Source organism: Setaria italica, chromosome VI (assembly GCF_000263155.2).
Source record: "Setaria italica strain Yugu1 chromosome VI, Setaria_italica_v2.0, whole genome shotgun sequence".
Classification (NCBI taxonomy): domain Eukaryota; kingdom Viridiplantae; phylum Streptophyta; class Magnoliopsida; order Poales; family Poaceae; genus Setaria; species Setaria italica.
Genome location: NC_028455.1, coordinates 14,502,648 through 14,574,736, shown reverse-complemented (window position 1 = coordinate 14,574,736; position 72,089 = coordinate 14,502,648). Strand labels below are relative to the sequence as shown.

The window sequence follows — 72,089 nt, the reverse complement described above, 5'->3', positions numbered from 1 at the left end:
GCCGCTGTCGATGATGATGCGAATCAACCGCTCCTGCACAACACCCTTGGTATGGAAAAGAGTGTGTCGCTGATTCTTCTCGGACGGGGCGACCTGTGTACTAAGAACACGCTGCACAACAAGACTTTCATACCTATCGGCGTCGCCCGGGTTGACATGTACCTCCATAGCTGCATGGTCAGTGGCAAGCATCGCATGTTGAGTATCTTCAGAATCACTAGCGGAAGAATACCCACCATCATCACGAAGAAGCAAAGTGCGCTTGTTCGGACAGTCCCGATGTTGGAGGTATGCCCTAGAGGCAATCATAGAGATGATGATATTCCATTTGTATCCATGATTTGTATATTGTGTTCATTGAATATCCATTAAAGGCTACTTGAATTGATTTGCAATTATGTGAATTGTATGTGAAACTCTTTTACTTGTATGGTTATTCTAAAGTTGTCCCTAGTCGGAGTTCATGTGAGGACACACATGAATATTAGACTAGCACATGTATTAGTTGATGACTATGTTTCACAAGTCATGGACATGAAGATGTTGAACTAATAATGTGGACACATGTGGAGACATGTGTTAGGACTGACCCAACACGAGAAGTAGTTCTCTCTTTAAACAACATATACGCTTTGTCCTTAGACCTGAGATTGTCGCATGTATTCTAGATGTGGATTGACCTACTTAGGGGCTATCAAACGCTACGCCGTAATAGGGTAGTTATAAAGGTAGCTTTCGGGTTTGTCAAGAAGCATGCTATGAGACATGGTCAATCAAGATGGGATTTGCCCCTCTCTGATTGAGAGTGATATCTCTGGGCCCCTCGAGTGATCGGATCAGAAAATGCATGGCCATGCTACGTACGGTTAAGAGTTAACCTACAAAGGGATTCCGAATCACAGGATCGAGAAAGAGCGGTCGGCTTGAAGCTAGACCAAATATCGTGAGGCAAAGGGAATAGCATGTATATTATGTTGTGATGGTTCGTCTGATATGATCTTCGTGTGCGTATAGGAGTTGGCACGTCTTGCTAGAGGCCGCTACCGACTATTGGGCCGAGTAGGAGTACTCGGGCCATGTCTATACGTATCCGAACCCAAAGGGTCGCACACTTAAGGGGCTGGAAGCCCAATTCGGATTTGATCCGAGTTGGATTAGGTTTAGGAGTACTAATGGGCCTCGGATCCAGAGGCCCATCAGGAACCCCTATAAATAGAGGGGTGGGGGCGCCCTAGGGTTTCACACCTTTTGGCTGAACACACTTGCCGCGCCTCCCACGCCCTCGCCTGTTGCAACTCGCGGATCTAGCAATCCGGCTTGCGACGCTTCCTCCCTGCACGTGTGGATACCTTGGAGGTGTTGCGCCTGCAGCACTTGGACGAGCCATCGACGAGCCGCCGACGAGCCACGACGAGCCGACGACGAGCCGCAGCACCGGAGGCGATCTTGCTGTGCACGTGGACGAGCTGCTGAGGAGCCGCTGGACGTGATCGACTACGTACGACTACGTTGTTCGACTACGTACGACTACGTGATCGTCTTCACTGCACCGACGCATATCTACATCTTCCGCACCAGTAGTGCGTCGAGTGGTAATCCCGTGATCCTTATACGGCAGTTCTTCCTGGTTATACGCGGTAGAAATTTTGATTTGCGCTAGTGTAGCCTACCTCGTATTCCAACAGTGGTATCAGAGCCTTAGCTGCTTAGTTTTGGATTCGGGATGTGTGCATATGGAGATATGCGAGTTTTCTGTTTGATCTATGTCCTGGTTTCGTGCCCTTGCTGCAATGGTAGTGTAACGACATACTCCTACCGGTCGGTTTCCGCCATCGGAGTTAAGTGATACACGTAAATCCAGTTGCAGTGAGGGAAGATCAATATGATTGGTCGAATCAAGATCCAGGGTCATACGCCAGGCGCATTAGATGTGCAATGGTAGATGGGATCTACTGCCGGGGTCGGGATTTTGCCGTATGCGCATGCTTCGGTAAATCAGCCGTAACTTTTCGGTATGATCTCGGATCGGGGCGATTTCTGTACGAAAATTGATCTACAGAAAAAGTTACACGTGAATTTCAACGGCATTGCCGTTTTCGGCGAAATTAGATTTGCCAAATTCGGCTTGGAAGATGGAGTTTCGGGCCTCCCAAGTTTGGAACGTTAGGACGCCTAACTCTCTTTTGCAGGATGTATCTTGTGATCAGTATGGCCCCCTTGTGTATGTGATGCATGTGTGTAACTAATTCGTGACCTGCGTGTCGCGCGTACGGCAACACGGCAGGAGCCATATGTGTTGTCACTTTATTGTATTTAATGGTCTGCGTACCAATCTGTGATGATCCAAGCAACTATGTAATCTTCATTACTAGATTCTTTACTAGCTATTAGGCGTAATAGCATGCTCTAGTTCTTGGAGGACTCATCACCAGGAGGATGGCGCACATGGAACATGGAGATGGAGATCACCATGGTGAACAGGTTCTATGGAGATGGAGATCACCATATGAAAACGGGCCATACTGTGTCACAAGCTGTGTGAATGCTATTCTGTTTATGTTTTACTTTCTGCATTCTGTGATGTTAGAAGTAGAACGATCCCTCGCAAATTTTAAGTTAGTATGCCCTCCCAACTAAAACTTGCACCGTCCCATGTCTTGTACAATTAGTGGTGGGTCTATGAAATTAGGGTGCCACTAGTTTTCCTTGACTAGATGGGTTTGTGTCGGACACTTACACGCATAAGGGTTGTTTTGCTTAACGAGGTCATCTTAACGGTTAAGGACCTTGGGGCATAAAGGTTGGGCGCCGAGATATAGAGATGTCACCCAACAACAGGAGTCATATGTGATATGATTAGCAAAAGTTGCTTACCGATCTACCTCGTTTGCTAGCGGTGATGCTAAAGCTCACTAGTAGACTTGTTAGTTGTGGATCCTGAATCACTAAGTTTCAATAGAGGGATATTGATTTTAGTGGGAGTAGATTCTGTTAAAATAGTTTAATGTAATTTGCTCTATCATGGATACGTTTGTCTTAGTGTATTTTGCATTACTTTTGTTGTAGATTAAAATGGCACCTAGCAACACCACCACATCGTTTGCTTTGCGTTCGGTCCTTGAGAAGGACAAGTTGAATGGAACAAACTACTCGGATTGGATCCGCAACCTGAGAATTGTTCTCAGGGCTGAGAAAAAGGAAGATGTTCTAGACAACCCACTACCAGAAGAACCTGCTGAGGATGCACCCGCTGCTGCTAAGAATGCTTACAAGAAAGCATGTGATGCTAACCTTGAAGTAAGCTGCCTTATGCTTGCTTGCATGGAACCCGAGCTGCAGATGCAGTTCGAAACAAACCATGAGGCGCACGATATGATCGTGGCGCTTAGAGACATGTTCCAAACACAGGCCAGGACTGAAAGGCCTTTGTTGAGAGCAAGCTAGCAGAAGGCGCAGCAGTAGGACCACACGTAATCAAGATGGTTGGTTACACTCAACGGTTGGAGAAGCTAGGCTTCCCACTGGGCCAAGAGTTGGCCACTGATTTCATTCTTTCATCTCTTCCGGCTAGCTATGGGAACTTCATCTCGAACTACCATATGCATGGGATGGAGAAGGGTCTGAATGAGCTGTGTGGTATGCTCAAGACAGCAGAGGCTGACATAAAGAAAAGCGCTAGTACCAGCCATGTGATGGCGATACAGAACAAGCCCAGCTTTAAAAAGAAGGGCAATTCTTGGAAGAAGAAGGGCAAGGCTGGAACGTCCAAGCAAAACCCACCGCCCAAGGTTAAAGCTGGACCTGGACCTGCTCCAGATAAAGAGTGCTTTTACTGTCATGAACTTGGTCACTGGAAGAGAAACTGCAAGCAGTACCTAGCTTCGTTGAAGAACGGCGGAAGTAAGAGAACTTCTACCTCAGGTACGCTTGTTGTTAATGTTATAGACAACATATTTCTCGCTGATACAGTTATTAATTCTTGGGTATTTGATACCGGATCGGTTGCTCATATTTGCAATTCGATGCAGGGAATGATAAGAAGTAGAAGCGTGGAAAGAGGAGAAGTTGATTTCCGCGTGGGCAATAATGCAAGAGTTGCTGCTTTGACCGTCGGGACGATGCAACTCCACCTCCCGTCAGGATTTATTATGGAGTTGAATAATTGTTATTTTGTTCCTAGTTTAAGTCGAAACATTTTGTCTCCTTCATGCTTGATGAAGGATGGTTATTCATTTGCGAGTGAAAACAATGGTTGTGTGATCTCTAAGAATAATATGTTTATGGCTTTTGCACCCATTGTGAATGGATTATTTGTTTTAAATCTTGATGGTTCACCTGTCTGTAATGTAAGTGCTAAAAGGCCTCGGCCTAATGATTTGAGTCCTACCTACTTGTGGCATTGTCGTTTGGGTCATATAAGTGATAAGCGCATGAAGAAGCTCCATTCTGATGGACTTCTAACTTCGTTTGATTTTGAATCATACGAGACATGTGAGGCTTGCTTACTAGGCAAGATGACCAAGACGCCTTTCACAGGATTTCCTGAGAGAGAGAGCAGTAGACTTGTTGGAACTCGTACATAGTGATGTATGCGGACCAATGAGCACGACGGCTAGAGGAGGATTCCAATACTTCATAACTTTCACTGATGATTTTAGTAGATATGGCTATGTCTACTTGATGAGGCACAAGTCTGAAACCTTTGAAAAGTTCAAGGAATTTCAGAATGAAGTTGAAAATCAGCGTGGCAAGAAAATTAAGGCCTTACGATCTGATCGTGGAGGCGAGTATTTGAGCCACGAGTTTAGCAATCATCTAAAGAGTTGCGGAATTGTTCCACAACTTACGCCGCCTGGAACACCTCAGAGAAACGGTGTGTCCGAGCGACGTAATCGAACTTTGTTAGACATGGTTCGATCAATGATGAGCCAGTCGGACCTACCGTTGTCATTTTGGGGATACGCTCTAGAAACAGCAGCTTTCACACTAAATAGGGTACCATCTAAATCCGTAGTTAAGACACCATATGAGATATGGACTGGAAAGGTTCCTAGTTTGTCTTTTCTAAAGATTTGGGGATGTGAAGTGTTTGTCAAGCGACTTCAGTCGGACAAGATCACACTCAAGTCGGATAAGTGCATTTTCGTGGGATATCCAAAGGAAACTTTGGGATATTATTTCTACAACCGATCAGAAGGCAAAGTGTTTGTCGCTCGGAACGGGGTTTTCCTAGAGAAAGAGTTTCTCAAAGGAGAAAAGAGTGGAAAGACAGTGCATCTTGAAGAAGTTCAAGATGAGCCAATCGGGCAAGAATCAATGAGTGATGCTAACGTAGCAGAACAAGTTGAGATACCCATGGCAAGAGAAGCACCGCCACAACCACGAAGGTCGGCAAGGCTCCGCGAAATGCGGGAAATATTATTGTTGGACAATGATGAGCCTGCGACATATGCAGAAGCAATGATGGACCCAGACTCCGAAAAATGGCAGAGTGCCATGCAATCCGAAATAGAGTCCATGGGAGACAATCAAGTTTGGAACTTGGTTGACCCGCCTGATGGTGTTAAAGCCATAGAGTGCAAGTGGATCTATAAGAAGAAAAAGGACATGGATGGAAATGTTCACATCTACAAAGCACGACTTGTCGCAAAAGGTTTTCGACAAGTTCAAGGAGTTGACTACGACGAGACCTTCTCGCCCGTAGTGATGCTTAAGTCCATTCGGATTATTCTAGCTATAGCTGCATATTTCGATTATGAGATATGGCAGATGGATGTCAAGACAGCTTTCCTGAATGGAAACCTAGCTGAGGACGTGTATATGATACAGCCCGAGGGTTTTGTCGATCCGAAAAATGCTGGAAAGGTATGCAAGCTTCAGAGATCCATTTATGGATTGAAGCAAGCATCTAGGAGTTGGAACATTCATTTTGATGAAGTAGTCAAAGGGTTTGACTTCACCAAGAACGAAGAAGAGTCTTGTGTTTACAAGAAGGTTAGTGGGAGCTCTGTAGTATTTCTAATCTTATATGTGGATGACATATTACTGATTGGAAATAACATTCCTATGCTTGAGTCCGTAAAGACTTCACTGAAAAATAGTTTTTCGATGAAGGACTTAGGGGAAGCGGCATATATTCTGGGTTTTAAGATCTATAGAGATAGATCGAGAAGGCTTATAGGTTTGAGCCAAGATACTTATATTGACAAAGTGTTGAAGCGGTTCAGCATGGAAGAGGCAAAGAAAGGGTTCTTGCCTATGTCACATGGCATACATCTCAGCAAGACTCAGTGTCCTTCGACTGCTAATGAGCGGGATCGCATGAGTAGAGTGCCATATGCCTCGGCTATTGGATCTATCATGTATGCAATGATAAGTACTCGCCCAGATGTTTCATATGCGCTAAGTATGACAAGCAGACACCAATCTGATCCAGGTGAGAGTCACTGGACAGCGGTGAAAAACATTCTTAAGTACTTGAGAAGGACTAAAGATATGTTCCTCGTTTATGGAGGTCAGGAGGAGCTCGTTGTAACAGGTTACACCGATGCTAGTTTCCAAACCGACAGAGATGATTCAAAGTCACAATCAGGATTTGTGTACACGCTAAATGGTGGTGCTGTTAGTTGGAAGAGTTCCAAGCAGGAGACGGTGGCCGATTCTACGACAGAAGCCGAGTACATCGCGGCTTCGGAAGCCGCGAAGGAAGGTGTTTGGATAAGGAATTTCCTCATTGAGCTTGGTGTGTTCCCGAATGCGTCCAGCCCATTGAATCTCTACTGTGATAACAATGGGGCAATTGCGCAAGCAAAGGAGCCAAGGAAGCACCAGAAGAACAAACACGTAATGCGGCGATTTCATCTCATTCGAGACTTCGTTAACCGGGGTGAGATCAAGATATGCAAAATACACACGGATCTGAACATTTCTGATCCGTTGACAAAACCACTCCCGCAGGCTAAGCATGATGCGCATGTAAGAGCTATGGGTATTAGGTACCTTCTAGATTGACTCTAGTGCAAGTGGGAGACTGTTGGAGGTATGCCCTAGAGGCAATCATAGAGATGATGATATTCCATTTGTATCCATGATTTGTATATTGTGTTCATTGAATATCCATTAAAGGCTACTTGAATTGATTTGCAATTATGTGAATTGTATGTGAAACTCTTTTACTTGTATGGTTATTCTAAAGTTGTCCCTAGTCGGAGTTCATGTGAGGACACACATGAATATTAGACTAGCACATGTATTAGTTGATGACTATGTTTCACAAGTCATGGACATGAAGATGTTGAACTAATAATGTGGACACATGTGGAGACATGTGTTAGGACTGATCCAACACGAGAAGTAGTTCTCTCTTTAAACAACATATACGCTTTGTCCTTAGACCTGAGATTGTCGCATGTATTCTAGATGTGGATTGACCTACTTAGGGGCTATCAAACGTTACGCCGTAACAGGGTAGTTATAAAGGTAGCTTTCGGGTTTGTCAAGAAGCATGATATGAGACATGGTCAATCAAGATGGGATTTGCCCCTCTCTGATTGAGAGTGATATCTCTGGGCCCCTCGAGTGATCGGATCAGAAAATGCATGGCCATGCTACGTACGGTTAAGAGTTAACCTACAAAGGGATTCCGAATCACAGGATCGAGAAAGAGCGGTCGGCTTGAAGCTAGACCAAATATCGTGAGGCAAAGGGAATAGCATGTATATTATGTTGTGATGGTTCGTCTGATATGATCTTCGTGTGCGTATAGGAGTTGGCACGTCTTGCTAGAGGCCGCTACCGACTATTGGGCCGAGTAGGAGTACTCGGGCCATGTCTATACGTATCCGAACCCAAAGGGTCGCACACTTAAGGGGCTGGAAGCCCAATTCGGATTTGATCCGAGTTGGATTAGGTTTAGGAGTACTAATGGGCCTCGGATCCAGAGGCCCATCAGGAACCCCTATAAATAGAGGGGTGGGGGCGCCCTAGGGTTTCACACCTTTTGGCTGAACACACTTGCCGCGCCTCCCACGCCCTCGCCTGTTGCAACTCGCGGATCTAGCAATCCGGCTTGCGACGCTTACTCCCTGCACGTGTGGATACCTTGGAGGTGTTGCGCCTGCAGCACTTGGACGAGCCATCGACGAGCCGCCGACGAGCCACGACGAGCCGACGACGAGCCGCAGCACCGGAGGCGATCTTGCTGTGCACGTGGACGAGCTGCTGAGGAGCCGCTGGACGTGATCGACTACGTACGACTACGTTGTTCGACTACGTACGACTACGTGATCGTCTTCACTGCACCGACGCATATCTACATCTTCCGCACCAGTAGTGCGTCGAGTGGTAATCCCGTGATCCTTATACGGCAGTTCTTCCTGGTTATACGCGGTAGAAATTTTGATTTGCGCTAGTGTAGCCTACCTCGTATTCCAACACCCGAATCACGTGGCCAAATCCTTTGCAACGATGACACTGAATATCCCGTGTACGGCCTGTGGGAGGGGCGGCGCCTGTGGAAGGGGCAGCGCTTGCAGGTTTGGCCGTTCGCTCGCGCGGTGTAGTCGTGGGCGCGGGTGGCGCAGGGAGAGCGGGTGCGGAGTTGGATGTCGAGCTTCTTCCTGCAAAAGAGTTAGAATATGTCTTCGAGCAGCGTCCCTGCACTTCACGTTCAGCTTTGCAAGCATATTCAAATAATGTTGTCATATCTGTGTAGTCCTTATAATCAAGTATATCCTGAATTTCGCGGTTCAAACCACCACGAAAACGTGCCATAGCAGCGTCATTTTCCTCCAATAACCCACAACGAATCATGCCTATTTGTAATTCCTGGAAATATTCCTCAACAGATTTGGAACCTTGCTGAAAACGTTGCATTTTATTAAGCAAATCTCGGGCATAATAAGAAGGCACAAATCTATGGCGCATAGCAGTTTTTAATTGCTCCCAAGTGGTTGGAATGGTATTGGGATGTTTGTGTTTATATTCACGCCACCAAATTAAAGCAAAATCAGTAAATTCACTAATAGCAGCTTTAACTTGAGAATTAGCAAGAATATCATGGCATGAAAATTTCTGTTCAACTTCTAATTCCCAATCAAGATATGCAGCAGGATCATATTTGCCATTAAAAGGTGGAATTTTAAATTTAATCTTGGAAAAGGAATCATTACCGGGACGGCGTGGCACGCGGCGGGCACGGCCTCGGCGGTCGCCATCGTCCTGGTCCGAGTCACCACCATAACCCTACTGCAACTCTGCGACTGTTGTGTGCAATGCATCGAGTCTTGCCACAACTGAGTCGAGTGTGGCCTTAGCGGCCGTCTGTGCAAGGTCGAGCTGATCACACCGCTCGGTCGACGAGGAGATCGTCGAGTCCAGCCATTCATGAATCGTCTGAATGTCAGTGACAAGCCCTTCAACTTGTGCCCGTATGCCCTGCAGCTGGTTAGTCCCCGCGTCGACATCATCTGCCATGGTTAGCGCAAATACAAGAACCAAAGCGACGACAAAACAGGGGTGTAACGGCTCACAAGGCGCTCACACTAGTGCTGTTATCAAATGCTTATCCGTTCTTACCACGCACACAGGGGCGAACTGCAACCAACCGGTGGAACTTACGAAAGATTGGAGGAGCGATTGCCTGGAGAAACAAAATATGCTCGTCGTAGAACTATGTGGAGTTCTGGGAAGGCTGCAGTCAAATGAAGGATTAGCACAATCAAACAATAATGCAAAGTTGAAAGATAGTGCCAAACACGTAACAAGAGTTGTTGGTAACAAGGGAAATCGAAAGAACAGAGGCAAAGGTGGAGAGGGCGCACCTCTTTTTTTTCTGTTGTTTTTTTTTCATAGAGGGTGCCCCAAAACTGATAATATGAACACAGAGGATCTCAAACAGCAAATTGTGGCACACACTTTTTCCGAAAGTACAGGGGTATTCCGGTAAATTGTGGCACACTCTCTCTCTCTCTCTCTAGAGGAAGGCGGACCTCAGAAAAATGTACCAAGAAAGAGAGATACGGATATGAAAAGCTAGCACGGAATGCGTGGGGGGGTGCGGTATGCGTGGGGGGTGCTGAGTTGCCCCGGAGAGTCATGACCCAGGGGGGTTCACGGCGCGCGCAAAGGGAGTTTCCACCGAAACAAAACCGGATCACCTTCCTTCTCCCTGTTGGACTCTTTTTTTTTTTTTGCTTCTTTCCTTTTTTTTTTGCACTTTCCTTTTTTTGTGATTGCTTTCTATCTTTCTTTTTTTTTGGATAGGGGAGGGGGCGATCGGAGGGGTGGGATGGTGCGGCGCGGTTGTCGCGAAGGGGGACGGTGGGCGTGGCGTGGTAGGGTTGGCGAGCAGCGGAACGGCGACGGCGGCGAAACTAGGGTTAGAGGAAAAACGAGAAACAAGAGATTAAACACAAGTAACCAGCAACAATTGAACGAGTAGGCACACAAATTCAACAAAGACACTTATTGAAAGAATGTGCGAGGCTAAACGGTTGCTGGGACAAGGATCTAACCTGAAAAAATTTCTTTTGGTTTTTGTGGACTGTAGGAAGGGAAAAACACTCGGTAAAACTCACCGATCAACCTGGAAAGCTGATACCACTTGATAGAGTCGGAGTGCCCGATCTTTCGGTGAGTGGAGATAAATTCGACTTGGTGGAAGTAGACCCTCACAATCCGACTACGACGAGCGAACCCGAAGCGCCAATGCAATCGCTGAACCAACTCCCGATGGTTACCAACCTCGCCGGTGCGAGATCAGCCTGATCACGAAGATCGATTCCTGTCCGCAATCGAAGAACGAACAAGAAAAAGAGGCGAGCAATCTAAATATCACTCGAAGGTGGAGTTCTGAATCACACAAGGACAGCGCGTATTTGCGCGTGTTCAAGAGTAGCTAAAGCTAGATGTAAAACAAAACTCAAGTCGTAAACAAAAAGGACTCGGACTAAATAAAGGGGGCGCAGCCCCTGGAGTCCGAAGGGGTCACGCGCGCCCAACCCTAGGCGCCCCACCTGGGCTGCCCTGTTGGGCCATCTTCTTATTCCGATGGGCCTTCGTTCCTTAACAGCATGATGAAGTTTAATTCTCTCGCATGGGCTCGAGTGATTGGCCCAACTGGATGAGCAACTGTAGGCGCCTGAGGTGGAGGAGCAACTGGAGGCGCCTGAGGTGCTGCTGGTGTAGATGTACTCGTGGTGTCCTCATCAATCACCATAAGAAAATGGGCCATACTGTGTCACAACTGTGTGAATGTTATTCTTTATGTTTTTACTTTCTGCATAATGTGATGCTAGAAGTAGAACGATCCCTCACAAAGCTTAAGTTTGTATGCCCTCCCAACTAAAACTTGCACCGTCCCATGTCTTGTACAATTAGTGATGGGTCTATGAAATTAGGGTGCCACTACTTTTCCTTGACTAGACAGGTTTGTGTCGAACACTTACACGCATAAGGGTTGGTTTGCTTAACAAGGTTATCTTAATGGTTAAGGATCTTGGGGCATAAAGGTTGGGCATCGAGACATGGAGATGTCACCCAACAACAGGAATCATATGTGATATGATTAGCAAGGAGTTGCTTACTGATCTACCTCATTTGTTAGCGGTGATTCTAAAGCTCACTAGTAGACTTGTTAGTTGTGGATCCTGAATCACTAAGTACCAATAGAGGGATATTGATTTTAGTGGGAGTAGATTCTGTTAAATAGTTTAATGTGATTTACTCTGTCATGGATACGTTTGTCTTAGTATTTTGCATTATTATTTTGTTGTAGATGGCACCTAGCAACACCACACCGTTTGCTTTGCGTTCGGTCCTTGAGAAGAACCAGTTGAATGGAACAAACTACTCGGATTGGATCTGTAACCTGAGAATTGTTCTCAGGGCTGAGAAAAAGGAAGATGTTCTAGACACCTTATTACCAGAAGAACCTGCTGATGATGCACCTGCTGCTGTTAAGAATGCTTACAAGAAAGCATGTGATGCTAACCTCGAAGTAAGCTGCCTTATGCTTGCTTGCATGGAACCCGAACTGCAGATGCAGTTCGAAACAAACCATGAGGCGCACGATATGATCGTGGTGCTTAGAGACATGTTCCAAACACAGGCCAAGACTGAAAGGTTCAATGTGTCTAAGGCCTTTGTGGAGAGCAAGCTAGCAGAAGGCGCAGCAGTAGGACCACACGTAATCAAGATGGTTGATTACACTCAATGGTTTGAGAAGCTAGGCTTTCCACTTGGCCAAGAGTTGGCCACTGATTTCATTCTTTCGTCTCTACCGTCTGGCTATGGGAACTTCATCTTGAACTACCATATGCATAGGATGGAGAAGGGTCTGAATGAACTGTGTGGCATGCTTAAAATAGCAGAGGCTGACATTAAAAAAAGTGCTAGTAGCAGCCATGTGATGGCTATACAGAACAAGCCTAGCTTTAAGAAAAAGGGCAATTCTTCGAAGAAGAAGTGCAAGGCTGCCAAGCCAAACCTAGCGCCCAAGGTTAAAGCTGGACCTGGACCTGCTCTAGACAAAGAGTGCTTTTATTGTCACAAACTTGGTCACTGGAAGAGAAATTGCAAGCAGTGCCTAGCTTCGTTGAAGAATGGTGGAAGTAAGAGTACTTCCACCTCAGGTACACTTGTTGTTAATGTTATAGACAACATATTTCTTGCTGATACAATTAATAATTCTTGGGTATTTGATACCAGATCGGTTGCTCATATTTGCAATTCGATGCACGGAATGATAAGAAGTAGAGGCGTTGAAAAGGAAGAAGTTGACTTCCGCATGGGCAATAATGCTAGAGTTGCTGCATTGACTGTCGGGACGATGCAACTCCACCTCCCGTCAGGATTTATTATGGAATTGAATAATTGTTATTTTGTTCCTTTTTTAAGTCGAAACATTATGTCTCCTTCATGTTTGATGAAGGATGGTTATTCATTTGCGAGTGAAAACAATGGTTGTGTGATCTCTAAGAATGATATGTTTATGGCTTTTGCACCCATTGTGAATGGATTGTCTGTTTTAAATCTTGATGGTTCACCTGTCTGTAACATAAATGCTAAAAGGCATTGGCCTAATGATTTGAGTACTACCTACATGTGGCATTGTCGTTTGGGTCATATAAGTGAGAAGCGCATGAAGAAGCTCCATACTGATGGACTTTTAACTTCGTTTAATTTTGAATCATACGAGACATGTGAGGCTTGCTTACTAGGCAAGATGACCAAGGCACCTTTCACACGTTTTCCTGAGAGAGCATTGGACTTCTTCGAACTTGTATATACCGATGTATGCGGACCAATGAGCACGACAGCCAGAGGAGGGTACCAATACTTCATAACTTTTACTGATGCTTTAGTAGATATGGTTATGTCTACTTGATGTGGCACAAGTCTGAAACCTTTGAAAAGTTCAAGGAATTTCAGAATGAAGTTGAAAATCAGCATGGCAAGAAAATTAAGGCCTTGCGATCTGATCGTGGAGGCGAGTATTTGAGCCACGAATTTAGCAATCATCTGAAGAGTTGTGAAATTGTTCGACAACTTACGCCACCTGGAACACCTCAGAGAAACAGTGTATTCGAGCGACGTAATCGAACTTTGTTAGACATGGTTCGATCAATGATGAGCCAGTCGGACCTACCGTTACCTTTTTGGGGATACGCTCTAGAAACAGCAGCTTTCACACTAAATAGGGTACAGTCTAAATCTGTAGTTAAGACACCATATGACATGTGGACTGGAAAGACTCCCAGTTTGTCTTTTCTAAAGATTTGGTGATGTGAAGTGTTTGTCAAGCGACTTCAGTCGGACAAGATCACACCCAAGTCAGATAAGTGCATTTTCGTGGGATATCCAAGGGAAAATTTAGGATATTATTCTACAACCGGTCAGTGGGCAAAGTGTTTGTCGCTCGGAATGGGGTTTTCCTAGAGAAAGAGTTTCTCAAAGGAGAAAAGAGTGGAAAGACAGTGCATCTTGAAGAAGTTCGAGATGAGCCGATCGGGCAGGAATCAACGAGTGATGCTAACGTAGCAGAACAATTTGAGACACCCATGGCAAGAGAAGCACCGCCACAACCACGAAGGTCGGCAAGGCTCCGCGAAATGCGGGAAATATTATTGTTGGACAATGATGAGCCTGCGACATGTGCAGAAGCAATGATGGACCCAGACACTAAATAATGGCAGAGTGCCATGCAATCCGAAATAGAGTCCATGGGAGACAATCAAGTTTGGAACTTGGTTGACCCATCTGATGGTGTTAAAGCCATAGAGTGCACGTGGATCTACAAGAAGAAAACGGACATGGATGGAAACATCACATCTATAAAGCACGACTTGTCGCAAAAGGATTTCAACAAGTTCAAGGAGTTGACTATGATGAAAACCTTCTCGCCCGTAGTGATGCTTAAGTCCATTCGGATTATTCTAGGTATAGCTGCATATTTCAATTATGAGATATGGCAGATGGATGTCAAGACAGCTTTCCTGAATCAAAACCTAACTGAGGACGTGTATATGATATAGACCGAGGGTTTTGTCGATCCGAAAAATGTTGGAAAAGTATGCAAGCTTCAGAGATCCATTTATGGATTGAAGCAAGCATCTAGAAGTTGGAATATTCATTTTGATGAAGTGGTCAAAGGGTTTGGCTTCACCAAGAATGAAGAAGAGTCTTGTGTTTACAAGAAGGTTAGTGGGAGCTCTGTAGTATTTCTAATCTTATATGTGGATGACATATTGCTGATTAGAAATAACATTCCTATGCTTCAGTCCGTAAAGACTTCACTAAATAAAAGTTTTTTGATGAAGGACTTAGGGGAAGCGGCATATATTCTGGGCATTAAGATCTATAGAGATAGATCGAGAAGGCTTATAGGATTAAGCCATGATACTTACATTGACAAAGTGTTGAAGCAGTTCAGCATGGAAGAGGCGAAGAAAGGGTTCTTGCCTATGTCACATGGCATACATCTCAGCAAGACTCAGTGTCCTTCGACTGTTGACGAGCGAGATCGCATGAGTAGAGTGCCATATGCCTCGGCTATTGGATCTATCATGTATGTAATGATAAGTACTCGCCCAGATGTTTCATATGCACTAAGTATGACAAGCACACACCAGTCTGATCCGGGTGAGAGTCAAGGACAGCGGTGAAAAACATTCTTAAGTACTTAAGAAGGACTAAAGATATGTTCCTCATCTATGGAGGTAAGGAGGAGCTCGTTGTAACAGGTTACACCGATGCTAGTTTCCAAACCGACAGAGATGACTTAAAGTCACAATCAGGATTTGTGTTCACGCTAAATGGTGGTGTTGTTAGTTGGAAGAGTTTCAAGCAGGAGACGGTGGCCGATTCTACAACAGAAGCCGAGTACATCGCGGCTTCGGAAGCCGCGAAGGAGGGTGTTTCGATAAGGAATTTCCTTATTGAGCTTGGTGTGTTCCCAAATGCGTCCAGCTCATTGAATCTCTACTGTGATAACAATGGGGCAATTGCGCAAGCAAAGGATCCAAGGAATCACCAGAAGAACAAACACGTTATGCGGCGATTTCATCTCATTAGAGACTTCGTTAATCGGGGTGAGATCAAGATATGCAAAATACAGACGGATTTGAATATTTCTGATTCGTTGACAAAGCTTCTCCCGCTGTCTAAGCATGATGCGCACATAAGAGCAATGGGTATTAGATATATTCTAGATTGACTCTAGTGCAAGTGGGAGACTGTTGGAGGTATGCCCTAGAGGCAATCATAGAGATGATGATATCAGATTCTATCCATGATTTGTATATTGTGTTCATTGAATATCCATTAAAGGCTACTTGAATTGATCTGCAATTATGTGAATTGTATGTGGAACTCTTTACTTGTATGGTTATTCTAAAAGTTGTCCCTAGTCGGAGTTCATGTGTGGACACACATGAATATTAGACAAGTACATGTAGTAGTTGATGACTATGTTTCACAAGTCATGGACATGGAGATGTCAAACTAATAATGTAGGCATATGTAGAGACATGTGCTAGGACTAACCCAACACGACTAGTAGTTCTCTCTTTAGACAACATGTACGCTTTGTCCTTAGACCTGAGATTGTCGCATGTACTCAAGATGTGGATCGACTTACTTAGGGGCAATCAAACGCTACACCGTAACGGGGTAGTTAAAAAGGTAGCTTTCAGGTTTGTCAGGAAGCATGCTGTGAGGCATGGTCAATCAAGATGGGATTTGCCCCTCTCTGATTGAGAGTTATATCTCTGGGCCCCTCAAGTGATCGAATCCGGAAATGCATGGCCATGCTACATACGGTTAAGAGTTAACCTACAAAGGGATTTCGAATCATAGGATCGAGAAAGAGCGGTCGGCTTGAAGCTAGACCAAATATCATGAGGCAAAGGGAATAGCATGTACATGATGTTGTGACGGTTTGTCTGATATGATTTTCGTGTGCGTATAGGAGTTAGCACATCTTGCTAGAGGCCCGCTACCGAATATTGGGCTGGGTAGGAGTACTCGGGCTATGTCTATGTGTATCCGAACCCATAGGGTCACACACTTAAGGGGCTGGAAGCCCAATTCGGATATGATCCAAGTTGGATCGGGTTTAGAAGTACTAATGGGACGTGGACCCAGAGGCTTGTCAGGAACCTCTATAAATAGAAGGGTGGGGCGCCCTAGGGTTTCATCCCTTTGGCTGAAAACACATCTGTCGTGCCTCCCACGCCCTCGCCTGGTTGCAACTCGTGGACCTAGCAGTCCGGCTTGCAACGCTTCCTCCCTGCACGTGTGGATACCTTGGAGGTGTTGCACCTGCAGCACTTGGACGAGCCACGACGAGCCGCGGCACGAGGACGACCTTGCTGCACGTGGACGAGCTGCTGAGGAGCTGCTCGACGTTGATGTGATCGACTACGTGTTCGACTACACTGATCGACTTTGTTGCCCCGATGCGATTCTACATTTTCCGCACCAGTGTGTCGATTGGTAATCCAGTGATCCATATACGGCAGTGTTCCTGGTTTACGCGGTAGAAAAATTTTATTTTGCGCTAGCGTAGCCTACCTCGTATCCCAATACAATGTGCACATGATTGAGTAGTTAGCAAATCAAATTGGTAAAAATGATTTTTGATTGCCAATGTGCACATGAATAAGTAGTAAGCACACTCAATCAAAGTGAGATTTCTTTGGTTTCCAATGTTAACATGTAGGTAAGCACATGCAACCAAAGGGAGGGTTGTTTGATTTCCAATGTGCACATGATTAAGTAGTAAACACATCCAATGGAAGGCATGGTACAAGGATTTCCAATGTTGTCGGGATGGTACAAGGATTTCCAATCGTGGTAAGCACACCAAATAGACGGGAGGTTTCATTGGTTTCCTAATGTAAAACTCAATATGTATACTAGTTCTCCATCCTAAATACACCCTTCGATCTTGTATATAAGATGTCATATGATATGACATTTCTCCCTTATTACACTTATGCGCATACGCCTTATAAAAGGAGGGAGTAGTACCTAACAACGTACTTCAATATAAGTGGAGCAGTACATAAATGGAGGGAGTGGTACCAAATAACGAAATATCCAGCTTTTTGAAGGTGTTCTCATGATATAACAAAGATTTTGAATGATAATTTGTTGAATTTAGGTCCAATTCTCTTGATTCTACCCATAAAGTTTTGGTGTAGGTTACGCTGATTGTACCAAGAATAAGAAACATCCATGAATAGACTACTAGACATCCCACTATTCGGATTTTTGTCCGGCATTTTCTACTAAGCTGAACATCCTTTAGTCACCATTACCTGGCGTAGACCAGCCCCAAAATCTTTCCAGCGCACTATTGAAATATTCGGACGCCCGGGCCAAGCTGTGTGATAGATGTGAAATGTCAATTCCCCCTCCCCCTCCAAACACACCCCGTTTCATCCACCACCATAGTAGAAGGGTATATTGGTAATGTGATATGGCCATCCACCCAATTGGCCAAATACCCCATCCCTTAGTTGGAAGTATGCCCTAGAGGCAATCATAGAGATGATGATATTCCATTTGTATCCATGATTTATATTGTGTTCCTTGAATATCCATTAAAGGCTACTTGAATTGATTTGCAATTATGTGAATTGTGTCTGAAACTCTTTACTTGTATGGTTATTCTAAAGTTGTCCCTAGTCGGAGTTCATGTGAGGACACACATGAATATTACACTAGCACATGTATTAGTTGATGACTATGTTTCACAAGTCATGGACATGGAGATGTTGAACTAATAATGTGGGGACATGTGGGAGACATGTGCTAGGACTGACCCAACACGAGAAGTAGTTCTCTCTTAAAACAACATATACGCTTTGTCCTTAGACCTGAGATTGTCGCATGTATTCAAGATGTGGATCGACCTACTTAGGGGCTATCAAACGCTACGCCGTAACAGGTTAGTTATAAAGGTAGCTTTCGGGTTTGTCAAGAAGCATGCTATGAGACATGGTCAATCAAGATGGGATTTGCCCCTCTCTGATTGAGAGTGATATCTCTGGGCCCTCGAGTGATCGGATCCGAAAATGCATGGCCATGCTACGTACGGTTAAGAGTTAACCTACAAAGGGATTCCGAATCACAGGATCGAGAAAGAGCGGTTGGCTTGAAGCTAGACCAAATATCGTGAGTCAAAGAGAATAGCATGTATATAATGTTGTGATGGTTCGTCTGAAATGATCTTCGTGTGCATATAGGAGTTGGCACGTCTTGCTAGAGGTCGCTACCGACTATTAGGCCGAGTAGGAGTACTTGGGCCATGTCTATACATATCCGAACCCATAGGGTCACACACTTAAGGGGCTGAAAGCCCAATTCGGATGTGATCCGAGTTGGATTAGGTTTAGAAGTACTAATGAGCCTTGCACCCAGAGGCCCGTTAGGAACCTCTATAAATAGAGGGGTGGGGGTGCCCTAGGGTTGACACCTTTTAGGTGAAACACATCTGCCGCGCCAACCACGCCCTCGCCTGTTGCAACTCATGGATCTAGCAGTCCGGCTTGCGACGCTTCCTGCCTGCACGTGTGGATACCTTGGAGGTGTTGCGCCTGCAGCACTTGGACGAGCCGCCGACGAGCTGCCGACGAGCCACGACAAGCGGACGACGAGCCGCAGCACGAGGGCGATCTTGCTGCACGTGGACGAGCTGCTGAGGAGCTGCTGGATGTCGACGTGATCGACTACGTACGACTACGCTGATCGACTTCGCTTCATCGACGCAAATCTACATCTTCCGCACCAGTGCATCGAGTGGTAATCCCGTGATCCTTATACGGCAGTTTTCCTTGTTTACGCGGTAGAAAATTTTGTTTTGCGCTAGTGTAGCCTACCTCGTATCCCAACAGTTGTATCAGAGCCGTAGCTGTTTAGTTTTGGATTTGGGATGTGTGCATATGGAGATATGCGAGTTTTCAATTTGATCTTTGTCCTGGTTTTGTGTTCTTGCTGCAATGGTAGTGTAACGACATACTCCTACCGGTCGGGTTTCCGCCATCGGAGTAAAGTGATACACGTAATTCTAGTTGCAGTGAGCGAAGATCAATGTGATTGGTCGAATCAAAATCCAGGTTCATACGCCAGGCGCATGAGATGTGCAATAGTAGATGGGATCTACTACCGGGGTCGGGATTTTGCTGTGTGCGTATGCTTCGGTAAATCAGCCGTAACTTTTTGGTACGATCTCGAATCGGAGTGAATTTTATATGAATTGATCTACAAAAAAAGTTACACATGAAATTCAACAGTTTTGCCATTTTTGGCAAAATTAGATTTCCCAAATTTAGCTTGGAAGATGGAGTTTCGGGCCTCCGAAGTTTGGAACGTTAGGACGCTTAACTCTGTTTTGCAGGATGTATGTATCTTGTGATCAGTATGGCCCCTTTGTGTATGTGATGCATGTGTGTAACTCATTCGTGACCTGCGTGTCGCGCGTATGGCAACATGGTTGGAGCCATATGTGTTGTCACTTTAATGTATATAATGGTCTGCGTACCAATCTGTGATGATCCAAGCAACTATGTAATCTTCATTACTAGCTATTAGGTGCAATAGCATGTTCTAGTTCTTGGAGGACTCATCACTAGGAGGATGGCGCACATGGAACATGGAGATGGAGATCACCATGGTGAACAGGTTCTATGGAGATGGAGATCACCATAAGAAAATGGGTCATACTGTGTCACAACTGTGTGAATGCTATTCTATTTATGTTTTACTTTCTGCATGCTGTGATGTTAGAAGTAGAACAATCCCTCACAAAGTTTAAGTTAGTATGCCCTCCCAACTAAAACTTGCACCATCCCATATCTTGTACAATTAGTGGTGGGTCTATGAAATTAGGGTGCCACTAGTTTTCCTTGATTAGACGGGTTTGTGTCGGACACTTACACGCATAAGGGTTGGTTTGCTTAACAAGGTTAACTTAACGGTTAAGGACCTTGGGGCATAAAGGTTGGGCGCCAAGACATGGAGATATCACCCAACAACAGGAGTCATATGTGATATGATTCGCAAAAGTTGCTTACCGATCTACCTTGTTTGCTAGCGATAATGCTAAAGCTCACTAGTAGACTTGTTAGTTGTGGATCCTGAATCACTAAGTATCAACAGAAGGATATTGATTTTAGTGGGAGTAGATTCTGTTAAAATAGTTTAATGTGATTTTCTCTATCATGGATACGTTTGTCTTAGTGTATTTTGCATTACTTTTGTTGTAGATTAAGTGGCACCTAGCAGCACTACACCATTTGCTTTGCGTTCGGTCCTTGAGAAGGACAAGTTGAATGGAAAAAATTATTCGGATTGGATCCGTAACCTGAGAATTGTTCTCAGGGCTGAGAAAAAGGAAAATGTTCTAGACAACCCACTACCAGAAGAACCTGCTAATGATGCACCTGCTGCTGCTAAGAATGCTTACAAGAAAGCATGTGATGCTAACCTCGAAGTAAGTTGCCTTATGCTTGCTTGCATGGAACTCGAGCTGCAGATGCAGTTCGAAACAAACCATGAGGCACACGATATGATCATGGCGCTTAGAGACATGTTCCAAACACAGGCTAGGACTGAAAGGTTCAATGTGTCTAGGGCCTTTGTGGAGAGCAAGCTAGCAGAAGGCGTAGCAGTAGGACCACACGTAATCAAGATGGTTGGTTACACTCAACGGTTGGAGAAGCTGGGCTTCCCACTGGGCCAAGAGTTGGCCACTGATTTCATTCTTTCGTCTCTTCCGCCTAGCTATGGGAACTTCATCTGGAACTACCATATGCATGGGACAGAGAAGGGTCTGAATGAGTTGTGTGGCATGCTTAAAATAGCTGAGGCTGACATCAAGAAAAGCACTAGTAGCAGCCATGTGATGGCTATACAGAACAAGCCTAGCTTTAAGAACAAGGGCAATTCTTGGAAGAAGAAGGGCAAGGCTGGAACGTCCAAGCCAAACCCAGCGCCCAAGGTTAAAGCTGGACCTGGACCTGCTCTAGACAAAGAGTGCTTTTACTGTCATGAACTTGGTCACTGGAAGAGAAATTGCAAGCAGTGCCTAGCTTCGTTGAAGAATGACGGAAGTAAGAGTACTTCCACCTCAGGTACGCTTGTTATTAATGTTATAGACAACATATTTCTCGCTGATACAATTATTAATTCTTGGGTATTTGATACCGCTTCGGTTGCTCATATTTGCAATTCGATGAAGGGAATGAAAAGAAGTAGAAGCGTGGAAAATGGAGAAGTTGATTTCCGCATGGGCAATAACGCAAGAGTTGTTGCGTTGACCGTCGCGACAATGCAACTCCACCTCCCGTCAGGATTTATTATGGAGTTCAATAATTGTTTTTTCATTCCTAGTTTAAGTCGAAACATTTTGTCTCCTTCATGCTTGATGAAGGATGGTTATTCATTTGCGAGTGAAAACAATGGTTGTGTGATCTCTAAGAATGATATGTTTATGGCTTTTGCACCCATTATGAATGGATTATTTGTTTTAAATCTTGATGGTTCACCTGTCTGTAACGTAAGTGCTAAAAGGCCTCGGCCTAATGATTTAAGTCCTACCTACTTGTGGCATTGTCGTTTGGGTCATATAAGTGAAAAGCGCATGAAGAAGCTCCATTCTGATGGACTTCTAACTTCGTTTGATTTTGAATCATACGAGACATGTGAGGCTTGTTTGCTAGGCAAGATGACCAAGACGCCTTTCACAGGATTTCCTGAGAGAGCAGTAGACTTGTTGGAACTCGTACATAGCGATGTATGCAGACCAATGCGCACAACGGCTAGAGGAGGATTCCAATACTTCATAATTTTCACTAATGATTTTAGTAGATATGGCTATGTCTACTTGATGAGGCACAAGTCTGAAACCTTTGAAAAGTTCAAGGAATTTCAGAATGAAGTTGAAAATCAGCGTGGTAAGAAAATTAAGGTCTTATGATCTGATCGTGGAGGAAAGTATTTGAGCCACGAGTTTAGCAATCATCTAAAGAGTTGCGGAATTTTTCCATAACTTACGCCGCCTGGAACACCTCAGAGAAATGGTGTATCCGAGCGATGTAATCGAACTTTGTTAGACATGGTTTGATCAATAATGAGCCAGTCAGACCTACCATTGTCATTTTGGGGATACGCTCTAGAAACAGCAGCTTCCACACTTAATAGGGTACCATCTAAATTCGTAGTTAAGACACCATATGAGATGTGGACTGGAAATGTTCCCAGTTTGTCTTTTCTAAAGATTTTTGGATGTGAAGTGTTTGTCAAGCGACCTCAGTCGGACAAGATCACATCCAAGTCGGATAAGTTCATTTTCGTGGGATATCGAAAGGAAACTTTGGGATATTATTTCTACAACCGGTCAGAGGGCAAAGTGTTTGTCGCTCGGAACGGAGTTTTCCTAGAGAAAGAGTTTCACAAAGGAGAAAAGAGTGGAAAGACTGCATTTTGAAGAGGTTCAAGATGAGCCGATTGGGCAAGAATCAATGAGTGATGCTAACGCAGCAGAACAAGTTGAGATACCCATGGCAAGAGAAGCACCGCCACAACCACGAAGGTCGGCAAGGCTCCGCGAAATGCGGGAAATATTATTGTTGGACAATGATGAGCCTGCGACATATACAGAAGCAATGATGGACCCAAACTCCAAAAAATGGCAGAGTGCCATGCAATCCGAAATAGAGTCCATGGGAGAAAATCAAGTTTGGAACTTGGTTGACCCGCCTAATGGTGTTAAAGCCATGGAGTGCAAGTGGATCTATAAGAAGAAAAAGGACATGGATGGAAATGTTCACATCTATAAAGCACGACTTGTCGCAAAAGGTTTTCGACAAGTTCAAGGAGTTGACTACGATGAGACTTTCTCGCCCGTAGTGATGCTTAAGTCCATTCGGATTATTCTAGCTATAGCTGCATATTTCGATTATGAGATATGCCAGATGGATGTTAAGACAGCTTTTTCCTGCATGGAAGCCTAGCTGAGGACATGTATATGATACAGCCGGAGGGTTTTGTTGATCCGAAAAATGCTGGAAAGGTATGCAAGCTTCAAAGATCCATTTATGGATTGAAGCAAGCATCTACGAGTTGGAACATTCGTTTTGATGAAGTGGTCAAAGGGTTTGACTTCACCAAGAACGAAGAAGAGTCTTGTGTTTACAAGAAGGTTAGTGGGAGCTCTGTAGTATTTCTAATCTTATATGTGGATGACATATTGCTGATTGGAATTAACATTCCTATGCTTGAGTTTGTAAAGACTTCACTGAAAAATAGTTTTTCGATGAAGGACTTAGGGGAAGCGGCATATATTCTAGGCATTAAGATCTATAGAGATAGATCAAGAAGGCTTATAGGATTAAGCCAAGATACTTACATTGACAAAGTGTTGAAACAGTTCAGCATGGAAGAGGCAAAGTAAGGGTTCTTGCCTATGTCACATGGCGTACATCTCAGCAAGACTCAGTGTCCTTCGACTGCTGATAATCGGGATCGCATGAGTAGAGTGCCATATGCCTCGGCTATTGGATCTATCATGTATGCAATGATAAGTACTCGCCCAGATGTTTCATATGCGCTAAGTATGACAAGCAGATACCAGTCTGATCCAAGTGAGAGTCACTGGACAGCGGTGAAAAACATTCTTAAGTACATGAGAAGGACTAGAGATATGTTCCTCGTCTATGGAGGTGAGGAGGAGCTCGTTGTAACAGGTTACACCGATGCTAGTTTCCAAACCGACAGAGATGATTCAAAGTCACAATCAGGATTTGTGTTCACGCTAAATGGTGGTGCTGTTAGTTGGAAGAGTTCCAAGCGGGAGACGGTGGCCGATTCTACGACAGAAGCCGAGTACATCGCGGCTTCGGAAGCCGTGAAGGAGGGTGTTTGGATAAGGAATTTCTTCATTGAGCTTGGTGTGTTCCCGAATGCGTCCAGCCCATTGAATCTCTACTGTGATAACAATGGGGCAATTGCGCAAGCAAAGGAGCCAAGGAACCACCAGAAGAACAAACACGTAATGCGGCAATTTCATCTCATTCGAGACTTCGTTAACCGGGGTGAGATCAAGATATGCAAAATACACACGAATCTAAACATTTCTGATCTGTTAACAAAACCACTCCCGCAGGCTAAGCATGATGCGCATGTAAGAGCTATGGGTATTAAGCACCTTCTAGATTGACTCTAGTGCAAGTGGGAGACTATTGGAGGTATGCCCTAGAGGCAATCATAGAGATGATGATATTCCATTTGTATCCATGATTTATATTGTGTTCATTGAATATCCATTAAAGGCTACTTGAATTGATTTGCAATTATGTGAATTGTGTGCGAAACTCTTTACTTGTATGGTTATTCTAAAGTTGTCCTTAGTCGGAGTTCATGTGAGGACACACATGAATATTAGACTAGCACATGTATTAGTTGATGACTATGTTTCACAAGTCATGGACATGGAGATGTTGAACTAATAATGTGGGCACATGTGGAGACATGTGCTAGGACTAACCCAACACGAGAAGTAGTTCTCTCTTTAAACAACATATACGCTTTATCCTTAGACCTGAGATTGTCGCATGTATTCAAGATGTGGATCGACTTACTTAGGGGCTATCAAACGCTACACCGTAACAGGGTAGTTATAAAGGTAGCTTTCGGGTTTGTCAAGAAGCATGCTATGAGACATGGTCAATCAAGATGGGATTTGCCCCTCTCTGATTGAGAGTGATATCTCTAGGCCCCTCGAGTGATCAGATCCGAAAATGCATGTCCATGCTACGTACGGTTAAGAGTTAACCTACAAAGGGATTCCGAATCACAGGATCGAGAAAGAGCGGTCGGCTTGAAGCTAGACCAAATATCGTGAGGCAAAGGAAATAGCATGTATATAATGCTGCGACTAGTAGTTCTCTCTTTAGACAACATGTACGCTTTGTCCTTAGACCTGAGATTGTCGCATGTACTCAAGATGTGGATCGACTTACTTAGGGGCTATCAAACACTACACTGTAATGGGGTAGTTAAAAAGGTAGCTTTCAGGTTCTTCAGGAAGCATGCTGTGAGGCATGGTCAATCAAGATGGGATTTGCCCCTCTCTGATTGAGAGTGATATCTCTGGGCCCCTCGAGTGATCGAATCCGGAAATGCATGGCCATGCTACGTATGGTTAAGAGTTAACCTACAAAGGCATTCCGAATCACAGGATCGAGAAAGAGCGGTCGGCTTAAAGCTAGACCAAATATCGTGAGGCAAAGGGAATAGCATGTACATGATGTTGTGATGGTTCGTCTGATATGATCTTCGAGTGCGTATAGGAGTTGGCACGTCTTGCTAGAGGCCCGCTACCGAATATTGGGCTGGGTAGGAGTACTTGGGCTATGTCTATGCATATCCGAACCCATGGGGTCACACACTTAAGGGGCTGGAAGCCCAATTCGGATGTGATCCGACTTGGATTAGGTTTAGAAGTACTAACGGGCCTCGGACCCAGAGGCCCATTAGGAACCTCTATAAATAGAGGGGTGGGGGCGCCCTAGGGTTGACATCTTTTAGGCGAAACACATCTGCCGCGCCTCCCACGCCCTCGCTTGTTGCAACTCACGGATCTAGCAGTCCGGCTTGCGACGCTTCCTCCCTGCACGTGTGGATACCTTGGAGGTGTTTCGCCTGCAGCACTTGGACGAGCCGCCAACGAGCCACAACGAGCCACGGCACGAGGGCGATCTTGCTGCACGTGGACGAGCTGCTGAGGAGCTGCTGGACATCGACGTGATCAACTACGTACGACTACGCTTATTGACTTCACTGCATCGACGTGAATCTACATCTTCCGCACCAGTGCGTCGAGTGGTAATCCCGTGATCCTTATACGGCAGTTTTCCTGGTTTACGCGGTAGAAAATTTGTTTTACGCTAGTGTAGCCTACCTCGTATCCCAACACCCTTCCCTCCCTCCACCTAAATCTTCCGCATCCAAAAACCTTCCGCCATCAGTTCCCCTTCTCCTCTTTGCCCCCATCCCAAATCTTCACCTCCTCCTCACTGCCATCCCAAATCTTCACTTGCTAACCGCCATCCACAATCTTCCCCTCATAGCTACCGCCCATTTCCCTTCTCCCTCCATAGGACCAGCGGCGACACAATACCACCAGGTGGGAAGGTCGTACGAAAGAAAAATCAACAACTAGGTACAATGTTTTCCTCCAGAGTTAAGCATCCCTGGTGTTGCGATTAAAGTGTTTCCTTGTTTGGTTTTGTTACTGCTTTTACTTTGTTGTTTGTTTGTAGATCTGGCAGTTCCCATGTATACACTAGTTTGTTTCTTTTACTAGTTTGTCCTTTGGGCTAGTACAAGGTCGGGTAGGAACATCCTATCTTGGATCTTGTTTTGGGGGTAGTACCTTTATGATTTTACATTAATTTATTTCTTTTACAGTAGTTTGCCCTCTCGGCTCGTATAAGGTTGGGTAGGAACATCCTTTCCTAGATCTTATTTTGACTAGGAACATCCTATATTGGATCTTGTTTTGGTGTGCTCTACCTTTAGATTTTGCAGCAGTTTATTTCTTGTACAATAGTTTGTTTCATTTAAAGTGGTTGGACAATTTTATAGAAGTTTCTTTCTTTTCCTAACATAAAGAACCAGAGCTCACTCCTTACGAGCAAAAGAGGGCTGCATGTATCTTTAGGAACTAGAAGGTAATGTCTTCCCTCGGCATTGGAAAAGTCGCAAGCATCCTTAAAGAGGCTACAAAAGGAAAAAAGAAAGGATACCAATGAAACAAGAAGTGAAAAAAGAAGTGAATATCCAAATCAGGAGTATGACCCATCTAAGGAACGGCCTGAATCTGACCAAGAGACATGCCAACACGAGGTATTTGTTATTGCCTAAAAAATTTATTGTATCAGTTATGCAGGATTGCTTCTCATTATTTTTGTTAATGCAATTTGTCAGATTAGATCAGTGATAGCATACCTATCAGCGGGTGAAGAGGGTTGTCCAAGAAAATTCGAGCACCTAATGCCTCTGATAGTATGCCTCCTAGAGTGACTAGGACCAAGGCAAAGGAATTAGCTTTAGCTTAGACAGGAGTTTCGGATGGACGACTCCTGATTCACAAGAATTGCCAACCGAAGGCCAAGCAACATCCACCCACACTGAGGACATCATCGACATGATGACTAGCGAAGGCAAGTCATTTGATCTCTTTTTTCCAAAGCCAAAAAATTGGAACATCTTCATTACCAACCAAATCATTATTAACACACACCACATGTATGACCATAACAACATTGTGAGGTGATGCACGCACTTCCAGAAGAGCACAAGTGCCATGAGATTCAAGAAGGTTGGGTAGAGATCTAGACAAAATAAGCAGAGGGTTGCACACCAAGCTTCCAATCCATGTTCGAGAAGGGCTCAAACAGCCAGAGGCACCATTGCAAGCTGCAAAGTTTGCATCAGAGGTTGGGATCATACTGCATGGGCATATACCGATCCTTACTCGCTGGAAGGACTACAAGACCGATGATGAAAAACATCTCAAGAACTACATTGGCAAACTAGCAGTGTGTATATATCGACTCATCTACTACCATAGTTCTTTGTATCCTTTGTTTTCATCCATTTTTCTGACTACTCTTGTGTTGTGCTTAATGTAGGGACAATTTGACATTGACACCACTAGTCAACCTGTCATAGAGGCATGCACTGACATGCTCAAGTCACAATAGAGACAAGGGAGGTATCGGCTCAAGGAAAAGTTCTTCAATGATATTCCAGCAAATGAAGTCCCAAAGCTCCTGTGACCAATCTGAGTGACGATTGGTGGAAAGCTTTGGTTACGAAGTGGTCTAGTCCACCACACAGGGTATGATAGAACATCAACTTGCCACTAATACATTTTCCTATTTTCACATCATATTAGAGGGAGAAGCATGTTGAAGGAGACCCAACTCCAATAGATCTTTTCAAGAACTTCCATTGCAGCAAAAATGGCTACACTGCTCCAACACAGGTAGCAATTGTAAGTACTTGTTTACTATGCATTCTTCTTTGCAACAACAACACTAGAAACATTTGTGAGTACTTTTGTGAGACCTTTCATTTTATTTCTTTTATTAGGCTCGAAGGGAACAAAATAGTCGCCCAACCTAGAGATGACCAACCAAAGATTGTTGCTGAAACAGTGGCTAAAGTTGTCCAATCTAGGACATTTCGGGAGGTTGTTGGCATTCACCCACCCTCAAAGAAAAGGACTAGGGTTGGTACTGCATTGTAGGTAGAAGAAATACAAGCTGATCTTGACAGTGAGAAACAAGAGGGGCACAACTTTGGCAAAAGATTGCTAAACAGGAATCTGAGATGGGTGCACTGAGATTGAGGGCTGAAACACAAGAAACAACATTGAAGTTTTAGATAGAAGAGCTCAAGCTTTGAAGAACATCACAAAGGTGTTGCACTCTTTGATTTCTAGCCTAATAAACTTCAGCACCAGTAAGAACCAAGTGAATCCTCCCCTCAACTAAAGTGTGTTGCTGGTGAAGTTGTTGTTTGTTGATGATGAACTTTTATTGAATGTTGCATTGTTGATGCTTAACTTGTTGTATATTGCACTATTGTAGCTGGTGAACTATTCATTGATTGTGATGTGAACAATATGGAACTTGGAATGAGCTATTTTTATGTATGTGATTGTGATGGTGATCAGCAGCCAAAATTGAATATATTATTATGAAATGCAATAATACCTCTTCATTAGATGGGCTAGGGCCCACAAGAAAAGACCCAATATGGCATTCAACAAACATTTTTCGGCCCATAAAATAGCGCGGAAACCTAAAATAGGCTAAAAATGGCCCAACAAAATTGGGCACATAAAGTTTCTTACATGGACCGAGCTTCAATTTGTGACAAACCAAACTTATCATAATACCCCTGCCACGTTGGAGCCACGTTGGATTCTTGTCCAATGTGGTGCAACCTTCGAAATAGTTTTATGATGACATGTGGGATGAATTTTCATTCATCATTATCTTAGTGACGCACCAAAATAAGGAACGTCACAAGTCGCGGTTTATGACGCTCGACTACTGACGAACGGTTTTCATCACTGCTGCATCATAAATCACAGCTTATGATGCAAAAACACGTTTATGACACTTTTTGGTTCATCACTAGTTGGAATATTTCTTGTAGTGTCCCCTTGCTTCGCCTTTCATTCGGGACACTGCCAGGTGGGTCGCCAAGTGGGTACAGGGTGTTTGGCGGTAAGTTTAGGCGGTTTAGCCCATCATGTGGGCCCTCCAATCCGTGTGCTTGCTCCTAATTGGTTAAGAGTGTGTTTCCTTGCTTCTTGGGTGTGTTTCCTCTTCCTTTCTAAGGATAAGCAACCTACATACAAATATTCACCAACACTTGTCGAATTGGTTAGTAATAAACCCTAACCACTAAGTTGATGTTCATCTTTCTGGTATTCATGCAGGAGTTGATGGCCTAGAATTAGCACTTAAGAGCCGCCAACATCCACGAGGGTGAGCGCTAGAGTCACTCCTCCCGCACGATGTTCGAGAAGGCCTTCCAGCAGGGTTTCTGCTGGCCCACAACCCTCGAGGACGTAGCCGAACTGGTTAAGTACTGCAAGGCGAGTTAGTTCCACGCAAAGCAGGTCCATCAACCATCACAGGCACTCAACACCATCCACCTATCATGGCCATTCGTGGGCTGGGGCTGGACATCCGTGGACCGTTCCCGAAAGCGATCGAAGAGTACAAATGGCTGTACATCGCGGTGGACAAGTTTACCAAGTGTCCGAAGGTGGTACCGGTACTCAAAGCAAACAAGGGTTCAGCCTTGAAGTTCATCAAAGATCTTGTGGCCCGTTTCAGTGTGCCCAACTGCATAATCACCGACAATGGGACACAGTTCACCAGTGTCCTCTTTGGTGATTATTGCAAGGACATGAACATCAAGCTATGCTTCACGTCCGTCGCTAACCCCAAGAGCAATGGATAGGCAGAAAGAGCCAACACAGAGGTACTCAAGGGGCTGAAGACAATAACCTACAATGAGCTAAAGAAGCATGGGACCGAGTGAATTGATGAGCTGCTGGCGGTGGTATGGGCTAACCGAACTACCCCTAGCTGGGCCACGAGAGAACCTCCTTTCTTCCTGGTCTATGGGGTGGAAGCAGTCCTCCCCTCCGAACTAACCCTAGGGAGCCCAAGGGTACGTGCCTATGAGGAAGAAGATCAAGAACTCATACGCCAGCTAGATGTTCTATATTTAGAAGAAACAAGGTGTAGATCAGCCCTACGGGCATCCTGGTCCCAGCAAGCTCTACGCCGCTACCACCAGCGACATGTACGGCCATGGGAGCTTCAAGTTGGAGACCTGGTGCTGTGACGCTTCCAATCCCAAGAGGGCAAGAACAAGCTATCGCCCATGTGGGAGGGGCCCTTCCGGGTGACGGAGGTACGATGGCCAAGCGCAGTCAAGTTGATCGACGGAGACGGCATACTGGTGCCTAACGTATGGAACATCGAACACCTTCAGAAGTTTTACCCGAAGATAGCGTGGGAGGGTCATTGCTCAGGCATCAATGACAACTACCCCGGGACAGTTTCCTTGGGGCCCACCTATGTACTAGTTTATCTATGTAGCAATTTAATATTAATTCCAGCCATATGACAGCATATGCACTTGTCAAGACTCCTAGTCACAAATACACTCATATCGAAAGAAATAATCCCCAGGACAGGCGCTCTTAGGGTACATGTTTGTGTCTAAGATGATAGTCGCTGAGTTATAGGCAGGTCCCAATGGTCAGCGCCTAGCTCCCGGCCTGGTCCCCGACCCCGGATATGGCCAACACCTAGCGGCTCCCAATCTCCACTATCATGTCTGCCAGTGCAAACACAAGTACAAGAAGTGACACCATCCTGTGAAGGGAAAAACAAAGTGACACCAACCTTTATTCAGTTCTCCTACATGGCAACCTTTCATAGCATGAAAGGGGAGCCAAGTACTCTGAAAAAGAAGTTTCTTTTGAAGAAGTATACAGGAGAGTACACGGCTATTACGACCTAAAGGAAAAATTTCTACAAGCATGAAGGGAGCTCTGTGGCACGCGAACATGAGTTTCCGTGCCATGGAGAAGGGAAGTCCATGAGCATGGAGCAACACACGAGGACAGAAGCACTCCACCATAGCTGAAGATGAGAAAGAGGGTGAAGGAGACACCCTCGATCAGCAACAACAGCGGCAGCAGATGAGGCCTCAGCCTCAGAAGGAAGGCGACTGGCGAGGAGCAGCCATGTCAGGCACTTGCGAGGAGCGCACCGGGTATCTTTGTTGGGATACAAGGTAGGCTACACTAGCGCAAAACAAAATTTTCTACCGCGTAAACCAGGAAAACTGCCGTATAAGGATCACGGGATTACCACTCGACGCACTACTGGTGCGGAAGATGTAGATTCGCGTCGATGCAGCGAAGTCGATCAACGTAGTCGTACATAGTCGATCAACGTAGTCGTACATAGTCGATCACGTCGACGTTCCAGCAGCTCCTCAGCAGCTCGTCCACATGCAGCACGATCACCCTCGTGCCGCGGCTCGTCGTGGCTCGTCGTCGGCTCGTCGTGGCTCGTCGGCGGCTCATCGTGGCTCGTCGGCAGCTCGTCCAAGTGCTGCAGGCGCAACACCTCCAAGGTATCCACACGTGCAGGGAGGAAGCATCGCAAGCCGGACTGCTAGATCCAAGAGTTGCAACAGGTGAGGGCATGGGAGGCGCGGCAGATGTGTTTCGCCAAAAAGGTCTAAACCCTAGGGCACCCCACCCCTCTATTTATAGAGGTTCCTAATGGGCCTCTGGGTCCGAGGCCCATTAGTACTTCTAAACCTAATCCAACTCGGATCACAACCGAATTGGGCTTCCAGCCCCTTAAGTGTGCGACCCTATGGGTTCGAATATGTATAGACATGGCCCGAGTACTCCTACTCGGCCCAATAGTCGATAGCGGCCTCTAGCAAGACGTGCCAACTCCTATACGCACATGAAGATCATATCAGACGAACCATCACAACATTATGTACATGCTATTCCCTTTGCCTCACGATATTTGGTCTAGCTTCAAGCCGACCGCTCTTTCTCGATCCTGTGATTCGAAATCCCTTTGTAGGTTAACTCTTAACCGTACATAGCATGGCCATGCATTTTCGGATCCGATCACTCGAGGGGCCCAGAGATATCACTCTCAATCAGAAAGCAAATCCCATCTTGATTGACCATGTCTCACAGCATGCTTCTTGACAAACCCGAAAGCTACCTTTATAACTACCCTGTTACGGCGTAGCGTTTGATAGCCCCTAAGTAGGTCGATCCACATCTTGAATACATGCGACAATCTCAGGTCTAAGGACAAAGTGTATATGTTGTGTAAAGAGAGAACTACTTCTCGTGTTGGGTCAGTCCTAGCACATGTCTCTACATATGCCTACATTATTAGTTTGACATCTCCATGTCCATGACTTGTGAAACATAGTCATCAACTAATACATGTACTAGTCTAATATTCATGTGTGCCCTCACATGAACTCCGACTAGGGACAACTTTAGAATAACCATACAAGTAAAGAGTTTCACATACAATTCACATAATTGCAAATCAATTCAAGTAGCCTTTAATGGATATTCAATGAACACAATATACAAATCATGGATACAATCAGATATCATCATCTCTATGATTGCCTCTAGGGCATACCTCCAACAGCAACTACACGTGGTGGTGCAGCCAATTCCTCCTCACCCTCGGCTAGTACTCGCTGTCCGGCCACATCCTCACCGACACCGTCAGCACCCATCCCGACTGGGTTCGGATGAACTGTCGTACTCACGTGGCTCTCCGGCACCATCTCCGCCAACCTGGAGGAAGCTGTCGTCTCCCCGCACAGCACTGCCCATGCCGTATGGTTGGCCTTTGAGGAACAATTTGTCGGTAACCATGAGACTCATGCTTTTCTTCTGGAAACCGAGTTTCACACTTTTTGCAAGGGCGATGTCAACGTCACCGACTATTGCCACCGCATGAAGAGCATGGCTGATGCCCTCGGTGACCTCGGCGAGGCCGTCTCCAACCGCACCCTCGTCCTCAACCTCATCTGTCGGCTTGCTGATCGCTTCTCCTCCATTGGCCTGCACCTTCGTCGCGCCCGTTTGTTCCCCTCCTTCCTGGAGGCTCGCGTCAACCTGCTTCTGGAGGAGCTCACCATGTCCAAGACTGCGGCAGCCACCGCCCTCATCACTACCCTATCCAGCGGCCACGACTCTGCCTCCTCGAGCTCTACCTCCTCCCGGCCTGCGCAGGACGCGCCGGCCAGGCCCAAGTAGGCTCCGGCGGCCAGTAGCCGCAGCAGCAGCAGCAGCCTCGCGGCAACCGGGGTGATCGCGGCCACAACAAGGGCAAGCAGCCGCAGCAGCATAGCAAGCCGTGCCCGGGTCTGGCGCTGCGCCTCGTCCTCCTGGCACTTGGCCCTCCTTCTACAATCCGTGGACGGGGACGATTCAAATGTGTCCTGGGTCCCCCCGTCCCCCCTTGGCGCTGCTCCCGCATCCGACATCCCAGCCTACAGCTCAGCTACAGCCGCAAGCCCTCTACGCCTGGAGCCAGCCGCCTCCAGGGTTCTCCGCCGCGTCATCATGGGATCAGCAGTCGTTCGCCAACTCCTTTCACACCATGACACTTCAATAGCCTTAGTAGCAGCAAGAGTGGTAATTCGACTCAAGTGCCTCCTCCCATGTGTCCTCCGACCTTCGTACTCTCTCGCATCCCTCTCCTCCGCGGTATCCCACTCCTTCCTCCATTGTTGTCGGCAACAGCACGTTGCTTCCCATCTCTCTCACTGGCACTGCACATCTTCCTGGTCCTTTTCGTCTTAACAATGTTTTGGTTTCCCCCCACATTATTAAGAATCTTATCTCTGTGCACTAGTTCACTACTGACACTAATGTTTTTTATGGAGTTTTGATCCCGTTGGCTGTTCTGTGAAGGATCTTCCGTCCCGGAGAGAGATCGTTCGGTGCAATAGCTCTGGACCCCTGTACCCGCTATGCCTCCCTACTGCCACCGCTTTCCATGTTGGGCCTCCCTCCACGTCTGTCTGTCATCGGTGTCTCGGTCACCCTAGCGCCGCCATCCTCTCTAGACTCGCCCAGTCATCGATTGCTGCTTCTCCCTCGCCAGGCGTCTCCTTATGTCATGCGTGTCAGTTAGGCAAACATTTTCGCCTACCTTTTGCTATGCCCACTTCTCGAGCGTCGCATAACTTTGACATTATACATTGTGATTTATAAACATCTCCTGTTCTTAGTGTCTCTGGTTACAAGTACTATCTTGTCATCCTCGATAATTGCTCACACTACTTGTGGAATTTTCCTTTCCGTCTTAAGTCTCACACGTTCTCCACGTTGTCTAACTTTTTCACTTTTGTCTTCACCTAGTTCGGCACTACCATCAAGGCTGTTCAGTGTGACAACAGCCATGAGTTCGACAACTCCAGCACGCACACGTTCTTCCTCTCCCACGGAGTTCACCTTCGCATGTCGTGCCCCTACACCTCCTCCCAGAACGACCATGTTGAGCGTATGATCTTCTCGATCAACAACGTCATCCGGACCCTCCTATTCTAGGCTAGTGCCCCCTCCATCCTATTGGGTTGAGGCCCTCCACACCGTCACCCACCTCCTCAACATTCTACCCACTTCGACTCTTCAGTTTCAAACACCACACCTTGAACTTTTCGGTTCCAAACCCACGTACGATCACCTTAGAGTCTTCAGGTCAGCCTACTACCCCAACCTATCAGCCACAGCCACGCACAAGCTCGCACCTCGCTCCACACTGTGTCTTCCTCGGCTATTCAGTGCATCACAAGGGATACCGCTGCCTTGACTCTCTTCTAATCGTCTCATCATCTCTCGGCACGTCGTCTTCGATGAGTCCATCTTTTCGTTCACCTCCACGACCTCTCCACTTTCACCTGCGGTGTTCGACTTCCTCAATGATTCTACTGACCCAGTGCCGACTTCTGCTAGTCTGTCACCATTTTCTTCATGTGCAAGTTATACCTGTGGCCACCTCCTCATCAGGCGCACCGCCGGCCCCTAGCGCCGCCGCACCGGCTTCTGGTGCTGTCGCGCTGGCCCCTGCCGCTCCCTGGGTGCTACCTGCACAAGCCCATGTGCCAGTCCCCCGCCATGCGCCGGCCTTTGGTGTCGCGCTAGGCACCTCCCCCACACACACACGCCGCCAGCCATCGCGACGGCACCCTTGACGACGCCCACACCCACAGCTGAAGTCTAGGCCCCGACCGCTCTGACCCCGACTGCGCCTGGCGCCCATGGGCCGTCGACGCGTGGGGGGAAGCTGGACGCCGCCTCGACTACCCCAACCCTGACTGCGCCTAGCGCCCCGACCCCGACCGCTCCTGGCGCCCATAGGCTGTCGACGCATGGGGGGGAGCTGGACGCCGCCCCGACCGCCCCGACCCCGACCATGCCTGGCGCCCATGGGCCGTCAACTGCTCCAGTACCTCCTCCCGTCGACCCACCCACCCCTTTGCCCAAGGGTGTTGTCCCGTGCCCTCCAGTGGTAAATCAGCACCCTATGCTGACTCAGTCCAAGCTCGGTCATCGCTTCCCGGCTCTGCTTCACACCACCACATTGTTATCGGTGCCCACCTCCTTTCGGAGCGCTCTCACTGATCCTCATTGGCAGTCAGCTATGCAGGAGGAGCATGATGCTTTGCTTCGGAATCACACTTGGGACTTGGTGCCTCATCCTCCTGGAGCTAACATTGTCACAGGTAAATGGGTGTTCAAAAACAAATTCCATGCGAATGGTTCACTGGAAAGGTACAAGGCACGTTGGGTACTTCGGGGGTTCACACAGCATCCTAGCATTGACTACGACGAGACTTTCAGCCCGGTTGTGAAGCCAACCACAGTTCGCACGGTGCTATCTCTGGCTCTCTCATGACAGTGGCCAATTCATCAGTTGGATGTCAAGAATGCTTTCCTGCATGGGACTTTGTCTAAAACTGTGTATTGCACTCAGCCCTCTTGTTTTGAGGATCCAACTCGTCCAGGTTTTGTTTGCAAGCTCAACAAGTCCCTCTATGGCCTCAAGTAGGCTCCACGTGCTTGGAACAGCAGGTTCGTTTCCTACTTATTTTCATTTGGATTTCATGAGGCCAAGTCAAATACTTTGTTGTTCATCTATTGCCGTGACGCTGACATCGTCTATCTCCTGCTCTATGTTGATGATATTGTTCTCACTGCATCTACTCCCAATCTTCTTCAGCGCACTATTGCAGCCTTGCAGCAAGAGTTTTCTATGTCAGATTTAGGTAATCTTCATCACTTCCTGGGAGTTCATGTTCGGCGTACCGCCTGCGGCCTGTTCTTGTCGCAGCATCAGTATACTCTTGACATTTTGAAGCGCGCCAATATGTCTAATTGCAAGATCTGTGCCACGCCAGTCGACACCTGTGCCAAGCTCTCTGCTGATGCCGGCCCACCTGTCAAGGATGCCACATCTTATCACAGTCTTGCTGGTGCGCTGCAGTACTTGACTTTCACCAGACCGGATATCGCTTGTGCCGTTCAACAGATCTGTTTGTATATGCATGATCCCCGGGAACATCACTTGGTCACTCTCAAGCGCATCCTCCGCTACCTCCGTGGCACTGCTACTCTAGGTCTTCAAATTCGGCCATCGTCGTTCTCCGAGCTTGTGGTCTACTCCGACACCGCCTGGGCAGGCTGTCCAGACACCTGATGTTCCACCTCTGGCTACGCAGTCTTCCTCGGCAATAATCTAGTATCCTAGTCCTCCAAACGCCAGCACACTGTTTCTCGCTACAGTGTTGAGGCTGAGTACCATGCTATCGCCAACTCTGTGCTGAGGCTACATGGCTTCGTGAGCTCTTGTTCGAGTTGGGTGCCCCGCCGTCTCGTGCCACTCTGGACTATTGTGACAACATCAGCTCCATTTACATGGCATCCAATCCGGTCCATCATCAGCACATCAAGCATGTGGAGATTGATCTTCATTTTGTTCGGGAGCGCGTGTCCCTTGGCAACATTAGATTTCTTCATGTCCCGACAACCTCGCAGTTCGCCGACATATTCACCAAAGGACTGCCATCTTCAATGTTCACTGAGTTCCGTTCCAGTCTGAACGTTCGCTGCGCCGATGTTCCGATTGCGGGGGGGCGTTAGATTGTAATTATTTATGGGCCCACGGGCCCTGTTATGTGTATGGGCCGGTTAGCAGCCCGCCTATGGGCGCCACCGACCCTAGCGAGTCACAGGTGGCGGCTAGGGTTCCTAACCATAGCTGCCCCCTGCGCCTGGTCTCCCAAGCCTATAAATGGTTGTAGCCTGTGCTCCTGTATAATGAATCTAATCTTTCCTTGCCTCATATCTCTTTCATTACAGTTGATGAGACACGGCCTGGGCGCCTCAAGGGACTGACGCCTCACCTGTCCTGTCCACAGGACGGCGAGTGCAATCCTCATGTCAAAGGGCGCCTGCCTTGCTCCCGGTCGCTCTCTGCCAAAGGAATGGGACCCACGCCACGACCCCGGGGAGCAGCGAGGGCCTCCCGGGAAGGAACCCGGAAGCTAGGTTCAACGCACCCCATCTCGGGATGGAGGGCTCGGGCCCATAGGTGCAAGTGCTCAACAGGATAAAATGGTAAAAAGAGGAGATTAACGTGCAAAGGACCTGGTTAGGTGCTGTGAAGCCGTGCGCGTCAAGGCGAGGGGCGTCATGGCAAGTGGATGGCGCGTCAGGAGAACTGTAGCAAGAAGGGTGGCCATTGGGCTACCGCATTCACACACAAAAGAGTAGAAGGGATGATTGGGGCGAAAGGCTTCCCCGATCAACCCAGCCATGGGCCTGGCCTATAAAAGGCCAACCCTTGTACTAAGAAAGACAAGCAATTCTCAGGCAATACTAAGCAACACAACACACAGGACATAGGGTATTATGCTTCCGAGTGGCCTGAGCCTGTCTAAAAACCCCTCTGAGTGCAACTACTAAACAAACTCCCCTCACTGTCTCTCGAATTTCTTCACACAAACTAACCCCCCGGCTGGATCTCTAAAAGGGGCCCCCATCGGATCCCTGCTCACGGTGATCAACCACCATCAACGCCTGTTGGTTTTAGATCAAATGAACTTGTCAAACAATTTATTCAAATCTCCATAGAATTCTGGGAAGAACACCATTATGGTCAAATACCTCACAAATTAAGAAATGATCATCATGAAGATGAATTCCTAAAACTATAAAGTGCGCACAGTATTTTGTGTTGGCATAAAAGATTGACTATATCATAGTCTTATCCTGAAGATATGGGAGAAAAAGAATGAATGTCGACAACATTACTTCTATCATTGCAAATATTTCTCTAACGAGAATATGAATCCATAAATAAAGTCCATGGCAGAGTTGTATGAAGCACTCATATCGGGTCAATGAAAGAATGCAATTGAGGTCAAACCATGAAGAAAGTATTTGAATCTAAAATTTCAAATTGGATGAATCATTATGAAATAATGGTATGGTGAAATGCAATGGTTCATAAGTCTTTCCAAAGACTAGTAAGCTTCCATTATATATAAATGAATATTCTGCTACATATCTGGCATATGAAAAGAATGAATGAAATATACATTATACAGTTAATAGATGGATTATGAAAATCCATGAGAGATGATCCTTGAAGCACTCATCATTCCTCGAAGAATAAAAATCACAACAAATAGAAGCTAAATTTCATACTAAGTATTGAATGTCTAAGGTTGATAATATTCCTGAATGAATATATATTAATAGTCTCTATAAGAGTAATTTCTCAAAGGAAATAATGTCATAAAAGTGACTTATTGTGAATAACACGTTCCAAATAAAAGAGTTCATTGAAGATCTCAAATTAAAAGGATCGGGTAAATCACTTCTCTCTTGCATGAGGGAATTTCTCACGGAAGTAAAATACTATTCTCAAAGAATTAGAAAATCTTTAAAGGATATAGTCAATGAATAACTTATCAGTCAATTCCTAAATGAACACCAATAATCCCGAAGATATGAATGAAAATTCATACGGACCCAAGTGATTGAATTAAGAATGTAGTGAGGAATCATATGGTCTTGAATGTACATACAAGCACATGTAGCATTGATAACATGTATCCTCACATACCATAAAAGGTATATTGGTGACTGGCAAGTTGAACTATCCCCTCAAATGCTAACTGAAGACTGATTATCTATAGTGGAAGTGTGGAACAAGCCAATTCCTGGAGATCTATAGAATAGATATTTGGTTATAACTTAGAATCCACTAAGATAGAGTTGCTATTATTTTTTTAAGTTCAAATATTGAAGTTTGAAATGTTATCCGGAAGATATGCAAATTTGCAACTTATTATCCCATGTTTCTCCGAAAGGATAAAATTTTATTTTGTGTTGCACAGTTAAATAAAGTGGTTACAAGTGCAATGCATTACTCCTAATATAATCTAAAAGAATGCACATTTATGAAGAATGTGACTAAGGCATTTTGAACACTGAAGTTCAAAGGATGTCGTTAGCTCTATTATGGAGAACAAATGAACCTTCTTCCAATAGTGACTAGAGCAAAGAAATAGAGCTAACCAAAAGAAAAAAAAAGGGTTGGAGGAGACAAGACAAGACAATGTAGCAGTTGGACTCACCATCATGCATGTACATGAGCTATATCCCATCTTCGTTGTTCAAAAAGGTCAAGAGGCAAACTTTTTGAAAGATTATCAAGAGGCAAACTAGAATACGATGGTGAGATCAAATAATAACTAGAATAAGGATGGAAATGTTGAAATTCTTTTAAAAATACTATTTCTAATAACAGAGAAATTTAAGTTGAAAATTGTAGTTTGACGGCGTCGATGCTACTGTGGACTGTCGTTGGACCTTGGATTGCACCATCTTCGAGGCTGTCTGATCCCTGCTTCTCTGTTTTGTGGGCCCTATCGTGCGTCTCAGTTTCCCGCCACTCTCCTCCCCGCGCCGCAAAACTTCCCGCCATCACTTGCCGCGCCCACCGCCTTCGCCTTCAAACAACTTCCCTCGACCGCCGCCTTCCGACCACGCGTCCCTCCACTCATCCCTCCCCATTCCCTGCCACGACCCCCTTCCAGAAAGAATCCATCCACTCCACCGACATGGCGTCGCCGCTGCCGGAGGCCGGGCTCACCGACTACGAGCGCCGGCGCGAGGAGAACATCCGCCGCAACGAGACCATCCTCGCCTCCCTCCGCCGCAAGGCCGCCGAGCTCTCCGCTTCCATCCGCCCCTCCTCCCCCAAGCGCCCCAAGAAGCAGCATCCCCGCGCGAGCCCGGCCGGCCCCATCGTCCTCCGCCGCTCCCTCCGCACCCGCGGCATTCCTCCCGGCGAGTCGTCCGCCTCCCCCGGCGCCAACTCCTCCCCGCCCACGCCGCCGTCCCCGACGAAGCCCCGCACCACCCGGTTCTCCTCCTCCCTCGCCTCCTCCCTGCGAGACGCCACCGCCACCGAGTCCACGCCGCGTCCGGAGGGCGGGATCTGCGCGGCGGACGGGTTCGATGCCGGGAGGGAGCTGGTGCTGCGTCCCGCGAACGTGAGGAGGGTGGTGCCGGGGAGGATACTCTCGGTGCGGGTCCTGCCGCTGGCCGACCGGACCGTGGTGGTCGCCGGGAACAAGGTCGGACATATCGGGTTCTGGGATGTGGATGGTCTCGTGGAAGATGATGAGGATGACGATGGTGCAGACGGGTTGTTCGAATATTTTCCCCACAGGGGAGCCGTGGGGGGCATTGTGGTGCACCCCACCGATCCGCGGAAGGTGATTGTTTCTCCTTCTTTTGCTAATTTGCTCTTTCTGGATAATGTGCAAATTATTGTTATTGTGCTATTTCAATTGTTGTTCATGTGAATCATCAGTTTTACCACTGTTGCTTAATTATTTGAACATTTGGTATTTTGGCTGTACAAGATTGTACTTGTAGGACTAAGTAATACGCCAAATTAGATTGCCTGAGACAGCTTATAATTAATTGGAGTTTTATGGTAGAATGCGTATCAAGTTCTGAAAGGGGTAAGTGGGCTTGGGAAGGGAAACATGCTGTGGGATACAGACTCTTGAAATGTTCTAAACCATGGAGTGAGGGAGACAGGAAAGAGGTTTGAGACAAGGGGTCCTTTTTATATTGTAATAGTGCTATGACTCATGAAGGTTTAATAGCCCTTGGCAGTCAGTCATCCCCTGCATTAGACATGTGGCCAAATCACTAAAGTAAAACTCAATTTTCCTTGAAATGTCCGATATGGATGTTGTGCTATCGGTAAACATGTGGCCATCCATTTCTGGCTTGTGTAATTTTGATTGTTGGCCATCATATGTGGCTTCTCACAAGACAGATGATAAGTTGGGCAAATAATAGTGGCATGTTTGTAGGACAATACAGTTTTGCCAGATTATAACTTTTTATTATTTTTAATATTTCCGTGTTCATTTGTGGTTCTGATTCTGTTATCTATGATAAATGGGACTTGCAGATTTACAGCTCTAGCTATCACGGTGAAATTTGTCTCATGGATGTTGAGAAGGAGAGCTTTAATACTATCCACTTGTGTGACTCCCCCATTTTCTCGCTTTGTCAAGCACCAGATAGTCACAGCTCCCTATATTTTGCCGAGGGAAATGATTTGAAACATTTCGATGAAAGGGCAGGTAAGGTGTCAACTACATGGAATTTACATGACAATAGAATCAATTCAATAGATTTTCGTCCGGAGAACCCATATCTGTTTGCCACAAGCTCAACGGATCGCACAGTTCGCATTTGGGATATGAGAAGTATGAAAAATAAAGGTCCGGGGTGCTTGAAAGTTTGGGAGTACAGCAGAGCCATTCAGTCAGCTTATTTCTCACCCAGTGGCAATATGCTTGCAACAACCAGGTGCTCATTTTTCCTAACCATTTTGCTACTTTTGCTGGCAACATTATGATTCACGTATGTCCTGTTTAAAGGACCTACCTATTTGCAATAATAATGAACGTGTATCTTAAATTGAGCCACCATTATATCATGGCTAAATGCATATTCTGCATATCAGCATATCATTGTCACGTGAAACCTGATTGTGCCAATCACCATTACCCAGACACTTGAGTACATAAAACATTGGCTTTGCCAAGTCAAACACCTGCTTCTGAGTACATTCATGTCAGATTTTTAGTGACATTTCCTATGTCAGAACTCCTACACTCATTCCATTACCATGTAACACCAATGCTGACATACTGCATGTTTTAAATTGTTAACTCACTGACTTTATTTTGTTAGCATTTGTGAGATTTGAGCTGCTTTTATGACTTCTAGCCTATACGGTATCCTGGGAGGCGGATGGGTAACCTTGGGCTGGATCTCTTAGAACTAGCTTGGGGGCAGCGGTACGTGGCATGAGTCTTAGACATTTGTCCCTTTGCTATGCTACTATAGATATCTTCTTAGCACATTCACTGGCAAGGCACTGTTTCTTGGAGCTAAATATTATGAACAACATTTTATTTTTCTAACTCTCAAGCTCCCTTATTCCAGTTTCATCAATGGACTCCCTCTTCAATAGTGATGGCAATCAAATTCCTCCCTTCTACAATCAGTTCAAATAAAAAGTAGCACTATATCAATACCCTTCTCAAAATTAAACTGCATGGGTTCTGAAGCAAGCAACTGGAATTGTATATGGTTGCACATCAGAGCTTTAGCGTGTTTATATTTATATGCCTTTTGATTGTTTGCAGAGCATAGAAACACCACTCATGAGTTCTAAAGAATCACCTCTCATCAATTAACATAGTGAAATTACAATGAAGATTGTCTTTCTGAAGTTGCTAAAGAAGTGGGAGTTACAAAAAGAATGTGTCTTATGCCTGTTTGTTAATCTGATTCAGCATAGTTTCTATGTTGTTAGTACCGCAACTTAGTGTCTCATGTAATAATAAAGATACTTATGTTCTACCATTCGCAGGTTTATATTGATACAGATCACAGGTTTAAATGTTACAAATGATCTTATTCTTAGTTTCTTACTATCTGCAGCCTTGATGACACTGTCCGGATTTTTAATGTGGACAACTTTGATGACTCGTGTGTTCTCGACCATAACAACAGGACAGGCAGATGGCTGTCCACATTCAAGTATGGCGAGCTCTTGTCACCTTAGTTTCGCAATCTTTAGTTAATATCATGTCACTGTTTTCATGGTGAAACTCAATTCGTGCTTTGCAGGGCAATCTGGAGCTGGAGCGACAGCAACCTATTTGTTGGGAATATGAAAAGAGTAATAGATGTTATCTCAGTTGATCGCAGTGAGAAGAGCCTCTCGGCTTCATACACAGCATCTCTTGAGAGTGAACACATGACAGCCATCCCATGCCGGTTTTCGCTGCACCCCTACAAAGTTGGCCACCTGGCTGGTGCAAGCTCCAGTGGTAAGGTGTTTCTCTGGACCAGAGTTTAAAGGCTCCGGTGGTAAGGTGTTTCTCTGGACCAGAGCATGAAGCAACAAGATCTTCACCGACTCACCTGTGAAATCCTGCTATGCCCAAGTTCCTAACCGGGAAGATCCTCATCTCGTGGTTGAGTACAACACCTGGTGCTTGCTTAGCATCATACTGCTATCAAAATGTATAATAGTTAGCACCGCAGAACCATTTGGTATTGTAATATATGCGATGGAACTGATGCCTTGTCTAATTATTAACTGGACAATTTACCCATGCAAATGCATTGGCTACCATCTTAATCTGTTTATCTTTGATTCTTTAGAGTTTCTTGTTGAGGATGATACCGATTTACTTACGTAAATAAAACTGGCCAGTCTACTGCACCATGCCATGTCCGGGTTATTCATGGCCATTGGATAGAAGGAGATTAGGAGGAGAATCGTTCGATGATGAGTCGATGAGCAGCTGCATGCACGGTGCCACAGTCCCATGGAACTCCGTTCGCATATAAACGCTCTCATAAAGCTGGAAACCGTAATCGATGTTGCTACACAGCTGATCCGGCACCACCACCACCGCATTAGCTCTGCATAAACCGCCACCACTCACATGGAGCGCGGGGCCTGGTTAGTGGTTGATGGAAGCGACGCTCGCCGAGTCGCCGCCGTCTAGCTCCTCTGCTACCTGACCAGCCTCAGCCGCCGCCACCGCTCGTGCCGCGGCAGATGGCCGCCTCCCGGCCCGAGACGGCTCCCGAATCATCGGCAGCGCGGTGGACCTGCGCGGGCAACCTCCAACAGGCCCTCGTGCCTCGCGCGCGCCCAAAGCGACGCCATGCGCTGCGCCTCCAGCTCGGGCCGAGCAGCGCGGCCGTGTGGCCATGTGCCTTATTTGACACCACCCCCTCAAATCTTTGAAGTTACCTATTTGGCACCAACTTTAAATTCCATTACTAAAATAACATTCCGTTAGCCCCGTGAAACTGCTGCTGACATTTCCTAAAGTGTCATTTTAGGGATGCAATTTAAAGTTGGTGTCAAATAGGGAACTTCAAAAGTTTGAGGGTCAAGAAAGGAATGCTTCATTTTAGTGGTGTCAAATAAGAAATTTTCTTTATTTTTTCCCGGGACTACTACTTGGCTTGTGGGTCGTGGCGAGCTCAGGGGTGTTTATTAACTTCTGTTTGCTTTTTCTTGTGCTGATGCTTCGCTGATTGGGTACTGGGAAGCTAGTGTGGCTTTCTGTGTATGTTGCTGTGAAGTTACTGCAGCTCTGTAAATTGTACTGTTTTTTCCGGGTAAAAAGAGAGGTGTATTAACTGGACAGAATGGGTGTTACAATCGTTTGCAATTGGACTTAAGACACGCTGCACGCAGACGCCTGTCCCACCCACATCGCGAAATGAGGGGCGGATTTAAACCTTTAAAGAAAGTTGAGGGAGGAAATTGCTATTTCGCCTCTTTTTTTTCAACGTATAAATGGATGTGGAAACCACCTCATAGCGATGTGATGGGAGACCGCGTTGATAGGGGTCCAATAGTTTTCACACAAGCCTCTCGGTAGTTCGAATTTTCGAAGGGGTTTAAGGCCACCTCGTTTGGCCAACAAGCAAGGTGGAAATTTCAAAATATATAAAACAAAATGTGTTAAAATGTAGGAAATGGAGATTGGAAAGATCAGCAACTTGCAACTGGGTTTTAGGGTTGACTGTTAACATGCCAAGTATGGAGATTCTCGAGTACAGAAAGTAACACGGAGAAGGTTCACCATATGCACGCACGCTAGACCCTCTTCCGGACTTTGATGAATGTGACATTCCCTTATTCTTAAGATACGAAAATAACGATTTAAAACAGTGAAATAGACTACAAATGCGCTCAGGAGTCAGGACAGAGTAACATCATAACTTTAAGACAACTGCAAAATCCACCAGTTGCATGAACTTCATAAAGCTGGTAAATGTTTACAACAGTAACACAATAAGGTCGGAAAAAAACTGTATAAAGTAGGACCGCCAATATAAATAAATAAGAGGTGTATAGGACTACCATAGCAAATAAGATCGTCACAAATACGAAAACAACCAAGTAACAGGAACCCCAGAAACAAGCATACGGTACCATTTTCATTTTGACAGCAAATCAACAGGATAACCCAAATCGAAGTACTGTACAACCGGACTAGTGATTAATCTCATGATGTTCATTTATAAGAAACACCAAAGCCTCAACGCTGAAACGCAGGCACAAACCAAACCATATCATAGGAATTTTACAATAATGCTTAAGTTAGGTCGTCCTCATCGTCCTCCTTTTTCTTCAACTCGTTCTTTGCCCTGAGGAGCAGGGTGGTTTTCCAAGGATCCTGAGACCAACATATTATATATTAGATACAGGGGAGAAAAGGATCAAATATAGTGAATGTGTGCAATAATCCCTTTTGGAGCAGTTTCTAAGTTAACAATGTTATCTCAGAGAATGCTCTGTGGCATCCTGTGTTGTAGAAGCAACACATGATTTATCTGCAGCTTTTGAGCTTTTTTGGAAAGCTGCTGCTAGCATAGACTAGCTTTTAGAAGATCTGTTTAGCTTTCTGAGCTCAAAGCTAAAAAAGCTCATAAAACTGACTCAGCTTTTCTAGGTTTCCAGCTTTCTGGAAGCTGCACGAGAAGTTGTTGTTTGTTTGAGCTTGTGGCTTTTCACGCTAAGAAGCTGCCAGAAAGCTCAAACAAACAGGCCCATAGCAAGTTATATAAAAGGTTGAAAATCATACTAAACTCTGGCCCCTAAAATTGCACTCTGCTGAGCTAGGGTGACGACCAGTGCAAAAGTATCACAACACATTGTGTGAGGTTAGTGACCAGGAGAAACAGTAGAATTACCATGTAGTATAGACATTTGCATGTTTGCTGATATTTTTTCCACCCAAATCCAGATGCAATTTCAGGCTAAAATTGTATATTTTATTCCTAAGTCAAACTAATATAACCGTTACCAAACATAAGTACAATTAAAAAGCATGAAGTTACAGATAGATAGGTTACCCAACAGAGACTGGAAAAGCACCCATTAGCGACTTGAAGTTTCAAAATAAAACATAGCGGTTGCAACAAAACATACCAAACGTGTCATGCTATCAAATTCTTTGATGGCATCAGTGAATTTGGCAATATCTCCTTCATCCATCGATGCAGCAAGATCCTGAAACAAAAATACTTCACTGTATAAGCTCCTTTGGAAACATCTTAGGATTGGATGATCAATTTAGAGTAAAAGTTTAAATTATATTTCATTAATAGCACTAGAGATAATGTTATTCGAATCAGGCATGCAATGAACAAGAATCAAGAAAAAAGGGCAAATAAACATCCATACAGCTAAAAGCTTGTATTCACGTGTCCCAGAGAAAGTCGGGTCAATTTCCTGCAAAATAGCAACAGAACATCTTTATAAAGATGAAAACAGCACATGTTTAACTTGTTTGGATCTGAACAGAACAATACACACCTGGTATCGCTCCAATGAATTTGTGATAGCAACAGGATCACCTCTACATAGTTGGCAAATGCCAGCGTTAAGGAGAATGCCTCTGACACTATATTTAAGAAGATTATTGTTGATTGACTGGCGAGCAATCCCTTCAAAAATCTCAGTTGCTTTTGGGTACCTAAAATAATAAAACATGCATGAGAAATACCACTCAAGGTATCCTGCAATTATACTATGATAAAGTATGCATCACCAACAGAAGTCAACAATGATGGAAATATCCAGATAGCTACTATGCTACCACCTTGGACAAAGATAAAACATATTTGATGGCATAAGTATGCCAGTTTGAATATACAATAGATAGAAAAATAGAGAACAAAAAAAGGCAACCCGATCAAAGCACGATAATTGGCAAATCAATAGGCCTAATAACTTCTGAAGCATATAGCTGATGCTGATCAGCAGCAACCCACTAGCAACGGCACTTGATTCAGGATTTGAGATTTTTGTATACTGAATAAATAAACAAGTCAAAGTATGTCATTGATGCAAACAAATTTTTTCAGGCAAATGAATTTGACCTCTAAAACTACTGAGATAATCTTAAAAGGAATTCTTGTAGCTCAGATGTCAGAACACATTGTGCTTCTACCAATCATCTAATCCAATTACTGAATATAACATGCACATTCTCCAGTAAGAACAATATTCATATTCTGAGTCACCAACAAAAAAGGAATAACCCCTATAAAGAAAAGGCATAATAACAGTACTATTACTGGGGGAGGGGATCACCTAGTTCATGCTCAGGGACATGGATTGTTGATGACATGGATTGCTGTTGACATGGATTCTAGTTTGTCAACCATTTTTAACTTGACCCATCAATTTATATAAGCGTTACATAGATTGACAGCACATGGTTGATGCTACTAGATTCATCATGGAAAATACTGCGATAGTATATAGCTTTCTCTATTTGAAACTATAATACCATCACAAAATTGCAAGTCAAAGTGTCATATTGGAGACCGGGTCAATGACCTAACCGACTATCCGGTATCAGAGTAGGAGATAATTACTATAAGTCAAATGAAGTTAATCTTACTGTTCCAACTGAGCAGCAATTTCTGCTACTTTCTGCTTGATGGTGTTTGCTTGAGATGACTGTCCCTCACTGTCAAAAAGGTCAGCCGCTCTTTCCAGGTAATCTGTAGCCTTCTCTAAATCTTGTTCTTGCTGATATATCTCACCAATGTCCTGAAAACACATCAAATTTGCACCAGTGTGAGTGATATATCCTTTTCAAACAAATCATCCTTCTTTTTGAAACAGGTCATCTTTCAAAGATACTCATAAGTTGCATTGAAACAAAAGACAAAGGAAAATGATGCTGGTTATCTTAGTTCATTAATCGAATTGCCTGAGGTAAAAACAAAGATAGTAGCATATAATAACATCTCTGCAAAAAGAAACTTTATTCACCTTGCTGTATCTTGCGGCCATGTTCAATCTACCAATTTCCAAGAAAAGATTAACAGCCTGATTTAGTGCCTGTGCAGCTTCTGCATTAAAGGATACACAATGAGTTAGCTACTTAGCTAAGCATGTTCAGAAAAGAAATTAAAAACAAAATCATAGAGAAGAGTGAGAGACTACACATGGTCAAGGATATGTTATGATAATCAAGTTTATGATGAATGCACATGTAACAATTTAAATCATAAGTCCCTAACATTTGAGATTTCAATACAAATTCCTGGTTTTTTTACAATTACAGCAGTAACAATTGTGCAAGAAGATTATTGATCACAGATATAGGGTATGTAGCCCTAATACATTTGATTCCCAGCTGCAAATGAATCAAATTTTTGGACGAGGTCATATGGGCCAGTAATAAAGCATCTAAAGTAGATATAAAAAGGAAGGTCAGCAATGCAGAAAAATAAATTTTGGGAAGACAATTGGTAAGGAATTCGAGTTTAGCTATTATGTTATGGGACCTATATGTGAATTGTCAATAAACGACATGCTGCAATAACGATTTGTTGTATAGTGTGAATTTAAAGTGTAAATTTAGTAGATGCATGAATCCTTCATTCACATCTATGCGGTTATTGATGGAAATATGCCAGATAGCTCAGAAAACTTATTTTTCTGATCTTTCATTCACATTTATGCGGTTATTGATGGAAATGTGCCAGATAGCTCAGAAAACTTATTTTTCTGATGATCAGGACTGCTTAGTTTGGCAATACAGGTTTGTTTGGTATTTACAGTTCTCAGCCGCATATTTAATCACGCAGGGGCTATTCCCTCCTCCAATTTACATACACATATTCTGCTGGGGATTCACATTTTTCTATACCAGGATGTTGTTTCTGTGTTTGAAAAAATTAAGTAATATAAAGGAATTACAGCAATGTTTATGCTACTACTTCTAAAGCACAAAAATAACAAGTTGCTAGAGAAATTTTAGAAACAAGAATTCGAGCACATTTCCAAGCTAATCAGGATGGTTCACATTAAACAAAACTGAGCCAGCAGCAGTGCAGCACAAAATGACAGAATGACAAAAGAAAGCTCATGAAACCCGTGCGCATTACACAAATTATAGCGAGATAAAGACTACAAATTCATAGAAAATTAACGTTCGAGTATGCATGATGCTCAGAAAGTGGAGATACCCTGAGGTGAGAACTTTTTGTAGCAATTTGCAGCCTCAACGTATGCCGAGGCAGCCTCATGCTTGCTATCTCCCTGTTCAGCAAAGTGTTCAGCACAATAATCATCATATCTTAAAACAGTATGATTTTTCAAGATGACAAACTGATAATTCAAAATATAAGCAAAGAACCAACCTTTAAATGACAGTTAGCAATCTTGATGTACACTGATGCAGCTCTGCTCCCTGAACAATAAATTGATTTTAGTCACTGAAAATAATAAAGTATGGCACTGAATAATCCAGGTAGATTTATTATCAATCTCTTGAACAAAACTTTATTCTATCATGCTGATGAAATCCTTAGACAATAACAAAATACATCCAACAAACTAAAGAAAACCCAATGATATGACAGTCCATGGATTCCCGATAGTCCATGCATATCAATGCAATCGGGCCTCAATCCCACCAGCACTGCACAATAAGACGACCAAACTTGAACATGTATTATGTGCCAGACAGTCTCTCCCAGTGAACCATATGGATCAGCAAAACTCTAAGCAAATAAGATAATTGGAACGAATACACAGGATAGGTAAATGAAACAATATGATTTGATGTTTTGAACTAGAAAGAGGGGGCTGGATACAACAGGCGTCACCCTCTTTTTCAGACCAATCTGCGTACTCATGGAATCAATTCATGCAGCACTAATTAGCATCCTCAGACGAAACGATCACGACGAGGCGCGGCCGTAGATCCGCGGCCCAAGATCCCACTCCCGTTCTAACCACTTCGCTACTGCGCCGGACCAACCACCGCGGTAGCGATTCCGGCCCCCGATCGGGCGGCAGATCTAGCGGCTGGGGCCACCAGAGACAATCGAAATAAACAGATTGGGGGGAGGGGGGGGGGGGGGCGGGGGGGGGGGATGGGGGCGCGAAAGTAAACGGGGAGAAGCGAGGCGGAGAGGGGGGATCTGGGAAGCAAGGGGCGCTCACAGTTCTTGGCGAGCTTGAAGGAGTTGGCGGCCTTGTCGAAGAGGTCGGCGGCGTCCTCATACTTGGAGCCGAAGATGGCCCAACCCGAGAGCTTCTTCTCCGCCTTCTTCTCGAAGTCGTCCCCGCGCGCCTCGTGGTCGCCCATCGCTTCCACCGCCGCGATCGGTTTGTCTGTTCCGCCTGCTCCTTCGCGGCGGTCGCCGGCGAGGGGAGAGGCCGGAGGGAAAGGAGGGGATGGGGAGGGGGAAGGGGAACGGCGCACACCACGCGGAGAGGTGGGATGTCTGTTGGGTCGGGTGTCTGTTTGCTTCGTCGTGCGGTCTGTTGACGGGGCCGGGTCGGGGTTGCGCGGCCGTGCGGGCGGGTGTGGCTGGATGGGCCCCGCCGCGCTGTTGAGTTTGTGCATGTGACACTGTGACAGCGAGGTGGTGGGGAAATCCATAAAATAGCACTGGTGTTCAAAACATCCGATTTCAAAAAACGGCACTGGTTTTAGCCACTGAATCTGTAAAGCACACTATCATCTACATTTTCAATTCTTCCATTTGATTCTGCTCATCTTTCCTTTTACAAATAGACTAAATTATCCATGATGCATTTCATGTATGCTGCCTCTTTTTTTACCCCTACCATCCAATTGGAACAAAGAAACCACAAATATCACCACATATCATATTGCATGTTATATACGGGGCTGTTTGGATGCGAAGTCATAAAGTTTATGACATGTCACATCGGATGTTTAGATACTGATTAGAAGTATTAAATATAATTTAATTACAAAACTAATTACACAGATGGAGTCTAATTTGCGAGACAAATCTATTAAGCCTAATTAGTCCATGATTTGACAATGTGGTGCTACAGTAACCATTTGCTAATGATGGATTAATTAGGCTTAATAGATTCGTCTCGCGAATTAGTATAGGGGTTCTGCAGTTAGTTTTATAATTAGTTCATGTTTAGTCCTCCTAATTAGCGTCCGAACATCCGATGTGACCCCTCCTAAAGTTTAGTACCTCGTATCCAAACACCGATTGCATGTTATATACATTAGCAAACACCGATTGCATGTTATATACATTAGAGGTCCATTATATCTTACACTATAATAAAGGTTGGCATTCAGACATCTTAAAATTACTACTATAAGTTGCATGGATCAAACAAATATCACACAATTCCTATGCATCAATATTACCAATTTGGCTGTTTTGGCATCTAGACATTTTAAAAGAGCTAATAGTATGGATCACAAAATATCACACAAATTCCATGCATCATTACTAAGTCATCATTCTGTCCTATTTGATGATGCAACCCCTCCTTCCTGAGGTAGCACAAAGAGGCGCTTCACTGGGTTAGTGGTAGTAGATGGCCCTTGAGCATACTCTTGCCTCCAGTAATAAAAATATCCTTCTTCGGGTAATACTTTCAGAAGACATATTGTTGACGCTCCCGACGCCGAAGGAGCCATCGCCCATCCTGCTCGATCCACGTAGGTCACCACTCCCTCCCAATCTCGTTTTAGGGGCTGCAGTGGTTAGCCATCGGCGCCAGCCATGCCGTTTAGGGTTTGGGTAGGCTTGAAGGTCTAAGCGGAAGGAGTCCACGAGTTGGGAACTGGTCAAGAAGGCGAAGGGCAAGTCGGTCTTTTGGTTTTCTATCTATCCATCTATATTATAAGGATCCAAAAACAATTGAAAACGTACGTGTCGCACCCGCACCTTACTAGTGTTATAAAATGACTCTGCTGTTTGAGCGTTACTTTTTCATCGAGAAAACTTCTACCTGCCAGGTGACCCACCCCCCCTCTCTGCTCAGCGATTTTCATGTCACCCACGTAAATCATGCTCTCACCTTCAAAAATTCCAAATCCTTCCTTGTGCATCTTTCCTTCTAATTCCTGCCATTTCCTTCATTATATTAGCATCCCATCCACAGTGCCCTGCGTCACGCTCAATATGATCACATGTCAAGGTCTTCGGCAACGCAACGTCATTGCCTTTGCCAACGCCGCCCAGACCAGTAAGTCCTTCTTCCTGTCATTGGCATGTTGCTTTCACAACACCCTGCACCTGACGCGATGACAAAGAATGGCATGCGAGGTCTTCGACGGCACCACCTCCACACCCTGGCCTTAGCCAGTCGCCACACAGACTAGCGACGTCATCACCCTTCGCTCTCTCAGTACTGACTTGATCCGTACACATTACCTTATATCTAGGATCCCTCCGTCAACTCTCTTTACAAGGCTAGCTTGCACGTGCAATTTTTCCATGCGGGATATCGATCAGCCCTCTAACAGTCACAAAATAGATTATTCTATAGCCGGACCATCCAACCGTCTAAATCGAGATCATCCTCTCCATAGTTGATCGAGCCGGCGAGCCTAGCGACGGAGTCGAGCGTGAGCCGGAAGTAACGAGTCTTTAGGCTCATCCAGCTCGTCATGGGACCGCTTGTCGGCTCCATCCTCAATCTTATCCGCTTCCGCCGCTGCCGCCCAAAATCCATCGGCTCCCCGTCAGCCATCCCGCCCGCCCCCACGCACGCAGTCGCCGCCCAAAATCTCGCTCCCAACTCCGGGCAGGTCCCCCTCCCTCGCCCATGCCGATCTGGAGTCGGGCCCACCTCCGCCCTCCCGCCCCCTCCTGCCGCCACGGGATATGGTGAGCGGCGGCAGCCCCCGCCGGCCCCTCCGCCCGGTGGTGGGGTGGCCGCCGGTGCGGTCGATCAGGAGGAACCTGGCGTCCACCAGGCAGTCGCCGCAGTCGTCGTCGGCTCATCATCAGGACGGCGGAGTTAAGGGAGGCCGCGGCGCCAAGGGAGGCGGCGCCGGCGAGGGCGGGCACAACCGCACAAGGGCGGCGGCCTGTTCGTGAAGATCAACATGGACGGAGTGCCCATCGGGCAGAAGGTGGACCTCACGGCGTACGGCGGCTACGCCGAGCTCTCCACCGCCGTCGGCAAGCTCTTCCGCGGCCTGCTCGCCGGTACGTACTCCATCGCCGCCTCGTTTGTTCCAAGAACCGTGTATGCGTGCTCGCGTTGTCTGATCATGCGAGAAAAAAAATCCCTCGATTGCGCAGCCCAGAGGGACCCGGCCGCCGCCGCGGTGGGCCGGTGCTGCGGCGAGGAGGCGGCGGGGGAGGAGGCCGAGGAGCCCGTGATCAGCGGCGAGTACACACTGGTGTACGAGGACGAGGAGGGCGACCGGGTGCTGGTCGGCGACGTCCCTTGGGAGTAAGTCTGAACGGGATCAAAATCAGCTAGCATGTCTGTCCGCATCAGTCACGATGTCGATTTCATGGAATTCTAGGCTGATGGTCATAGTCAAAGTAATATGACAGTATCTTAGTTGCCATCATTTTCGTTGTGTTTTACTCATTACTCCCAGAGATAAAAGGATGAGTGTTCTGTGCAACAAATCAGTCTGTACCCAACACATTTTTTGAAGGCAATGTTTATTGTTTTCAGTCACACCAATACAATTACGGTGACTGCATATCAATTTGTATTGTCAAATCAAGCCTGTCATTATCCTGAATCCTTCGCACTTGATAAATCACCTGCCACAGTTTGGGCACTAGACATTTAATTATGGTAAATAGCCGTTGTCCTGATGCCTGGTTGTAGTAAATCACTTCATAACTATCGTCCATATACTGTTGAATTATGTAAAATTCTACCATTTTGCATTGCTAAATCGTGTCTTCAAGCATCATTTTGCTTGCTTGTGGTAAATCACCTGTCACATTATCATTGCTAGATGTTTATTTATAGTAATCACAATTATCGTAAATCGGTTCCTCAATGCTATAATTTGTGTAAATTGGGCACTTCACTGTAGTAAGTATGAAACAACACGTGCTATCGCTTGCATTCTCGTAAATAACCCTCTGTCCATTTTTTTTAACTGTGTCCAGAATATACAAGAAAACATATAGCACATGCTAGTTTAGTTTCTCGTAAGTGAATCACTGATTGCAGATTAGTAGCGTGAGGAATTGGGAGTTACGATTGCAGATAGGCACTGGAGCACAAATAACAGTGACAGGGAGACAACCTCATAAGGCAGAGGCACAGGAGCAGATTTATTAGGCAAATGAGCTTGTGATCAACAACAGCATCAAAGTGGTACCTGCCAGTTGCCATGCTCTAGATGATTTTGTAAGGTTGGTAAAAAATCGACTTGTATGGTCATTATTCTTGTTTTCCTTTTTTTATCCAAAGCCGTAGTTAGTAAATTTGATTATATAACTGAACTACAAAGCACTAGTATAGGGTGAACATTTAGTGAGTTTTGTGCAAAATGATTTCTTGTTTCCATGTCTTAGCAGCTAGTATATCACATAGATATGTGTTCATGGATATGTTATCTAGTCTTTATCCTGCAGTAATCATGTGGGACAAGATGCACTGGAAGTGTTGATTTTTTTCCCCTAGCCTAGCAGTTCTGCAGTTTACTATTTTCAGTACCCTTTCATATGTTTATAGGACTATTTTGATAACTGTTCAGGCACCATGCCCTGTTATGATGGCGAACCTGTTCAGATTGTATCATTTTCAGTACTAAATCTAATACTGTCATTGGGAATTCTATGCATCATGATCAAATTGAAACTGTTTCAATTTGAACAGTGACAGTTGGAATAGTAATTGATATACTTCCATATTTAACATATGTTTCTGCCATTGTAGTAAATTCCACTGTAGTAACTTGATGCCATTGTGGTGACTGAGATGATGGTTGTCTTTTCATATTTTTGTCTGAACAATTATGTTGATATGATAAACATTGTACGATTTTTGAGTAGGGAACTCTGATCATAGTGTTCAGTAGGCAAAACGATGTTTATTAGTATCTGATCATCATGTGATTACCATACTTGGTTCAATCCTGCTTGCTCTCATTCATGTAGTTCATTCGTTCTAATTTTAAATCACTACATATGCAGGAAAAGGAGCCCAATTTAGGTTTGTGCTGCTCTTTTAATATTTACCGCTCACTGAACACCAGCCAACAAGCTTCCAGCCATAACTTGTGATACAATTTAATCTATATGTCATGGTATACCATACTTTTGTATTACATCTTTTTAATCATTGTCTATTTGTCTTACATCATACTCCCATGGTCGAGCATATTGGATTATAGTAAATGCAGTTGTGCTAACTTGACAGTTGACACCACCGTAGTAGTTACGAATTAGTTCCTGGTAAATGGGTCATGCTGTTATGGTAATTGGTCCATTTTTTTTAGAAATATAGTATAGTAACTAGATTGCGCCATTGTGGTAAATTGATTATAGCATGCCATTGTGGTAATTTTGACCATGTAAGTATCAATTTTCATAGTTCTGGTACAAGGGATTTTAATAAACTCGATATTATTTTATAGTAACTTGATTATTCCAATTGTGGTAAATGACTTTGTGGTGAATTGATGATGCCATTCTCATAAAAATTGGTGGTAAATTGGTTTATGCCTAATCTGCATGCATATATGCTATTAGGCATCTAAACACTTGTTACAGATGTGAAATGAACTTACTTTTTAACTATTCTCCTTGTTATTATGAAGTTTTCTGGTGATGAGGTCTTCTGGCAAGTCCTGGGCAAGATGCGCTCACTAACGAGCAGCTAATAGGTACGGTTGAAATCTGATTTCAATATCTCTGGCCAACTAGCTGCAACAAAACGAGAGAAGCTCCAAATAAATGATTTTCTCAAATTCTGGGTGTAGACATATGTATCTATGAGCCTTCTAAATTATTGGACAGTGTTTAAGCCAAGTCGTTCTTCAATGAAGTATGTCCCACCAAAATAGCTGTGTTCAAATTTAAACCTTCCCTCTATGTTAATGTATCATCGTAATCCACCAAATAGATTCCAGTACACAAGCCATGCATTATCGTAATTCATACCGCTAAAATAGTAGATATATTCAAATTAAATCATCTTTCCTAACTAATTATAGTAAACCATCAGATAACTTCTGGTAACTAGTATTGTCGTAAAAATTGAATCATAATAATCTAGTACCGTGATCCACACATTCTTGTAAAAGAATTCTTTATTTCTTTACAGAAAACAGCCAACCCAAGTATTCTCGTAAGTTTTTGAACGTGTAGACAAAACCAAGCCCAAGTATTCTCGTAACCAGTGTATGATACGCTTGCATGATGCAGTTCTGATAAGGAGAATTTTTTTTGAACGTCAATGTAGCTTTGATTACGTAGTAATGGCTAATAACTGTCGTTTCTTCTAGCATTGATTACACAATGACCGGCTCCGTCGCTCAGGCGCCTCAGCTCGCTTGTCCCGTAGGAGCCCGGATCAGCAGGGAGGTGGACCCTCGTAGTAATTCCAATCATGGACTCTGCCAAGTGCCCTGGCTATAGAATAATTATTTTATGGTTGGCTTTAGAGTATACTCACCCTACACACACACTTCTCCGTTTCAAATTGTATGCTTTTTTAGGTTCATAGATATTATTATGCATCTAGATACGTCTAGATGCATAATAATATCTATTAACCTAGAAAAGCCAAAACGATCTATAATGTGGAACGGAGGGAGTATCATTTTATTCTGAATGGGTCTTAACCTTTATTCACACTCAGGTTCAATGCAGTGCAGATGGCAACACAAACGGCAACGCTGGGTGCAACCCGAATGGCAGCACGACAACATCCAAATGGTTCAATGCATACACATGCTCTTGCAATCCAATTAGATTCATCAATTAGCCTCCAGATTTGAATCTTTGATCTTCATGAATATGCATTGATTGCAATAGCTCGAGGCAAATGAAAGGAGCTTGAACGTGGAATAGAGCATTTAAAAAATATAAAACTTGAGAGCAGTACATCATATCCTAATTTACCAACCATTTATTTTAGACTTGGTGTTTCTTTAAGACAAACTTTGAGCTGTTCTACCTACTTTCTGCAGTTAGAATTGAAATGGGATCCTGGAGTCATGGCAGAGGAACACCTCTTGTTGCAGAATGCACATCAGAAAATGACTATTTTAACAGTAGTAAGTTGTTTGCCTATATTATCCCGTGCAGGCCTTGTAAATGGGATGTATGATCAGCCAGTGAAACGTCCGACTGGCTCTACTTGACGCCCTTTTGCTCTACATTGAGAATTCAATTTGTGAATTGTGTTGCAGTAACATGGACTACATATGAAAGAACATGCTACCATTTGTTTGCCATTTACTTTGTTTTATTTGGTGCTGTTTTAGCAAACGCTAGCTTATCTTTCTATTTTTGTATAAATAGTAAATACTTGTGTTGTTTGAGCTGTTCCCGTGATGTAATATGTTTACCCCGAATGGATTGCGTTCGTGAATAGACTTGCGTGGTTTCCGTATCATATTGGGCAGATTTAATTATTTTTTTGGGTTAAAAACGTGCATATACTGTGCAATATGTAATTGATATACTGTGCAATATGTACTTGATTGGTTCTATATTTAGAAAATAAATAAAAATAAGAAATAAGTTAATTGATAACTGATTAATTGAGCATCCGTATGTTTATGGGCTTATCGATTGAGGTTTGCTGTATGAGTCATGTTTGAGATGGGATCATTTCCATATGAGTCAACATCGATTATAGGATTTTTAAAATTTAATTATTAATTGATTAGCTCTGCACTTTTACTGGAGTTTCTTAAAATAAGTACTTGCCTTAAAATAAGTACTTGCCATATGTACATCGTTGCTATAAATATAAAATTATTGATATAAATTCTTGTTTAGTGATTTTTTTTACCCGTGCGGCACTCTGCTAGTAGGCGGAAAGGAGGGGAAATAATTAAAACAAAGGGGAAAAAAAAGAGAGTGCTGTTTGCTGACTCGTTACTTGCTTTACGATGCTATTCTCTGAATATACGAAGACCGGGACAGACCGGATTCTGTTTCCTGAACACCAGGACAGACTGGTGCTATTTTGTGGATTCTCCCGAGGTGGTACACGCGGTGGGTGATCAAGGACAAGTCTTGGTTTGGTTCAGCTTCGGTCGATGAATGGAGTATGTCATGTAAGTATGGTTGCTAAACTGCTGATGATGGAGAGAATGATGAGCTAACTTTGACGCTCGAGAATTCCCAGGACCTAGGATATTGCCAAGGCTTCGGGGTGGTTTCGTGGAAGTTTGCCTGGAAGAGAAGAAAGGAACAACAAGAGGAGAGGTGGTGGCGCATGTTAGAAGCTAAAGTGCATGAACAAGACGTAAGAATGCAGGAAGAAATTAATCGGCGAGTGGCCCTAACAGTTACTGAGATGACCCAATCTGAAGCTCTGCCGGATCCCAACGTCGTCGTGAGCCTTTCTCAACGCCGAAGCAGTTGTGCTTCCACAGGGATCCCCAATGAGAACATGCCAAGCTTACCCGTGGTTGCGCAGGACAACTAACGGTACCATGTGGATGACATCACTTAGCGCACCTCATGTGAGCTCACTTAGCGCACCTCATGTGAGCTGTACAGACCATTTGACAACCTCACTATTAATGTATACATATGTATATAATTTATACAATTATCTCAATTGATCCACACCTTGGAAGTTTGATAACTTCTTTATTTCTCCTATATGTACAGGTGGCGTACGGAAGTGCTTTACCAATCCTGTCAGGGCAGACAAGCCATGGCATGGAGATTCCACCTGGCTATTCCAGTGTTGGGGTAGAGCACATTTGTGATAGTCAATATGAAGGCCTAGAGCTCGATCTCCCGAGAGGTGATGGGGAAAGAATAATAGGAGATGCATTTCACGGTATCATTCTATGGTGCAAAGGCTTCATCATCATCCCTGGCAAGGAGGCATCACTACTTCCCATAGATCCCCCGCAGCTACCATTTTCTCAGAAACTCAAGACCGTCATCTCCAGCACATTCACCTCCAGGACCATCGTCACCACCGGGACTGTTGCATCCTGCTCGATCACCGTCTCTAGCACCATCGAATCCTAGAGGTGCAAGCGATGATGACCAAAACACCCCTCCTCGATCATCGTCTGCAGCACCAGATTAAAGTTTGGTGCGAGCAAGGAACCTGCAGCACCTCTCAAGAAGTCGCGACCATCGAGGAAGAAAACAAAGAAGTCTGAACCTATTAAGGAGCTAGCAGGCGATGTGACTCTTGAGGAATTGGGGGAGGCATCGCAAGCATATGTAAGGGAGTGATTTGAAAAAAGCTGCAGAAAGAAAAGCGAAGGAGATGGAACCTAAGCCAGTAGATCCAGCCAAATTAAAGTTTTTTATTGGCATGAAAAAAGAAGTCAAGAAGACGTTACTATCGAACTAATATCATTCGTTAGTTAAGTCTTATCAGAAGAAAAAACAAGGAGAGTTGTCGTCTAGTCGTACTGTCCCCCAGCTCGGACAGCAAGAGATAAAGACACTCTAGGTATAGCAGCTTTTCCTTTAAAATAACAAATCCAGGTCATTAAGTTTATGGAAGACACCTTGCTTGCTGAAGTTCTAGGGCAAGCTGAACCGCCACCTCCAGAAAATACTGTACCTAAATGGCCCTTTGATTTAAGCAAGCCTCTAGTCAGGCCTGAATTGGTACGGAAGCTTTTAACTAAGATGTATGAATTCCATCAGTGGTACATGGAGCAGTTGGCCAAGGAAAGGGTCATGTTCGCTCTTCGTGTTAAACTGATTGATTTTTTCGGTGAAGGTGAGAAACTGTTGTGGTTGGAATTCAAGGATATTTATGAAGTGTACCATCAAGATGCCCTTGATGTCTTTCTCATCAGCGTCTGGGTTTTGTAAGTGTGTATTTATTAGATCAGATACGGGATCAACCAAGATCCATCGCTTGTTAACCAAGATCAGATACGGGATCAACCAAAGTTTACATTGGATACAATATACAAATTCTTGGAGCAACAGAATTACAAGCAATACATACTATTGCCTTATAACTTTAAGTAAGTGTGGGTACCATCTATTTTCGTTTTCGTTTTCCTTACCTAATTATTGTTAATTAGTTCTAATATGAATATTTATGTACGCAATTTTTACTGGATTCTCCTTGTAATTATGATTGATAAAAGTAGCGTTATTATGTTTGATTCGTTGAGGAAATCAAAGGTCGAGTACCAAGACATTTAACACATACTAAACTTGTAATAATTCTAGACCTTTATCTCTATACAAAAGTTTGTTTCCTAAATTTTCACTTAACACTGTATCATTCATTATTTATTCGCAGCGTATGTAAACGATTCTGTAAGACTCACCGTGGTGAATTCAAAGAAAAACTTACATTCAGTACAACGTTCCCGGTCCGTATGAAGTTTGCACATTTTGTACATTAACATGAATATTTCATAATTTATTTTTTCCCATTAAAGTGCTTGAGCCAGGAATAAGGGAATAATTTATGTGGATACTACGTCTGTGAGCACCTGTACCATTTTGTGAGGGATAAGGTGATATCGGACAATATAACTATATGTAAAATAAACCTATTAATAATTAATTTTTTTCTAGCTTCTTATATTTAATTATTGGTGTAACATTCACATATTTCCAAATTAAAGATGTTGCGGATTAGAGAACTCTTGGAGAAGGAGAGGATTTTAGCAATCCAAGAAGCTCTCATGGGATTTCTGGTGGACGAGGTGATAAATTCCAAAGGAGAATTTTATTACGATGGACATTTAGTAGCCGAACGGAGCAACACCACAACGGGAGGATCCTAAGGATGAAGAAGACATGTATATATAGTAATTGTATATATACTAGTTTGATGTGTATAATATACTAAGAATTGTATATATAATAGTTATAATTAATATTATGCATATATTATCATGAAATATATATACTACATGCATACAATATGAGCATATACTTGTAAGAGTAGTGTACGCTAAGGATTACATATATTGTGAGAAACAACAATTAGCATTAATATGGAAAAAAATTAGGGTAAAAAGAAAAAAAAGTCTTTAGTCCTGGTTGGTAATACCAACCGTGACTAAAGGGGCCACATGTATGCGCCTACATGCGCATGCATGGCGACCCATTTAGTCCTGGTTGGTAATGGCGCTTGCATGTGGCCCCTTTAGTTCTGGTTGGTATTACCAACTGGGATTAAAGGAGGTCTTTAGTCCCGGGTGAATGATCCGGGACTTAGGAGGGGACCTTTAGTCCTGAATGATTAGTCCTGGTTGGTTTTTGGAAAGATATGAGACTTACTAACCGGGACTAATGCTCGATTTTCCACCGGTGATTCTCTCATATTTCATATTAGTGTGAGACAATTTTCTTATGGTCAGCTCTACATGCAATATATATATATTCGAGGATGGTTTGCCAGAGGTGGAGGGGTTCTTCTGGGATGATTTATTCCGTTAACATATTTCTTCACCATGAGACACTGGATGAGTGCACCAGGACTGGAACTATGGCTGCCCTAAGGTTTGTTTCATTCACTATCTAATTCATTGTTGGACTTCCTAGTCTCTAAATGGAAAATATTATTTTGTTATTTTGAACTGAATTTCAGGCTCATTTATCCAGCATGGAGGATTGTGGTTGAACTGCAAGCTCAACATAAATTGTTTTGATATAATAACAAGAACATGATTACAAAGGCATGGAGGTTCTTGTCGACAGCTTGTTTGTTGAATTGGTTGGGACTGAAAGAATATATACAATCACACAGTTATTCGTTGCAGGAATTCTTAAGAAATTATATTACTAATTGGTGGTGTCTCACTAGTAGAGAATTGACCTTCCATCCAACCTTTTTTTATCCCGGTTGACTTTAGTCCCGGTCAAAAAAGTGGCATCAAAAGGACACGATGGGAGGGACTTTAGTCCCGGTTGTAAAGATCTGGCACCGACACCCCCCTTTTGTCCTGGTTGGAATTTCAATTCCAACCGGGGCAAAAGGGAATTCCAACCGGGACAAAAGGGGAGGCACGCGGTCCTCCAGGCAGCGCTCTCCACCTTATCCTCCCTCCTAGGCAGCGCTCTCCTCTCCACACTTGTCTTCTTCACCCTCCCTCTTCTCTTCTCTCCACAGGTGTTTCCTCTCCTCTTCTCCACCGGCGCTTCCCTCCTCCCCCTCTCTGCGCCGCCGCCACCCCCTCCCCCTGTTGCACCTCCCCTTCCCCCTCTGCTCGCCCCTCACTGGTAGTGAGGAGCGACAGCGGGGTGCGGGCGGGCGGGCCGGTGGCGTGGAGCGGAGGTAGGTGGGCGCGGGCGCGGGCGGAGGCGGAGGCCGGCGCGGGCGTGGGTGAGCGGCGGCCGGGTGGCGCGGTCGGCTGGCCAGCATGGGGCTTTTTTATTTTTTTTTGGAAACTTTTTAGTCGTGGTTGGTAACACCAATCGGGACAAAAAGGGTGACCCGGGACTAAAGGACCCCCTTTTATCTCAAAAAATTAATCCCGATTGGGCATTGGAGAGATATGACGCTTACCAATCGGGACTAATGCTCACTTTTTCACCAATGTCTGTGTTTGCGGCCAACCATCAACGGCATCACGTGCAGGTATTCGTTCGATCCAATTGCCCACCAATTATTTGTTCAGTTGACCCAAAGATGTAACTTCTTTTTTTACTATATGAAGTAGTTATTTAGTTTTGTAGATATTCTTGAGAAGCTACCATTGAGTATTGTGACATATGTGAAGGCATTGGTTAGAAGTCCAGATATATTATTTCCTCTTATTTATGTGTGTAAATCTGTCAGAGGTTAGTCCTGAATGATTAGATGGAGTGGCTTTAAAAAATAGAGCTGTAAGTCCTCTATCATGGTCTGCATCTGAAATCATAGCTGTAGTTTTCCATTCTCGACATGCTTCCTACAAAGAGTTATTCTAATGTAGTTGATTACTCAGCTAGAGATTTCTCATAGGTCAAATGCAAATATAGCTACTTGTGATTGTGAGGGAGATGGTGATCTTATTGGTCTGTTTTCAGGGTCTAAGAGCAACTCCAAGAGTTTCCCAAAAAGTTCTTCTCCAAAACTATGTATCGGGGGCTCTTCCAAAATTTTTTTCCCTCAAAAACATATCAACCCACAGCAAATCGCTAATAACTAACCCCCAATATTTTAAAATAGGCCACATCATCGTAATTGGGCCCAAGCTGGTGCCTCCCTGCTCTCTTCCCGTCTCATTCTTTCTTTTTCTTCCTCCAGTCGAAGAAGAACTGAAACAGAGCAAGGAAGAATTGAAACAGAGCGAGGAACGACTTGATGACTCTCTCGTGGTTTCTCTCCTAGTTTCTCTCTCATTTCTCTGACTCTCTCGTGGTCTTCCTCGGCATCACGCGGCTGATGCAGCTCGTCTACTGGTTCGTTGGCTCCTTGTTGTGCGCAGCATCCAGCTCGCGCAGGGGCTCAACTTCGCCATGGTGGTGGTCAAGTACATCCGCTATGAGCAAAGCCTTAGCAAGGTCAAGTCTTCCGACCACCGCCCCTGGACCGGCCTCGACGGCCTCATCCTGGCCATCGCAGCCATCTGCTTCATCCTCCTCGTCAACGGCACAGGATCCGAGAGCAGCCGCCACTGCAGCAGCAATAGCGGCACCGTCCAAGATCAAGGCCATGGCCAAGGAGGAGACAAAGACACACATCGCCAAAGCCAAGAAGAAGGAGAACGCCAAGAAGAAGAGAGGGACGAATCAGGTGCGCGTGCCAGGCGATTGGGGAAGGATAGGACCCCCGCATATAGGCGGGGCAACAAAGGTGTTTTTAGCATTCGCGCATTTTTACGGGAAGGATTGGGGAGCTATTGGAGGTAAGTTTTGTTTGTTTTTCCCCTAAATCAAGTTTTGGAGCAATTTTAAGGGAGCTTTTGGAGTTGCTCTAAAGCATCTTGAGTGAGTTGATGGGCACCGTTAGGAGGGTAGGGAGCATGTGATCTCCAAGGGGAACAACAAGGCCTCCGCTAGGACCCGGTGCGACAAGCCCAAGGTATTGCTAGCTTCATCTTCCTATTCCCCTCAGTGCGAAATACTCCCTCTGTACCAAATTACCATTCACTGTTTAATTTTGCTCACAACATTTGACCATTTGTCTTATTCAAAAATTTAGTGCAAATATACGAAATGATATGACATGCTTAAAGTACCTTTGACGATAAAGCTAAGTCACAAACAAAATTATATGATGCTTACATAATTTTTTTGAATAAGCATGAAGTATCTGCTAATATGAATGCTAGATCAGGGAGAGGATTACTTGACCTTTGCTTGATTTGTACAAAGATTTGACTAATATTTGTTGATAAGTTTATTTGGTTGTTCTCTTTGTTGACAAGAAAAGGTGGTAATGCTGAAAACCAGTGGGATTTGGCTGCGGGAATCTAGAAGAAAATTGATGGCTAGCGGTGGTAGGGAAGCTCATATTTCTCCTTGTTGGCGGCGTCCTTCAGAACAAGGTCAAGGTGCATTTGATCTGGTTTCTCCCTCCTGGTTTCCTTTTCTTTCAAGGCACAAATCTGAAACAAAATTGACCTGAAATGCATTTGTATATATTTTGCTTCTTTGAGAGAGATCTGTTTTGATGATGATCAAAACATTAATTGCTACTGCTTGCGTAACATTTCTTACCAAAATGAACTCTCCTGCATAGCAATGTTGTTGCAAGGAATTTACCCAGCATGAGTTTTTATTTTCCTTGTTTGTCAGTAAAAATGTGCTGTGGTGGTTCTTTAGGCTGATTCAGAAGCAACAGGGAAGTGCTTTGGTGGGCTAAATACTGTCTGTTATATTGGCTGTTAAATGAAGATTTATTGCACTGCAATTTTTTTTTTGGTAAATACTTGATGCGCAGCCTGCAATAGTTTGTTTCCATCTGTGATGAGGTTAGATAAACTTCTTAGTTGTTTCGTAGTTGCTTCCATTTATGTTGCCTGCATTTAGAGATACTCATCCCCGGTTAAAGTAGTCAATTTTTAATATGGCCATGTTCATGCTAGCTTCGACTGTGAACCTGCGCAATTGTATATCTTGATAGAACTAACCAATTGTAGATCTTAATAGAATTAACCAGTCGGTGCTTTATTGACAGAACTCACCTGTTTGAACTTATATGTTTGATAAATATGAATTAAACTGAGTTAGTAATAGGGAGTGTGTAGTGTGTTTTGATGGATTTCTGAAGTGCTTGTGATTGACTTAGCTTGGTTGGGTTGAATCAGACTACCTGCAGGGGCGTGCCAAGGGGCAGCACTATGTATGGATTCAAGGGAGGTCCAGCTGGGATCATGAAGTGCAAGTACGTGGAGCTCAATTCTTACTTTGTGTACCCCTACTACAGAAACCAGGTAACCCAATATCCTCATACATTCACATCTGCGTAAACCATGTTAGTTTGGCTGATAGTATTAACTAAAAAATTTAGGAGTAGACAAGATGATAGGTTTCTCCGCGGTGCAGTCTTAGGGATTTTTAGTTTGTTCCTAGTCCAATTGTTGTAACATTACCATCAACAGCAGGACACATGCGCCGTTGTTTTGATGATGCATTTAAATTGTTTCTTTTTGATAGGGAGGATTTGATATGATCTGCAGTGGAAGGGACAAAATTGAAACATCAGAGCAGGTATGTCTCTGAGCATGTTTTTGTACAAATGGTTTTTTTTTTTGCTATGTGGCAGTTGTGCCTGATCGCTAATTGATACTTCACTGTCAATATCTTTTTCTCAACTCCTTCTGTTGCTGGTGCTGTTCAAGCTAGCTGAAGACACAGCCAACAAGCTTGAGTTGCAGATTCAATTAGCTAGGAAATTTTTGTATCAAACTAGGGTGAGGTTGGTTGTTGCCTGGAGGAGTGCCAGTCACTCACGAGGTCCAGCTCTTTCGTCCAAATGAAGTCTATAATATGATTCGGCAGCTGATTTGACATAGGTTCGTTTTATAATATAAATTGGTAAAATTGGCACATGGACCACAACTCCAATAAGAAAAATAAGTTGAAATAAATAGTCTAATTATCCTATTCTCTATCTGTTTGATCTCACCAATTGGTAATTTCTTCTTTTCCCAGTTAACAAATATATTTTGATGTAGTTTGGAAGGTTGCAATCCGGAAAGAGATGATGTGGTCAGGAAGTTTTTGGTTGCTGTCTATGGATAAATGGCCATAAAGGTGCATGACTATGCTTCACAAATTCAATTGCAAAATACCTTGAATAGTTAGTATTGGAAATACCTTGAGTTTACTGTTTTGATCATTCAAAGCTGTTTAATGCAGGATTGGGAGGTTTTGTGACCTACAGAGCTGGGCCTTAACATGTGGTCAGTAGCTATTTATTAAAGAATACTAATTACTTCTTTCCAGTCAGATTTATAAATTGGAATTTTAAGTGTAAGTAAACCAATAATCTCTTTCAGTTTCATGATCCGTTTCTCATGCCTAGCATTATATATTGGTCTGTGCAGTCTAATCCAACTGCCGGTAGAGTCCATTTATTTTATGTGATGAATGTTTATCCATGCCACATGTTTTTGCAATTCGCACTGCATGTTTCATGACCATGAATGATTTGTTCAGGTTAACCTTGGAGAGAAGGTACTCAAATTGGTGACTGGAGGATTAATGTTGTTTCCATCAGGTTTGAATTGTTACTTTTCGTTTATCACTACTTATGCTCCTTAGGCCGCAAATCAAAATTATTTATCCTGAACCACTAGAGATTCAGACTTTGTGTTAGAGAGCAAGGGTTGATGAGTACTGCTGGCAGCAATGCATGATAGTAGGCTTTCTAAAATTCTAAGTTGTGGCACAAGCGTGAGTTTTGGGTTTAGACTAAGATGAGATGAAGTTTGGAGAGATCAGAGATGAGATGACTACTTGCATCTGCACAAAAAAGTGACCGGTAGTACTTCCATGCCTATGATTTTATATTGGTAAAAATAATTTTATAACCTAATTTATTCAGGACTACATTTTTCTCATATCCCAATTTGGTTATTTGCCATGTTTCTTCCCAAATCAATCTTGGTGCTTCTTTTCATGTAGGCTGGAACAGGTATCACACAACTTATAGCTCTTGAGATATTGAGACAGGTGGTGCATCATTTTCTGGTTTTGCCACTTACAGATTGCGTTAGATGTTTCGATTGCCTGACTGTTTTAAACTGTGCAGATAAAAGCTCCAATGGAGGAATGCCAAAAAAAAAATCCGTCTTGCCGATTTAAATGTAAATTTAATCAATAGGCATCCTCCCTTTTGCATTAAATTGGGGAAATGTGCTTTCTGGAACCAATGAAGTGAATTGCATGTCGAATTTCAATGAAAATAACATGAGCGACTTAAAGAAATTTCAGTTGTAGCATACATTCCTATGATTTGTGACTTACGATATGGAGATCATTATTCAGTCATGATCGTTGGGAGCTGTTTAAAGGCTTAATTTCTCAACACAGGGATTTTGTGGGCGTTGTACATGTTGGGTTTTGCTCAATTTTGGGGAATTTCTATGAACAATGATGAGGATAAATTGTTGTGGTAAATTCAGTTTTAGAAAGGTGCCTCAAATGGTTATAAAACGCACTTCGTGTCTTTATCACTTTGCACTGTTTTTTATTTGGAACACATTGTATAGTTATCATCTCATCCAGGATGTTAGAAAAAACTATAAACTGTTAAAGGTATGGCACATTGTACTGATGTAAGTTTCAGAGGAGAAAACTATTACCGTTGTTTCTCGTTTCCGTAATTTTATTAAATACCGATTTGTTTTAACCAATCTCAAGCAGAGTTTTGCTTTGAGATTCTCCGGATGAGGTATGACGCATTGTACTGAAGGTTTGTGCCTATGAAAATCTCATTTATCATTGCAAGAATGTTTCTATAGTGATGTCTGTGTGTGGTCGACAATTTTGAGTGCAAGCTGCTATATGACCACGTGTGTTGATTTTGAAACAGGTGTTCCATTTGGGAATCTCTGTGGATGACGTAGAGGGAAGAGGAGATATGATATGCAGGCATTGGATGATGTGGAGGCTGGGCAATTGATCTCACATGTAAGTGCTGTCTTGTCTCTGAATGGAATAGTCCATCTCAATCATGAAAATGGTGCGTGCTCTCCTCCCTCTCCAATTGTGAGAACCTGCTAATTGTGATGACACAGTCCTATATTAAAGGAATAAAAGAAAAGTAAGAGTGCTCAGAGGAGAAAGAAATTAAAATCACAATTAGCATTGTTTTATGTTTACCTAATTTATAGGATAAGGTAGATTTATTTTAACCAATTGTAGAGTTATGCTTCAAGGTTCAGTGGCGAAGAATTCTTTTGAGCTAAGAATTCTGCTGTCAGAACTCACATCCTCGATAGCCATTAATCTGAGATGATATTATTTTTTTCATGTTGGTATCTGAATATATCAACCTGACACGAGAAGCGGCAGAGGCTGAGATGATATATGAAGTGATTTGAAGTGTTAGTTATTCTGGTTTACCTGCAACTGGAGGAGCAAGAAATGATAAGGCAACTGAGGAGGGCAGATCTTATTCCTAAAGCACACCCATGCCATACTTTGACAGTTCATTTGATCCGAAAAGGTAATCATCATTTTTCTTGCTAGAAATAGATTGATTGAAATTAGTGCTACACGCTGGATATGAAATCAGGTTTACAAAGTTGTCCATTCAGAGCCCTTGTTAATATCGTATTAGTGATATTGCAAGAGGTTAAAATGCTTCGCCTATATTTGTGGAAGAGACATTATTTTGTAATTTTTGGAAGATGGACTGACATCCACGATATGCATCTCTTTTCTGATTTTCATGTAGATATGTATAGACTTGCTGTTTTCTGAACATCTAAACCTCCAGCATTATGAACTCTGGACAGTTTTGGCCACTTGTTGTTTCCTGATTTGGCATAACTGAATCCTTGATCCAAAATTCGTGTCCTAACACCAGGGTTCACATTTTCGGCGAAACTTCGCTGCAATTTCGGAAATTTCACGTTTTCGAGGATGAGCGGAAAAAATAGTTTCGGTTAAAATATTTCGGAAAATTTGAATTCTGCTAACTAATAAGTTAAACAAGGCTAAACAAACAGTACGCAGCAGTAGCGCAGTGGTAAAGCTCAGCTTCATCGGGCTGGACGGTCGTGGGTTCGATTCCTTAACTCTGCATCGTTTTTTCCCCAATTCCCAAATTACAAAAAGTTAGGGTGCTCACAGGATTCGAACCCAGGCCACCTCATATGAGCTAATCTTTCGAATAATAAAAATTTTGAATTTTACCGAAAATTTTCCGAAAATTTCGGTAATTTCGTCTTTTTCTAAGGGTACCAAAATTTTTCTGAAACCGGAATTGATAACCTGGTCCTAACCCTAGCCAAATTCTCTGTTGTGCAGTTGCAGGAGATGATTAGGAGGTCCTGAAAGCTATGGATGCACTCTGACTTCAACTTCACAAAATCCAAGACATGTCCAGGTGGACATGAGTGATTTTTGTCAGTTAACATTAACACTTAGCCCTGTGGTTTGGCTTGTAAATTATGGTGTATTCGTGAAACAGATGTACCTATAATGTTTGATCCCATATGTATTGCTACTTTGTGTCTAGCATAAAGTGCTTTGTTCCTCTCTTTTCGGGATAATATAATGTACTTGTGACTTGTAGAGTTCTACTTGTCTCGATTTTGCATCTTCAGAGTTAAGAATAGCTTCTCTCATTGTTCAGCAGCTCAGTAAGAGATATGGGACTTTGTGAGATGGGATTATTGGGATGGTCTTATAGCACACGCTATCTAAAATTGGTTCTAGACTCTCTTACATATGAAATGAGAAAAGCTGAACTCATATGATGCATAGATGCACTGAGTACTATCAATGGTGTGATGAGGTACACACGACTTTTGCTACAGCTGTAGCAATGCCTTGTGTTTGCCTTATAGACGATAAAGATAAATGCGCAAAGTAATGGGTGTAACTTGTGTTTGTCTTGTAGAGGATAAAGATAAATGCGAACTAAAGGTGTAAGTAAGTCAGATATTCGTAGATGGATGCTAACTACACTTGATGTGATATTTTAATCAAGAGGAATTTGCTAACTTTTTAGGGTGGATATCCAATGAGCTCCTCAAGCGAGCAAGGTTAGAGCTTTGTGGGTGGGGGTTTCCCAAGCAAATGTTGGACTTAGAGAGGGATGCGCTGAGACAAAGTGGCGATGGCGCCGCCGGTAAGGCGGCATAAGACATCAATTGGGTAGCGTAGGGCCGGAGCAAGCATGTCGGGGAAGATTAGCGTGGCGGCGGGGGTGGGTGGGTGGGGTATGGGGAGGGGGATTCGACGGCGATAATTGCTAGAGACGCAGGGAGGAGGGCAGGACAGGGCGAACAGGAGCATGACGGCAAGCGGAAGACTGAAGGAATAAGTATGCGTTACAGGTATGTTATTTGGATCATTATTTTTCTTGTTAACTTATTTTGTAACCTGATTTTTAAAAATACGTGTGTGCTGCATGTGCACTTTACATCATAACTGCAGGAAAAAAGGATGTCTACGATGACCTTAAGGCTTCAGCCAACAGTTGGTCTCCTTGATCAAGCAGTCTGAGGTGTGAGACGGTGAAAAAGTTAAGAGGATATGTCAGTAATATTTTACAATGAGGCTGCAATGACTAATTGTAGAGTTTGAATTTAGAAACCAGTTTTTAAAGCTGCAGTGACTAATAGAATTTGAGGTCCATAATGTGATTGTGAATGACATTGAAAGTTTTAAACTGCCTCCTTTTTCAAGGGCTGTTTACGAGTAGAGACAGAGATTATATTGGAATTTG

At 44.1% G+C, this 72,089-nt stretch overlaps 3 protein-coding genes across 3 annotated transcripts; 2 read left to right on the top strand and 1 right to left on the bottom strand.

Moving 5' to 3' along the window:
* Positions 1-40,723: 40,723 nt before the first annotated feature.
* Positions 40,724-44,438, top strand: LOC101784364 (DNA damage-binding protein cmr1). The gene is made up of 4 exons (XM_004973106.3): positions 40,724-41,472; positions 42,186-42,589; positions 43,733-43,831; positions 43,922-44,438. The coding sequence occupies exons 1-4, from the start codon at positions 40,813-40,815 to the stop codon at positions 44,151-44,153; spliced, it is 1,395 nt and encodes a 464-aa protein (XP_004973163.1). The 5' UTR covers positions 40,724-40,812; the 3' UTR covers positions 44,154-44,438.
* A 1,608-nt stretch (positions 44,439-46,046) lies between these two features.
* LOC101783957 (alpha-soluble NSF attachment protein) lies at positions 46,047-51,612 on the bottom strand. Its single transcript, XM_004973105.3, has 9 exons — positions 51,300-51,612; positions 50,492-50,541; positions 50,318-50,390; positions 49,116-49,195; positions 48,739-48,890; positions 47,646-47,805; positions 47,514-47,561; positions 47,259-47,339; positions 46,047-46,503 (listed from the first exon to the last, which is right to left on the bottom strand). The coding sequence occupies exons 1-9, from the start codon at positions 51,442-51,444 to the stop codon at positions 46,423-46,425; spliced, it is 870 nt and encodes a 289-aa protein (XP_004973162.1). The 5' UTR covers positions 51,445-51,612; the 3' UTR covers positions 46,047-46,422.
* Positions 51,613-53,781: 2,169 nt separating this feature from the next.
* On the top strand, positions 53,782-58,531 carry LOC101782736 (auxin-responsive protein IAA16-like). The gene is made up of 7 exons (XM_022827573.1): positions 53,782-54,103; positions 54,166-54,295; positions 54,392-55,477; positions 56,261-56,373; positions 56,887-56,952; positions 57,930-58,006; positions 58,261-58,531. Exons 1-3 carry the CDS (start codon positions 53,969-53,971, stop codon positions 54,547-54,549), a joined length of 423 nt encoding a protein of 140 aa, XP_022683308.1. The 5' UTR covers positions 53,782-53,968; the 3' UTR covers positions 54,550-55,477; positions 56,261-56,373; positions 56,887-56,952; positions 57,930-58,006; positions 58,261-58,531.
* Positions 58,532-72,089: the final 13,558 nt, after the last annotated feature.

Bases quoted from the DNA above. Each gene is read 5' to 3' on its own strand.
- LOC101783957 (XM_004973105.3), bottom strand. From the start codon at position 51,444: ATGGGCGACCACGAGGCGCGCGGGGACGACTTCGAGAAGAAGGCGGAG. The intron at 48,891-49,115 runs GTGAATAAAGTT...ATGTGTTTTCAG, and splicing joins TGGCCGCAAGATACAGCAAG to GACATTGGTGAGATATATCA. The intron at 47,806-48,738 runs GTAAGATTAACT...TTATTATTTTAG, and splicing joins ATTGCTGCTCAGTTGGAACA to GTACCCAAAAGCAACTGAGA.
- LOC101782736 (XM_022827573.1), top strand. From the start codon at position 53,969: ATGGTGAGCGGCGGCAGCCCCCGCCGGCCCCTCCGCCCGGTGGTGGGG. The intron at 54,104-54,165 runs GTTAAGGGAGGC...CAACCGCACAAG, and splicing joins CTCATCATCAGGACGGCGGA to GGCGGCGGCCTGTTCGTGAA. The intron at 54,296-54,391 runs GTACGTACTCCA...TCGATTGCGCAG, and splicing joins CTTCCGCGGCCTGCTCGCCG to CCCAGAGGGACCCGGCCGCC.
- LOC101784364 (XM_004973106.3), top strand. From the start codon at position 40,813: ATGGCGTCGCCGCTGCCGGAGGCCGGGCTCACCGACTACGAGCGCCGG. The intron at 42,590-43,732 runs GTGCTCATTTTT...TACTATCTGCAG, and splicing joins AATATGCTTGCAACAACCAG to CCTTGATGACACTGTCCGGA. The intron at 43,832-43,921 runs GTATGGCGAGCT...CGTGCTTTGCAG, and splicing joins AGATGGCTGTCCACATTCAA to GGCAATCTGGAGCTGGAGCG.